This window comes from Colius striatus, chromosome 16 (assembly GCF_028858725.1).
Source record: "Colius striatus isolate bColStr4 chromosome 16, bColStr4.1.hap1, whole genome shotgun sequence".
In the NCBI taxonomy this organism is placed as follows: Eukaryota; Metazoa; Chordata; class Aves; order Coliiformes; family Coliidae; genus Colius; species Colius striatus.
The window spans coordinates 13,182,767-13,254,409 of record NC_084774.1 but is presented as its reverse complement, the minus strand read 5'-3'; the positions used below and the strand labels follow the sequence as shown (position 1 = coordinate 13,254,409).

At 47.7% G+C, this 71,643-nt stretch overlaps 1 protein-coding gene across 3 annotated transcripts; it reads right to left on the bottom strand.

Moving 5' to 3' along the window:
• Positions 1-23,270: 23,270 nt before the first annotated feature.
• PMEPA1 (prostate transmembrane protein, androgen induced 1) lies at positions 23,271-70,619 on the bottom strand. 3 transcript variants are annotated; one of them, XM_062009138.1, is made up of 5 exons: positions 70,123-70,619; positions 54,044-54,082; positions 30,951-31,105; positions 24,979-25,032; positions 23,271-24,884 (listed from the first exon to the last, which is right to left on the bottom strand). In XM_062009138.1, exons 1-5 carry the CDS (start codon positions 70,223-70,225, stop codon positions 24,336-24,338), a joined length of 900 nt encoding a protein of 299 aa, XP_061865122.1. In that variant the 5' UTR covers positions 70,226-70,619; the 3' UTR covers positions 23,271-24,335. The 3 variants fall into 3 exon arrangements, with proteins under 3 accessions (XP_061865122.1, XP_061865124.1, XP_061865125.1); XM_062009140.1 differs by having other exon boundaries at positions 23,271-24,881; XM_062009141.1 differs by lacking the exon at positions 54,044-54,082.
• Between the last annotated feature and the right edge of the window lie 1,024 nt (positions 70,620-71,643).

Genomic DNA, 71,643 nt, shown 5'->3' with positions numbered 1-71,643 from the left:
CTGCTGACACTGCCATAAAATGAGAGGTGGGAAGCGTCACGGAGCTCACGGAGCAGCACTTTGTTCACTAGACCCAAAAGCATTTAGTAATACACTGAAACAAAAAAAATAAAAGCATTTCTTAAGATCAAACAGCATTCATGCCAGCTATTGTCAGACCTCTAGCTGCCAGGAAAGAAGAAAAGAAATGAGACAACCATGAGGCATTAAACCCACAGAGAGTGGAATGAGCTCACTGCTTGGGTATGGCTGAGCCATGGCCTGTCCCCGGCTGCCACGGGCCAGGAGCCACCATTACCAGCGGTGCCCTGGCAGCTGGTGGGGCTCAGCTCCTTGGGGTGCGACCTGGGACTCAGAACACGGGCTCTGACCACCCAGCTTGGCCTCTGCCTGGCACGCAGGGCCGCCGGAGCTGCCACAGGAGTTCCTCACCGCTCCTGCCTCTGGGCTGGAGAAAGCCCCATCCCGAGGAGAGGCCCCAGGAACTTGCTCTGGAATTTGCTTTTTCCTCTTTGCTTTAGCTCACAAGGGGCTCTCACCAGAAACTCAGCATTCAGCAGCACTGGCAGCATTAGCAATGGGCAACGCTATGAGTGTTCATCTGTAAAATCTCCCTCACACTGAGAGAAATAAGGCAGCTCAGCTCTCCTTTTGCTCAGAGCAGAGTTCCCACCAGGAGAGGGGAAGCATCCTGCCCTTTGAGTACCCAGAGCAGCGACTGTGGGGTCACCCATGGTCCTGGCTCTGCCTGTGTGCCTCTGGAAGGTTGGGGATTGCATAGCAGCCCCATGGCACAGCCTCCCACACTAGCTGTAGGCACACAGAGAGGTGCTTGTGGCATACCTTGAGGTGCTGTGGCACACGGAGAGGTGCTCTGGGCTCGCAAGGAGGTGCTGTGGGCACATGGAAAGGTGCTGTGGGCACACACTGGGTTGCTGTGGGCTCACAAGGAGGTGCTGTGGGCACACATTGGGTTACTGTGGGCACACAGAGAGGTGCTGTGGGCACACATTGGGTTACTGTGGGCACACAGAGAGGTGCTGTGGGCACACATTGGGTTACTGTGGGCACACATTGGGTTACTCTGGGCACACAGAGAGGTGCTGTGGGCACACATTGGGTTACTGTGGGCACACATTGGGTTGCTGTGGGCACACAGAGAGGTGCTGTAGGCAGCCTGGCATAGGCTGGCACTGGTGGGTGTGCAGAGCTCAAGCCACACCAGGCTGGCAGCCTTGCACGGGGCTTCCAGCAGGGCCAGGATCTGCTCCCCTTGCCCATCACATGGGGCAGGGACTTCCCCCAGCCCCAGATGGAGACCCCAGCACAGAGGCATCCGCACGGGCCGCTGCTCGTTCCTGGCAGATGTCTTCAGCGGGAAGAAAAAGCCTGAGGGACACAGGGGAGATTTTGCTGTGGGGGATTGGGGGGAGGTGAGAGGAGAAAGAGGAAAGCTGCCCATCTCGGCTCACTGCTGCCTGGCACCTGTGTCGCAGGGCAGGCGGCCAAGCAGGCACGGTGCCACGGCAGCAGATGGGCACGAAGGCCCGTAGCGCCGGCCCGCAGCCCAGGGAGGGGCAGCTGCGGAGGGCAAGTTTCCCAGCTGAGAATGTCAAAACAGCTGCCAGTCTAGAGTTTATACACCTATAATTAAGGGGGTATGTGATTTCTAATCCAGCTCAAACGGAGCTGGATTAATTGGCAAACCTAAAAATAGTATCTGTGACCATGTAAGGCTGGCTTTTGTGTGCTGTTTAAATTAGGAAAGTGGGCTCTGGCTGTATGGAGGGAGCTGGGAGAGAGAGGCATCCTTCTGCCTTTAGACAGCCTGCAAGGGCCTGATCCTGCTGAGGGACTGGAGGAGCCCACAGAGCACCCTGCTATCCAAACAATGGCCTGGAGCCAGCAGCAGGAGCTGGGCAGGAAGGAAGCACCCTCACCCCTGGGAAGATGTGTCCCAAGGGAGACCTCTCCCCATGGCAGCCTCAGCTGGGGCTGTTCTGCTTCCCAAGCCCCAACTTCTCACCATTTTACCCCATCATGTCATTTATAAGAGCCCACAGCCCTGTGATGCCCTGCAGCTTTACATGGTGGAAAGGGACCTTCTGAATTAATGGAGCCTTCCTGCCCCTCTCAGGAGACACCTCCCCTTTCCCACCCCACTCCCTGACAGCTTTGCACCAACACAGCCAGCAGCAGGAGAACCTCCCATCGACTCATGCTCTGCGGTCCTCTGCTCCCTTGCTCAAATGCTCCTCTACCCAAAGCCATCCTGCAAGGTTAAATTGCTTTTAATTTTTGTTTAATTATCTGCAGTGGCACAAATAACTAACAGCATTGATTTGAACTTGGCACACAAAGGCAGGTTCCAAATGGCAAAGCATATCATGAGATCGAATTATTAAACGTAGCTAATGAGCAAAATAATGATGTGGTGCCAAGCTATAAAAGGTTAGACTTTAAAGTTGTCACAGTTCATGAGCAAGAGAGATTTAATCGCATTCTTAATCAAATATTTATATGATAATGTGTTTTAATCAAAATAATAGCAATTAATTTGGAAAGGAATATATTGTACTCTTCCTGTTCTCACTTCACAGAGGTTTTTTGCGGTGAGCTTACAGAGCACGTTTTCCTTAATAATAAATCCATCCCAGTGGTAAGGTATAACAGCTGTCTGTGCCTGAGGACACGCTGGTGGGGCAGCAAACTGCAGGAGCAATTCAAGACCCTCCCAAGTGCCATTGTGGCGTGGGTGCTGGGCCCTGCTCCATCCCACCATGGGGCTGGTCAGCCCTGGCTGTGCCAAGCACGGGGCAACGGGGCCCACGCTGGCACCCGCCGCGGAGATGGGGCCCCTCGCTGTGTCTTTGAAGCACTTTCTATTCACAAATGATTTAGCTGCTACCTCTTTCCCTCTGAATCCTGCCAAATCTCATAACTCTCCTTGGCAGCTGATGCTATCGCAATGATTTCCAGCTGTGCAAGAAGCAGCTTAAAATGGCTGCTGTGCTGGAGCACCAGTCTTCTCCTCCTCCTCCTCCAAGGGGTCGCGTGGCTAGCACTTGCCTGCTCCCATCCCTTCTCTGGGGCCTTGCAGCCCCTCCTGACCTGCTTGGCAGAGCTCAAGTCTGCAGCTGGATGCTGAGCATCAAGATGTAGTGAGTTTTGCTCTGGGCTTTTAGCCTGGTGTGTTAAAAAATGTAAAAATAGGCAGTTTAAAGAAGCAACAGCTCCCACCAACACCAGGGTTTGATTCCAAAGTGCCTGCAAGTCATGGAGGTGGCTGTCCTGCCCAGCTCTGCTGAGACACTGTGTGTGAATGCCCTGAAGGAAGGGCCATGAAGGCTGAAGAAGTTGGGCTTGTGTAAACCTGCTAGTTTGAAGAAAAAGAAATACATCTAAAACATTGCCCAAAAGCTCAAAATGAAACTCGTTTGGAATTTTGGAAAGCCTGGAGGAGCATTTCTAGCGGGTGCTGCCACAGCCAGAACACCACGAGGAAACATCACCTCCTAAGGAGCTCATCAAAGTCCCTCCAATGCCAAGGGAACCATCCACACAATTCACTATTGCTGCTAATGGAGGCTCCAGACCACCAGCAGTCACTAAACATGGGGAAAGACCTTCAAAACACTCTGCCAAGTGAAACGGGGCCTACTGAAAGGGAACGTCGCTCACCCCAACCTCTTAACGGGATATTCAAGGTCTTCAAGACCTGCCTGGATATGTTCCTGTACGACCTGATCTAGGTGAACCTGCTTCTGCAGGGAGATTGAACTGGATGATCTCTAAAGGTCCCTTCCAACCCTACCATTCTGTGATTCTATGATATTCCACTACCCGTAAAGCTTTGGGAAAGGAGGGACGAGCTGGGGGCCATCAGGACTGCTCGTGCAGACATTGCACATCATTGGCATGTGCCTCTCCTGCCCCACGCTGCCCGTGGGTAGAGGTGCACAGAGGAGGTGCAGGAGGCAGTGCTGGGAGGGGGCAGCGGGCCCCTGAGGCACTGCAGCACCTGGGAGCCACGCGGCTGCAGGGAATGCCATCAGCAACACCCGACAGCCTCCAAATGCTGGCCCAAACCCTGGCCCTTGGCACACACCTCCAGGTATGCTCAGCCCAATGTTTTCTCTCCTTCTCGATTTAGCCTCTTGTGCTGGGTGGATGGATATGCACTTTTTGCTGTCTGACTTTAACACTTCATCAGGCAGCTGAAGTTCTTTTTTTAAATGCTAAGTTTGCCGTTTCTGTTGGAGTCGAGATGAAAAGCTTTCAATGTACCACCTTTGATTGGAATCACTTCTGTTGCCTTTGGTTTGGCCAGATGTTTCCTAATTACTTATCTGTCAAAACTCTTTCTTTTTTTTCTTTCTTTTTTTAATGCACAGGCATTTCCTCTAAGTGAGAAACAGTGTAAGGTTCTTGTTTAGTGTCTTTGCCCGAGTGAAATAAGCCAGGCTAGGCTTCATCATCAAGGCTGGATTTTATGATTGAATATGCAACTTAACATCAAAAGCTTGATCCTTATTATTCAGTGCAGCCTTTTTAGACCAACTTCAGCAGGAGCCAAATGGCACATCAGAACTTGGGATTTAAAACTTTTCTCTTTTAAAGCTAGATCTGAATCATGCAGCTTTCTCCTGAGTGTGAGATGGCTCCATGTAATAACTCAGGGCCAGAATCTGCCACCATTGCTCACGTCAGTGAAGGATTACTGACATGGATAGACTTATGGAACTTGTGCTACTTGGAGTGAGTAATGGTTACAGAATCAGGTCTGATCCTCCTCCCGTCAAAAGAAATATTCCCACTGATCTGAGTCAGTTACTGGGCCCAGCAAGGATGTCCTATCCATGACTTGTGTAGCAATTCCTTTGGAGGTAGAAAGACAAAAGAAGAAACCTCGAAGACTTTAATACCCCCAAGTGAGCACCTCCAGCAGCGCCCACCCTCCTGGCAGGGAGCTGTGATCTGATCTAACGAGGCAGGTGTCATTATGTGTCAGTCATTTGAGACATTCAGCATCGATTTGCTATTTGGCTGCTGTCAGAAGTGTTTTCCTCCAGGTAAGCATCCCAGGGACCCCTCATGTTACTGCAGAAAGGAGGGGGAAAAGCAGCAGAACTGAGCCCTTAGTGACTCTGTAGGAGCTCTAAAGATTTTGTTCTCTCTGCATTAAGGGAAAGCAGAAATCCAGTGCCTGTCAAAATGTCTGTGGATAATATACCAATACACCAGAAGGGGACTGAATTAACCAAAAATAAATCCATATAACAATTTTTCAATAGCTTTAGCTGCCTTCAAAGCCAAGGAGCATTCTTTAATGAAAGCAGGATCAGGCCAGTAAAGCTTTAAGAGTTTAAAGTCACTTGATAGCTAGTTATTTTCCTTCAAAAGAGACTAAGCAAACCTTTGCCTGTAGCCTTCATCACTCCACCAGAAATGCATTGTCAGTGTATTTGTGACAAATTAATTATAGCGATAGAAAACCTCAGTAGAAATGAATATTTAAAAAAAAACCCCAAATTTATGCTGTTGACTTGAGGGAATGGGCTTCTGTTTCTAAAGCTGTGTGTTTTCCTCATTAGCTCTCTCCCTCCCCCAGTTCTTTTCAGAAGTGATTAGAAATGGTTTTATTTTCAGCTCGCCTGGGGAAGGGCATTAGCAGTGGAACAAACCAATGTTAAGAGTCTTGCTGGCAACAAGAGGTGGCCCATCAACAAACTTTTCAGAGAAGACATCACAAAATTACCATATCAGCCCTGATACCTCAAATGCTAATATGCAGTAAGGTGGGGTTATCTCACAAAGCTTTGCAAGTGAAGGATCTTCTACTTCTGTCTCCCCCACAAGAGATGTGAGGACAGCTCAAGCAGCTCATCCTCTAATGGATCCTGGCCTGATCCTGCAAACAGAAGAAGGGGCAGAGCTGGGGCAGACCACAGGTAGCTCTAACTTACCAGAAAGTGATATGTGGCTCCTGCTCACTGCAAAGGCTCCAGCGAAGAAGAGAACTCCTGTTCATTTCTTGCTCTAGTTACTGTCTTTAAATTGCAGATCTTTCTCATCTTGGGCAAACGCCATTTCAAGGGGCTCAATTTCCATCTGTGAATCTCACGCTGACAAAAGCAGGAGGCCACCTTTTTCTGCTACTTCCCACATCTCCAAATCATCCTCCTTACTCTCATCCCATGGTCACCTTGGTCCTGTCAAAAAGCTTACACAGCTTAGCCCAGCATGAAGCACTGAAATATTGGCCTGCAAGTCCTGGAGTCTCTTCTTAACAAGTTGCTTTGGGCTGACAGGAGGAATAAAAACAAATAAAGCTTCTCCCAAGCTGTGACTGCACGACCCAGCTCAGGAAGCTCCCACAACCAACTGCCCCACAAGAAGTCACATTCCTGGCTCTGCCCCAGGAAGCAGGCAGAGATCCTCCTCCCCATCCTCACCTTCCCCTGACAACTCAATTAACAAGTTGCCTCAGCAGCCTCCTCTACTTAATTAACAAGTTGAATTAAGAAGCAGCCTGGGCTGCTTAATTAATAATTAATTAATCCTTGGTTAATAAGGACATCAGGAACTAGTTCATGAGGGAATCATTTCAATAGATTAAGGTGAAATCAGGATTTAAGGAGAACGTGTTAAATGTCTGCAGGGAGCTGGCGCTGGACTCCCCACCCTGAGATGAGGTGTCCCTCTCTCAGCCCAGCTGTGGGGTGCCACCTTGCCTTCAAAGCTCTTGCTTGCCTCCTCTGGCCCCAGATTTCCCAAGTGTTTTTGGAAAGTATCCAAAGTGCTCAGCTGGTTCTTGCTTCCACTGGTATATGTACCAAATATGTACAAAATACAATCTAAACCATCTTTTCCCTGCCCTGCAATGGTGCATTATTTTCCAGGGAAGGACTGTGAATGCATCTCTTGGGCTCAGGCAGTGCTCATCTCAGTCATACCAACTCAATATGTTGCCCACAGTTTGACAACATACAACATTTGGCATTTTTCTGTAGGAAAGTGTGAAGAATTATGTTGATGTTTCCTTCTCATTTTGATACAGTAAGTGTCTTGTTTCCATATTAATATTGATCTCAAGGTGTACATACATATATATACATACACACTGCATTAAAAAAGCCTCATATTACCATATAACATTTCAAACTGAGCTAAATAGAAGCAGTTGATTTTTCCTGATGGTATTGGTTTGAAACTTCCCATCCACAAACCATTTTGAAATCCCAAACAAAACAAAAATCAGAGTTGTTATTTCCCACACAACAGATGCAGTGCAACAATCTCTCAGGAAAATGAGTTTTCACTTTATTGCTGCTTATGGTGACTTCTGTTCATGGATGGTTTCAAAGAAGTTATTGAGTGTAGCAACAAAACACCTTTTTAGAGAGATAATTACCATTATTTTCAATTATAATGTTGTCATTTCCAATCCAAGTATTTAAAGACTGGGAAATACAAATGTTACTGTTACTGCCACATTGATCAATGGTGATGTTGGTTTATTCCAAGAACAATTAATGGTTCTCAGTTTTGTTGCAAAATTCGCTGGACAACCTGAAATAAGACACAACAAATTGGCTACTGACAAGCACAGAAATGAAGGGGCTTGGGGGAAGGTAGTGACAAAGCACTCTAGAAACAGAACCTATAAGCAAAACTGAACTGAAATTCAGCTTCTAGTAGAAAGAGATGAGATGTTATTGCACTGTTTTGTTTAGTGGTAATCAGTGCTCCTCATCCCTCTCATTTAGTTCTTTTTGGTGTCTAGTGTTTTTCTGATGTCTCAGACTGCCATTTGCCCAGGCGTCAGTAGGAAGGAGCTGAAAGCAAGTGCAACTTATCTGATGACAGAAGGAAGTTCTAGATTGTTTTGGATTCTATTTTTTTCTAACACAAATCTGTCTTTTTATAATGTCTCATCCATATAAAGAGACAAAAATGCATGGTGTCTCAGGCTTAGCCCTGTCTTACAAAGGGTGGAAAGCAAGAGCAGCTCAGTGATTTTTCCATCTCCTTTCAGCTGCTGCCCTCTCCTCTGTCACAGCGAAGGCAACTCAGACCCAGCCTCCTCACTCCTGACCAGAAAGGTTAAAGGTAAATCCAGCAATCACCATTAGCACCAGTAACTCAAGACAAGCATCAGAAAGTTGAAGAGTTGTCAGTGGTCTCTAACCCAAAGAGAACTGGGAGGAAACTTTTTGTTGGCTATTGAAAGTATCAATAATGAAAAAGTTCCTTTAACTCAACATCTGATGTAACAAAATCCCAAATTTCAGAACAATACCTGCAGCAGGGCCATTAACTGAGTGCTTTGTGTTTGAGCAGCATTCAAGACTTGCTCTGCAGTTTGTACAATATGCATCGATTTCCTTCTGCATTATCTTTTCAACAAGCAGCCTCTAAAGCCCTCCGAGGTCTGTTTTGGTGTAGAAACACAGGCAATTATTTTACCTGTGAAATGACATAAAGGTTATTGACTTCCAAAGCTTGACAACACAGCATAGACCCTGTCCCAGCAGATACAGGTCATGGTGTACTAGTGTTCCAGTGGTTTGAAACCATTCGGGGCTGACAACACTTTTTATAGATGGTAACTGGGTTATTATCCCTAATGAGCTCCGTGTAAGTAGGACACAGTGAGTGAATGTCCTCCATCACTTTCAGAATATATGAGAAAGACCTGTGAAGCTTCTCGCTCAAGGCTTCTAGAAGGCCAGTAGCAACACGCAGATGTGCAGCCTAAGCAGCAGGACATTTCTAACCTAGAAATGTCTGTGGCTCTAGAGAGCCCAAAGGGTTCCTCTGCCTTTTCTGCAGATCCCCCAGGACATCTATAGGGAAAAAACCCTGTCAAGTGCTGAATGGGATTTGTGCCTTAGCCAGTTTCACCTCTCTCATAGATCAAGTAAAAAAGGATGGGAAGAAAGAAGAGAAAGAAAGAACCAATTGGCTTTATCCCCACTGGACTCCAAATGACACACACAGTAACTGAGGTCAAGGACTCATCAAGTCAACAGTATGGTTATAGTTTTGAGACCAAAAGTCTGCTCCCAAAGGCTTCCCACGGTCAGTGTTGCAGTAACAATCTGGAAAGGCTTTCAAAGTATTTACCAGTTGCTGTGTCTGTCACCTGGCATGGGAGTTCCCACTCTGTCATCTGCACTAATACTCTTGCATTCCTTTGCCTGCTTTACCTTCTTTCATTACATACCATGTAAAACATGGTCTTCTGGCTTTGCAGTGCCAACAGCAGTAGCAATCTAGATGGCCTTTGGGGCAGTTTCAACTATTCTCAGAAGGTCAAAAATCCAACAGTGATGCTAGAGACAAGCAAGAAAAGCTGTCTGCCCAAGGCAACTTCATGATGTTTTTTGTAGTGATTACTGCAGACAGAGATTGTTTCCTAACCACCTTCATCCTGAGTTTTGCCTTCATGTAGTCATGTAACAATGATTACAGATTTGGGAGAGTGCTTCAGAAAAGGCACAAAGTAGAGAGTGTGCACCAGCCCCATCCCTCTCAGCAGCCTGGGACTGCAAACATGACTAAACATTCTTGTCCAGGAAAATTGTATTTACTCATCCAAAATAAATCCATGCACATTGTCAGTGCCATACTATTGTGTGCAAGCTGTACCAGCTTCAAAGCTGGGGACACACAGAAGATCATACCTTATTTCTCCTGGGTGAGCACTCTGTTCTCTGTGGCAGGGGATGGACCTGTTTTGAGCTGCCATCTCTCTCCACCAATGGGATTTCATATGATCAGCACCTGGTAATTTTTACAAGTGAATCCCTGGATCAACACACCATTCCCCCTGAGGCTGGAGTCCCTGGATCCCAACTCCTGCTGTTGAGCTAGACATGGCCTGTTTTACCCAAACTACCTCCCACTGGTGCAGCAGGGTATGTGATAAGGCCTGCAGATTGATTTTTAACCTTCTTGTTCTTCCTAAGCCTGTCTTGACACCTTTATTCCCCTCCTGTTTTTCATGAAATCCAGGCCAGCAAGGAAGAGAAGAGAGTTCAGTGCATCAGTTCACCACAAGCATTGACAAACAGCACAGAAAAGCTTTGCTAACCTGAAATGTATTGGCATATCTAACCAAAAACCACTTGATTTCCCCTGGAAAGCAAAAGCTGTGAAAGGCCATTACTAGCAGGTTGCCCTTGCATGTGAAGTAATTGAATCAGGAAATGGGAAATGTGAGGCAGGAGAGCTTAGCTGTCATTTTACAAAAACAATTAAATGCATGAAATGTATCTTAATGATATAATTAAGGCAAAATTCCAATCTGCCATTAGTAGTGGCATTAATTATTGCAGGCACATTACATTCAGTATCACTGGAATGATGAAATCCTTTGTTATACAGCTTTATTAACCACAAGAAAAAAGGAGATTGTCTTCTCCTCAGGAGAAGCTCTGATGCAAAATTACTCTTGAGCAAGCCTTGATTACTTTTGTCTGCTCAGGCTGATAGCAAGAGAGGTCAAAGTAACACAAGCAAACTACTGTAAAATACTAAACAGCTTCTAGGACCTGTCAAGGGCTGTTACTGAAGGTGTGCACTGAGAAAGTTGTACGAAGCAGAGTTGAGTGGTACCATCATGGACACAGAAAGCTGTTGCCATACACTCACACAGGAGGTATCCTCATCTCACATGCAGCTTAGGGTACTTGGACAACTGTCAGAACAACATGCAGCCCAGTTTGCCATCCTTACTGCCTGAGGCCACCAGGTAGCTGGGACACTCATCCTGAGCTGCCTCATCTGCTTTCCTCTAAACTCCTGGATTTCAGCATTTCCAAGGCTCAGACCTTAAAGATCAATCAATGGCTGAGAAGTCGCTCTGTGTAATCCTCAGCTTCCAAAGGGACCAAAAACTGCACCTATGTAGTCACTCCTGGTACAAGCCAAGTCCTGTAATCTCATGGCTACTTAGAAACCTCCTATGAGTAGAGTTTGACCCTCAAGCAGCCATTAATATAGGCATGTCATCCATTGTTCCATGCCACCTCAGCATGCTTCCAGAAACCTCTTAATTCCTGGATTTCACAGCACTTTTCACAAAGAGCTTCAAACATCTTGTAACCCTTTCCATCACACAAGAAGTTGAACCCAGCTCACGTGGACAGCCAACTTCCTCACATGAAAATCCTGCTTCCCAAATTGCACTGGCCAGGGATCATTCTGGTGGGGTCTTTTTTTGCCACAAGCCCCCTTGAGACGGCCAAGCCACTAGCTGAGCTCCTCAGGAGCTGCTGCTCCCGTTCCTGCAGGGACATGTCAAAAGCAATTTGCTCCTTTTGACTTGGCTCCCTCCCCAGTCAGGCTTTCCTGCCTTCCTCTTGGCATCTATAGACTGCCAAATGAAGCATAGCTGTTGCATTTTGGCCATTTTCTACCCATCCTAGAAACCCTTCTCCACTGGCAGGAAAGCTTCTTGTGGTGCTGGTCTACAGCACTCAAACCAAAGGGAAGCAAAGGATGCTCTTGGATGAGACATCAGTTCACAACATTCCTTCAACACATAGATTTACACACCAGCTATGTGCAGGACTTGCTTTTACCCTCTAAAACAACTCAAACCTGTTATCACTTTCACGACCTGGTTTTCAGCTGGGCAAGATCTCACCTGCCTTATACAAGAGGCACTGAATCACAGCTTTTCGGTCTTACAACTTATTTGACACTTATTTTCATACTCTGCTCCCACTCACTCAGACTGTCAGCTCTTTGTGTTAGGTTTCTGGGGTTTGGAGCCAGTTGGTTTGGCACAGCGGAGACAAGGCTTTGGAGCAGAGTTTCCTCATTGCAGAAGAGCCATGGATCAGCTGTTAAAATGCCCTTGGATGTTGCTCAAATCTGTTTTACATATTGGGACAAATGGTAGAATTACCAACCTCTGAGGTGTGAAGACATCAAATACCCCTTTCCAACCAAGGGAGGAAGCCATCAATAACATTGTCCCTACAGGTACACTCATTTGGGACTCTAAACAAATTTATTAGACATGGCAGCCTGTTTATAGTGATTTTCAGCACTTAATTCAGCTCAAGAAACACACACACACACAAAAAAAAGGGAGGATAATTACCCGCCTCCAGCCAGCCATCCAACTCCTAGGTGATAACTGCCAGAGGACAAGCAAGTGCATCAGTTCAGTGATCATGGAGATGCTGGCTGAAAGAGGGGGATTTTCCATGATGCATAGTTGATTTTCTACATGAATGGGGGGAAAAAAATAAAATCAATTAGCAAGAATAATTTGTTTCCAAATGCATTGGTTGAAGAGAAACATTAGTTCAGAAACATTAATTTCTAGACAAATGTTTACAATTAAAATGCAATTTTGATTCCACTCAAGTTCTGTATCTCAGCCAGATCTGGAGAAGAAAGGAATCTCTCCAGGAAAGGCAAGTCAGGGGTGGCAGTGGTGGGAAGTGCTACCACTGGTTTCCATTGAGGATGTTGAGATGCAGCAAGGACAGGGCTATTTCTGCACCTAAACCTTGCTCCTCAAGCCATGAACAAGTCCTGGGTTAATGGTACAGACAGCACACAGCACATGACAATGGTGGACAACAGGATGCCATCCCTGAGGGTCTGGGGGTTTTTCTAGGGCTGATAATGCAGAATATCTTTAAAAGTAACGTGTACCAGTGTTGGATGACATTTGTGCCATTTGCCCAAGTCCCAAAGTCAGTCCAGAAGCTGAAGACCATGACAGAAAGGGAGCAATGGGCATAGTCCCCCAGGGCTGTCAGAAACCCCCACACACGGGCAACACACAGAAGCAGCAACTCATGTCTGTGCTTCTACCCACACGTGTCACTGAAAGCCAGAGCAGGGAAGCAAAACCAATGCCTTTTCCCATAAACTAAAACTTTAAGGGAAAAGATAACCCCCATTTTCCAAACTCACATTTGGTTCCAGCAATTACTCACAGCTTGTTACATTTGCTCATGACTCAGGGCGAGAAAAGCTCGATTCAGGGCAGAAACCTCACCGAGGAGCTGGGCATCTTCTGACAAATCGGAAGAGTTGAGTCAACTTGAAGGAATTTTTTTAAAGTTAGTGCACTTCCTTAAAGCTTTTGCTTCACACTATGCTTTTCAGCACCCCAAGGAGTCTCCATTTGATGCCTTGGTACTGTGCCTTTGTTCCCAGGCACAGCTACTCAAACACCACGCACGCCGACACGGGAGAGTTTCCTTTGAAGCATCGCCAGGCCACAGGCGACAGCGACCACATCCTGCTGCCCACATAAAGAGCAAGTGTGCTGGAGGTGCCTCGCCTTCCTCAAGATCTGTTGCAGGTAAAGCACCTGCCTGCCCCTCCTTCTGTAGGGGTTTTCTGCAGAACAGATGCTCTCCTGCTACAGGTCACTCAGCAGATCCAAACCCTCCCCGACAGGGTTCAGGTGCATCCAAGCACCGTGCAAGCCTGCAGAAATTGTTTACATGAATAGTTTATTTGGGCATTTACAGTAAAATCTGGCCTGAAGAGGGTAAATATAGTTTCCAGTTTCATGCCACTCTTACAAAATTACTGTCAATCTAGCAATATTTAGTATTTTTCCCTTCAAGTGCAGGAATCATGCACCCAGCTGACCTTGCACTGGCACGGGAGAAAAGGAAGCTTTCCAGACCTCCTGTTTGCAAAGCAATAAAACATAACAGGGCTCAGAGATCAGAGGGAAAATAAACAGATTCTCTCACTTACCCTCCCCCATTTCTCTTTTTTACCCTCCCCAGGTTATATTTAGCTCTGGCTGCTCCATGCCCACAGGAAAGCTGCCTTGGGAGCAGGGAGGCAGTGCACCAAGGCCAGGCTTTTGGGGAACCTCAAGCTTTCCTCCTCAGAACAGAAACAAACCTGTTCAGCAGAGCAGAGGAAAACAGCAGCTCTCAAGAGGGAAACAGAGATGAGAAAAAGAAAGCAGTGGGGCTCATCAGAGTCATGCATCATTTGGTTTTTAACCCAGTTCCCCTCATCTGAGCCTTGGAGTGAGATTCGGGGGAAAAAAAAAATATCTGTGTGTAGTGTGATGGACAAACACCTTAATAAGGTGTCTGGAGTGAACACATGCTCACAGCTCATCTTCCCCAAGAAAACCATCATAAAACCCAACCCAGCTCCCTCCTCATACTCACACCAGCTCTGCTGACTACCCCAGACCTACACAGACTCTCCTCAGAGAAATTGGTCTTGCATGACTGCATACTTGCCAGACTATTTTAGAGCTCCTACAGTGTTTTGGATGCTAATTCTTACCCATCTTAATGGGCCCTAAAACACCTTAAACAGCTCTTACGAAAAGGTAGCTGGCTGCACTTGGTACTGAAGATATTAACTCTACAATATCAGAGCTGGAGCTGTGGCCACAGCCCATCCTCTGCTGGTAACAGAGAGGGGACACAGCACTGAAAACAGACTGCCCACCCATGGCACTAAGGTGACTGCCTGGGACTTACAGCCACTGTCACATCGTGCTGACGAGCCACTCAGCAGAGCTGCTGCAGTCCCAGTGTGGCTTGGCCCTTCTCCTCTCTGGGTCAGGTGTATCCACCTTACAGGTCTTTTGAAGTAGCTCAGTAGCTTCTGTTGTACAGGGAAACAAGTCTGACAGCCGTGCCAAGCTTGCAGTGCAGCAAAAGCCACCTTTTGCTCTCCACTGTGCCTCAACAAAAGTGAGGCCACAGCAGAAAGGAGATGGTGGGAGTCTGGTGCAGAGACACTTGCCTCGGTGCAATGCAGCAGCGGCCTGTGCTTCTGCCTTCAGTCTTTTTCTAAAGCCAGGCTTCTCATTAGCAGTGCACATCAACACCAAAGCAATAGCTTTGTACTTCAGAGTTACTCTCTTAATCAAATGCAACTTCACAGAGCCACGCTGATCTAATTGTTCAATGTCCAGGTTCCCTGCCTTTGCCAAAGATAAATACTCTGAGGAGCTGCATTTTGACTGGCATCCAAAACTCACCACTGGCTGCCATGATTGTGATTTATTGCTGCTCCTAACAATCAATCTCAAGGCAACCGTGTGCATTTAAACAGGGAGTCAGGACTGTGCAAGGGCAGGGGGGAACCAACACCCACCGAGAGCTGACAGCTAATGAATCCTGACCAGCACTCAGCACTCTCCCACCTTCCTGCCTTGCAAAATCCACTCCAAGTATCCCGCAGAGAGTGCTTCACACTCACCTCTGCCTGGGCCAGAGCCATCAGCCTGGTCAGCCAGCACTCTGCATTTCATTTAGGCATCTCTTCACCCTAGCTGGCAAGATTCTCTCCCCACACAGACCCAGCAGAGGAAGGGTGCAGGAGGTCACGTTGCCCTGAGAGGAAACCCACTGGGGGAGGTCCTGAGGCTACAGCAACCCATGGACTTTTAGCCACAGAGGAAGAAAAAGCACATTTACAGCTCCTGCAGCACAGGGCTCCAAGACTCTGTGAGACCCAGCTTTGGGTACCCTAGAAAAATTAAAAACCCTATAAGTCTTAATCTGACCTCAAAAAGAGTGAGCACTGAGGTGGCTGCTGCTCTAGAGGATTCATTGTTCCTTCACATCACCCAGGGGGAGTCAAAAAACCTGGGCCATCACTAAACCAAAACACAATTCCACCTCACATAGCTGCAAAAGGTGATCAGGAAACACCCTCTTCAAAACCTTCTGTAGTTCCTACTCAGCAGAAGAGCAGAGAAACTCTCACAGCCAGTCACCACCCTCCCTGGAACTGCTTAAATTTGTCTCCTGGGCCATGAAAAGATTGTGCTCACCTGGCCCAAAGCCCCAAGCTGGGCCAGCTGCCCTGCCTGCCCACTCACTGAGCAAAAGCCATGAGTCCCTGCACTGGGTGTAAAGGGGAGAGGGCTCCTGAGATAGGGCAAGAGGGAAGGGAGGACAGTTTTGACACCATTAGACTGTAAACAGAGTCTTAAGCAATGCTGTTCCAGCCTGACCGTGGCTAGGAGAACAAAGCAGGAAATATTTCCACTGTTCTCCTGTCTTTCGTGTGCTTCCATCACACACTCCCAGTCTCTGCCACAGCAGGGGGAATTTTGAGACTTTATTTTTGAAGAGAGGGAAAAAAAAAGCATAGCAGCATTTGGAGTAAATTCCCTTTGCAGTCAGAATAGTCAACAGCAAGGATTCCTGTGAGACCATGGTGCTTTCTTAATAAATCTCAGCATACTCCCTCACCATGGGGAGGATTTGTTTCCTGCCATCTCGCTCAGGGGCTTCTGTCCCTCACCAAGGCTTCTCCCTCGATGGTGAGGCAGCTCTCAGCCTGCACAGGGGCTTGGGGGTCAGCACTGTATGGGGAAAAAACCCTTCCAATAAATCAACCTGTGGCAAAAGCAGCCTGAGCAGGTTAAAAAGCAAGAGCCTGACTCCAGGTTTTGCACATTCCCCTCCTCAAAGCACCCCAAGCCATCTCCTTGGTTTTCACTGGAAGAGAATCACTGGTGGGGACCATATCCAAGCACTGGTACTGGAGCTGAACAAACCCTGGGGAGGAGGTTTCATGCTCTGCAGGTGCAAAAGAGATTAAATGCAGGTGCTGGCAGCGATGTGGCATGAGCTGCCACTGAGGCCACAAGAGAAAGGAATCATCTGCCAGGGAGAGCAGGAGCAGGGAGTAAGGCAGCTCCTGAAGAGGGCGATGGCAGAGGCACCCACAGCTCAAGGGGAAGAGTTTGGCTCAGGACAAGCAGATAAAACAGGAGACAAAAAGTGAGAGGGGGTGAAAAAAAAAAGCCTCTGTGAAGTTCAGATACTTTGAAGTTGGAATTTGCACCTTCCAGTGAGCACAGCCAGGGAGGGCCACAAGTGCTGCAGGAAATGGTTTCAATGCTGGAAGCACCGGCGAAAGCTGAATCTGATTTCGTAAGTCCTATTCCATTTGCAGCACAGAAATCAATGTAAAGCCAGAGACTTTGCCACTTGGGGTTTCCAAAAATCACAACGTTGCTTCTTCCACTGATTTTGGAAAAGAAAAAAAAGGTTTAAAAATCATCTTTTGCCAATCAGCTGTGCTGCAGCGTCCCCAGATCACCTCAGCAGCCTGGAAGGGTAGCTCAGTAACAGCGCTTCTCTGCCCATTCCCACACACTGCTCTGGCTGAACTTGGCTTTATGGGTTTTGTTGTTTTCTCATTTCAAGAAAAAAAAAAATCCCCTTTGGAAAATGTGGTTTCAGCTGAGTTCCCATTTTTCTGTGGGAAGATGTTGGTTTCAGCTGTGAATCCAAAAATGAAAAATCACATATTGAAACAGTGATTCAGCCCTGACTTCCCCTTCCCCTGCCTTGCCTGCAGCTAGGTGGGGATTTGGGACGCTAAATCATTGCCCCCTTCTCAGAAATGTGGGGCTCCGGTGTTTCTTTGCATGTGGGATGCAAAAGAAGGTGTGTAGCTGCTTGAGCCCATGTCATCATCCTGCCATGGTTACTGAGCTCCTTGTCCCACCCTGGCCATGTTGACCCCCTTTATGTGTGTTGCTAAAGCACATCAACTCATCCCTGATGTGGGTTTTTAGCCTTTTTCCTTCCTGCCAGCCCCAATCCCACAAGAGTCCCCTGTGCAGTGTTACACACAAGCCTGCCATTTGAATTTTTACCAGAGTGGTGGCCTTAGTTTCTGTGAGCTGTGTCAGCTCCTGCAGAGCTCCCACCATACTGAGGGCTAACCCTGGCCACCCTCACACATGTGGCAGCTGGAACAGCAGCAGGGCTGAGGAAGCTTGCAACAAAGACAAAACTCACATCTTCATCACCTGCTGGGACACTGCAACATGGGGAGGGGGTTCTTTGTTTTGGTCCATGCACTCAGGCCAAAATGCAGACTGTGCTTCCTAAAAGCTGTCCTGCAGCACAGCCCCCTCAGGAGCTGCCCCCGGCCTCCTTGGCTGCCAGCTCAAGCTGCTGAGGTACTGCCCCCAAAGGAAACAAGAAATCCAGCCCTGGAGAGCCCAGCTTCAGGGCAAAGCATCGCTCTGGATTGCTAATGGGTTAAAAATATTAGCCTGAAACACTTATGTGAAAGTTGGTCAGTTGCCAAACTGGAGCAAGCAGGGTTCTGCTCATTTAAAACATGATTGAGAGGGAAAAAAGGCTTCCTGGCTAACAGCTGGAGGTTTGAGAATGGACTGGAAGGCATTCAACACTCTCCAGTACCTCCAACACATCATCTCCAGTGTTCCATGCTGCCTCGAGAAGCCCACTTGCACCTCCAAACCATCTCTCACCTCTGAGCCCAGGCTGCTGGGGCCACTGTCCTGCAGTCTCAAATGGCAATGACAGTGACTTAGTGCTGCTCATGAAACCTCACCTGCGTGGCAACACACTCTTCTTCCAACTCCGTGGGAACCTCTGGGTCACCTTTCCAGCAGCAAGGGACAGAGGACACCAGGAATCCCACAAAACAAACTGCAACCACGAGGCGAGTGGCACAGTGCCAGGATCAGAGCCGGAGGGATGGAACTGGGGTTCCTCCTGGGCTGCAGTTATGCTGCTCTCAGTCATTGCTTGCCATCAGCTCGGGGCTGTAACTGGCTGTGCAGAACATCCAAGGGTCTCACTGAACTCCACAGGAGCTCCTTGTGCTCATGGCTCCCCCAGATTAAAGCCAAGTGTCCACCACGCAGCCATCCAAATCAGGTGCAGGGGCCACTTGTAAAAGACAAGGCCCACTTTAAAAAATGGTGCCATCTAAAAGGGAGATTGTGATAAGCCAGAGGGAAGGGCTGGGGAGACTGAGGTCTCAGGAAGAGCTGATGGCCCTCAGGCAAAGCCTAGGGATTAATTACTACCCACTCCTTAGTCCCAAGAGGGAAGCCAAGGTCTGGGTGGATCGACAGGACATCCTTCAGGAACACAACAATAAAACCCCCTGCAAACAGTTAAGTTTTCAAGCATTTTAATGTGATCTCTGCAATCTGACCAGTCTCAGAAAGGAAAACAAATTATCTGTGCTTAGGATTGGAGTCAATCTACTCAGTTCTTGTTGATTGACGGTTGTTCAAGTTAAGACCTTCTGACCATCAGTGATGCTCTTGGCTGAGAGGCAGGATCGCAAGCGTTAGGACATATTGGTGCAAACCAGGACTGCTTCTTCTGGGATTAAAGCTGCGACACCTGATCTACTCCAAAGAAAACACAACCGTAGACACACACAGGGAGCGAGCGTGCAAACACACCGGGAGCCAGCTACAGCTTCAGGCAAAACCCACGTGGTGGCAATACAGAGGTTGGCCCGTTCCTCAGAAGGCTACTGAACAAGGAAGGGAGGGGAAACAACATCAGTATCCAAAAAACTGAGAATATCCATTTTCCGATGTTCGCAGAGAAAACGGGAAGAGCTTTTGAGATTACATCGAGTTGGCAAACTCTCCCTTTTTTTTGGGGGGATGGGTAACAAAGCAAAAGGTGAAGGCAAATTTTCCAAAGTATTGTAAAATTTATTGTATAAGTATTGCAGCTTTTAGAATGACATATAATTGCCACTATCGGTTACCGTTACACAACAAGCGCTTACAACAGATTTCTGTAAGTTGGCATCAGAGTACATATTCATACTAAACCAGCAAAATATAGATAAGTACTGCATTGCATGTGCTCTCAATAGTTTACATAAGTTTAAACTGGAACAGAACTCAGGATACAGGACTGCCTATAACAAACTCCAAAGCCAAAGCAATGCAACTGGAAGGTTAAGAAAAATATTAATACAATGAAATGTGTCTATAAGGCAGGCAACTGAGGACTTTAATGTCGTCCCTCATGAGCTTCTATAGTACAGCGAAGGTTTGAAGCGCGGTTTCTGGAAAACTGTTGTGTTTTGTAGCTTTGTGTTGTACGTACATAGAAAACCTCTGAGCGATACAAAGACAGAAGAGATTAAGAATTCATTCTGTTCTCTGGCGCGCTGGTAACGCCACACGTCTGGATTCAGCCTTTTCCTGATCCTCACTACAAATGTTGGGCTCTGATTTCTTTTTACTATAGCCGTTAGTGCAATTTTATAGTTCAATACACAGACAAAAAGGGTGATTCTCCAGAAAGCAATTGGATTTCCTTATACCCCCACTTAAGAGAGAATGAATTTTGTTAACGCTTATGGAAATGATGCACTAGATTAGTAAAGCTGAATCTTCAAACCGGTAAAATCGAGGGTTGTGAAGGGAACACGAGTTTTCCTAGTGTCACCCCAAACAGAACCCATTCTTCCTTCCCATCCCAATCCACAAAGCCACGTTCCCATCCCAGGCCATTATGATTTGGGGGCACTTTAGGGATGCCGTTTGCCGTACTGTAAGCTAAGAAACTCTATAAGATTAACAACCCCTTTTAAAGCTAACATGACTCTTACAACTTTGAGCAAAAAGGCAGGCTAGGACAAGAGGTTGCTAAGCATTAGCAATGCCTTGTTTCTTCTGGATTTGTTTAAAAATAAATCATTCTTAAGGGGCTTGAACCTCTCTGTTGGCAGCTGCAAGATGCCTACGGAGCAGGACCTGCCTATGGAGCAGGCTCCTATGGAGCAGGACCACAGCCCAGCTGCTAGCAGAGTCCTGAGCTTCAGGAAGGCCAGAAGGAAACGAGTAGAGACATCAGCAAGAGTGTGCAAAGCAAATTTTCTGCCTTGGTGGCAATATGGGACAGGGGAATTGGGAAGAAATGGACCCCGAGGCAAAAAGGAACATTAAATAGTAATAATAATAATAACAACAACAATAACAACAACAACAACGATAAAAAAAGAACAGACCATTATTTCTAAACACCCATTCAGAACTTGGAGTTGATGAGGGCCCCAGATCTGGTATCTGCATTGAAATACACAGTTCTGGGGACTGCAAAGCAGAGGGATGGACAGAAAAAAGACAAGGGGTGACAACTTGGCTCTGTTGAGGTGGACTCGAGTTGCCCCTGCTGGCTGGGACCCAGGGCTCCCCCCTGCAGGGCTGCAGCCTCTCCCCAGGGATCTGCACAGAGCGCCTACAGCTCTGCCTTTGTGCACTGCAAGGACTCAAAGGCATCATCTGCAGTAGGAATTGGGAGTTGATGAGCCACCCTATTTCAGGCTCATTGGATCTCCCCAAACTACAGAAAGAGGTCAATGAAACTGGACCTGGGAACTCAACAAACTGCCCACTCAGCTGCAGATGCCTGGGGTGATGCTCGAGAAAGAAAAGCTTGCACTAGGAGCGGACTGGGGACAGAGAACAAAAACAGGGGGAAAAAAACAGAGAATGAGTTGAAATTTTGAGGACTTCAAAGCATGAGAGCTGAGTTTGATTGCACTGCACTTTCAGATCCTCTCCCACTCCTCCTCTGTGCCTGTCCAGATCCTGCCCATCTCCCTGACCTCCCTCTGGGGTTTGGTGGACAGGTCACGCCATGCAACAAGACAATCCCGTTACTTTAACCACCTCCTGTCCCCATGACACCTCCGTATTCACTGCTCACTTTTAAATGTGTGATGCATATTCCACCCAAAACCTGCTGAGGTAACCGGTTTTTCTATAGCAAACAAACTAGTTCAGATCACAGAACAACATCCCCCCACCCCCCTAAAAAAAACACCCAACCCCAACACTATTCACACATTTTGGCTCAAGAGGGCAGTAGATATTATATTTCAGTTTCTCTTTTGGTTGATATCTCATTTACAATATCCACCAGTTTCCTACCTCCCCCGGTAGGATAATGTGCATAAATGTGTTCAAGTTCCCTTACAGGCAGTGGGAGGAGAGCGGGGGGAGCGGGAGCAGCCTGCGTGGCCGGGCACGCGGGGCTGCTGCAGGGAGCAGGCAGTGCTGCCAGGAAAGAGGGACTGGAAAACAGAATGCAAGGGCCAAAGGAGCCAGAGACCAGACGCTGGTTACTCGTGACACTAACGATGATTTTGTTTCCTCCCTCTCTACAAAGGGAGAGTTACCGTTTCTTTAATAAGGCACTAAATAGACATGTTACATAAAGGAAAGATACATTTTAAAAACTCGTATAAATTCATCAGTTTTGTACCTTTCATGACAAACTAGATTTATTCCTTTGCAAGACTTTTTTCTTTTTTTTTGTGGCTTTTTTTTGTTTTGTTTTTTTAGGTCATCAAAATTTAGGTTAACACGACTGTAAAGCTATGAAGATTCCAAGAGCTGTGGAAAAGCAGTTTGAAATATTGAGAAGGTACAGGACCTATTTCTAGGCAAAAGAAATCATTAAAAAAAAAAAAGGCAAAAAAAGAATGATCAAACTTCAAGTTCAGCTATTCATCATCTTCTTTAAAATACATATAAATATTGTTCAAATGGTCAGAACTTCAAAACCGTTCTCATGGTTTTTTTTTTCAAGTAATAGAAAAGTTGCTTAAAAACAATAGTTATTGCCTTTATATCTTTCATTTATGTCACTCTACTAGATAGCATCCTGCAGAAAAAGAAATCACACCTCCTTGTAACATCTTCGCTCTCTGTGGTTCCCCTACCAACCCTGCCTGGCGCTCGGAGAGACGCTCTCCCGCCCGGGGAGACGGAACCCACAACAGGACTCTTTTCCCTTTTGCTTTCTCTCTCAGGTTTCTCACTCGCTCACTCTGTCACATACAAATGCACCGTGAGGGTAAAAACACCTACCAGACACTTACACAATATAAAAATGTAAACAATAGCAGAGTCAGACAAAATGCTTCTGAAACCAAGATCAATTAAAAGATGCACAACACCGGGCGGGCGGGAGGGCAGGTGGGACTGTGCTGCTGTGGATGAGGATCTCTTCAGAACAGGTAAAGGGGAGTTGCTTCTAAAGCATAAAGCATTATTTATTTAGCCTTTAATTAATACATCACAGGAGCAGGTTCATTTCCATCTACTGTCTCAGATGCCTCTTTAGCCAGGATAATAAAAGTCAAAGCCAGCAATGACCAGAGGCAGCCCGGGGGCTGGCGGAGCAGCAGACACGGCTGCACCCCTTTAACCCAAATAGAGGTCTGGGAGGTTAACACAAAATGAAAATGATTTTCACCACCATCACCACCACACTTCTCAGCTCCTACTTTCAAGGAGATATTTAATCCCCAGCTGAAAGGGCTACGTGAAGGTGGGTACGGTACCATTTGCTCACGTTAACTTCCATCCTCACCGCTTTAGCTGCAAATAGGGCCCTTCCGTTGAACATTGAAAGAAATAAACCAAAAAACACTTTTGTTCCTTCAGACACAGAAGTTTATTCTCATCCCCACCACCCCCCCCCCTCCAAAAAGTTAGAGGTTGTCAAAAAAAAATCAAGTAACTTTCATCTGCTTCAGCCACCGCTGACCCTCGGAAGCAGAGAGGTTTTGCTTTACCTTTTGACTCCAGTAATGCTAGGGGATGACACACAGACACACGCCAGCTCCTCTTGCTCTGTAGGGAATGTATAAAGCTGTGACTGTGGGCAGCCACGCGCAGGGACTCTGGACATGAAGGATTTGCATCAGCTGCAGTCTCGCTCACTGCTCCTCCCAGAGCTGGCACCTTCCACTTCAGCCATTTTCCACCCCCTTCCAGCTACTTTGTTCTTCACTTCGACACAGATCCCTTAACAGGTTCATGGTAGACATGATAGAGGCTTTTGACCAACACAAGCACTGACATATTTATATTAAAAAATAGTGCAAAATTTCAACATTTATATAAATAACTCTAAACCCCTGCTTTTGTTTTTTTTGTGTTTTTTGTTTTTTTACAATGTAATACACACTTTTTGAGTTGGCACTCAAAAAATTGCCTTTTTTTTTTCTAGTTCAGAAAACAACCTTTTTTTTTTTTGAATAGGCCTCTTCTAATACAAAAATACTCCTGCTCCTTACACATACACTTTCTCTTATTTTTAATATATATTTATATATTTATATTGCAGATCTTTAAACAAAATGGGTTTTTTTTGTGCAAATATTTTGTCTTTAAAGATAAGTGAAATAATCAAACAAAACAAAACGAAAAACAAAGCATTCACACACAGCTCAACTAGAAACCAAAAAATAAAAAATAAAGGACTACAGTTGACTTTTTTTTTTTCCTTTTTAAACATATAGACAGAGCTCAATAAAGAAATGTTTTTGCAAGCTTGGTAGGCTTGTGCATTCAGACCAGACATAACAAGTAAATATTTATACATGGAGAGATGGGGAAGGGCTTTTTTTCTTCTCTTTGCTCATCTTCCTCAACTCTCTCTCTCTCTCCTTTTTCTTAATGAGAAGTGCAGAGTGTTTCATTTACTTTCTTGCTTTTTTCTTCTTTTTTTCCTCTTTTTTTTTCCTTTTCCTTTGTTTTAAAAGGGGTGCCCTTTCTGTTTCTCTTTCTCTTTGTTCCATGCGGTTGTGCTCTCAAGGCCATTGATTTGTGAATGATGGAGTCTGCTGCCCTCCAAGATGGAGGGCATCCCGTTGTTGTTCTGCTGGTGCTGGTAAAAGGCCGAGCCGGGGTAGTGCCCGATGACCTCGCTGTAGGTTGGCGGCGGTCCCTCCATCCTGCCACTGCTCCCGTAGCAGGTCGCGCTGATGCCAGAGTTACTGCTGGGGGGGCACGGCCCCCCGTACACAGAGTTCTCTATCAAGTCACTGTCGAAGATGGTTCTGTTGGGGGGAGCCCTCACCGACTCTCTGTTGAGCTCCATTTGCTGCTCGGGGTCTCGCAGCTGCAGCGTGCAGGGTCCTTGGTACGGAGGGGGCTCCTCACCGTCCGACAGCGAGATGGTGGGCGGCAGGTCGATCTCGTGCTGCATGTATGGGTAGGTTGGCTGGAACCTGTTAAAGCGGTCCCTCTGCAGAAAGGATGGCACTGCCAGGCGGTCGCTGGGTCTCGGGGTGTAGATTTGCTGCTGAAAGGGAGAAGAAGAGAGAGACAGAGGTGTGAGATGCTGCAGGCCGGGACAGGGGGAAAGGCAGTGACGGCCGCACCCGCATCGCCCTCACCTCTGTTATTCCATTCCCCGACACGGTGCTTTCTGAAGGCCACAGGCTTCCCTCCTGCATTGGAAAGGAGAAGAGAGCGCAGAGTGAGTCTGACTGCCAGCAGTGGTTAAGCTCCTGCTGCAAACGGCTCGTGCCAGGTTTCATCCTGCCCCAGAGCCCGGGTAAGATGCTGCTGCCACCGTCAACACGCTTGGCACCCGCTCAGCAGGCACCTAGCTCTTGCAGGGTATCAGCCATTCTCATATGTGTTGAGTATCCTATGGGTATATACTAAAGGTATTAGCATAAAACAACACTCCCCATGAAAATTTCCCTCCATTTTGACCTCCATTTACATTTAATAGATCAGTTGTGGAATGAATGATGAGACCAGCACCGGCAAACAGCGCTCTCCTGTTTGCAGACTTCCCCCCACCCGCCCCCACACCCCCAGCAAGTTTCTCTCCCTGGTTCAAACGTGCCAGGGGAGTATTTTTCAATTTGTGATCCGTGAGCAGTGGGTGATTCACCAGGCATCAGAAAAATGCTCCATTAAATAATGACAAGATTGAAAAAAAAAAAGGTAGAAAAAAACCCTCAACACCCACATTCTGATGCACATCATCAAGGAAATCATGGGGAAATAAAGATAATCAGTGAATAACCAAATGCTAAGCCTAATTTTGATTTGGCTAAAAAAAAATAAGTTAGAAATCTGTAGCAACAAGATGGTTCCAGAGTTTAACCCAAGGGCTGCTTATCCTTTTGGAGGAAAACAGACTGAGGAACTGCGGTTGAGAGGCTTCCTCACACTGCAAGCATCACTCTGAGCCTGCAATCCAAACTCAGGAGCCAATAACCTTGGGCAGTATAAAGCCACAAACTGATTTCCCCCAAACCATGAGATTAGTTTACAATTCATGATCAAAACAAACAAACACAGGTTCTTCCCATTTGCTAGTGATACTGAGTTCACCCTACACGGCTCAGGCTTGACTCTCTTGCCGTAAGAACTAAAACATTTAAATATTGCTAACACTCACGTACAACAACATCCCTCCGGCAGGCCAGGCTGGAGGAAAACAAGCCAGAAGGCTCAATAATTATAACCTGGCACAGCTGGCATTTCTCAGCTCCTCGCAGGTGAATCTCCAGTTCTGGCACTAGCAAGTCAGGCACTGGCAGAATTGTTTACCAGCAGTGGAAAAAAATAATGCCAAGGGTGTTTCTTTTTCCTCCTTTGCCCTTGAAGGTGTCCCATCCCAAGGCCTCTGTTGGGCCCAGCCTGTGCAGGGCCCTCCAGATGAGCAAACCATGAGCTTTCCTGCTGTGAAAATACCTATTTCTGTAACACCTGTGGTGATGGTGTAGGCAGCCTGGTGCGAGCCTGGGAGAAGCTGCAACAGTACCATGGCCCCATGGACACCTTTGCTGATAAAGTCAGGAGGGATCTTGCCTGTCTGATGCTTCCCAGACCTTGCCCAGCCATGAAGCCCATCTGGCCCCACACCAGGCTACAGCACCCAAGGGCAAAGGTTCCTGTATGCCTCTGCAGCCATCCCAGTAAACAACTCAGCAGCATTTCTGCTCCTGCAGAAGTGGCAGTGCAGGGTTGCCTCGGCACCTGCGCATCCTACAGCACTTCCAACTGACCAAACACAGCACCAGCACTGCATTACAAACTCCAAAGAAGCTATAACCTCTGCCTCCTTTTTCCCCTCCTCTGTGTCCTTTTTCTTATTTTCCCCAGCTTTGGAATATATTTTCTGTTGTTGCATCAGATACGGAGAGAATCCCATTAGGTTCCTGTTTTTGAAGCTCAGCTCTGCACGTAAACCTCAAGGCAGTCCTGTTGCCAGGGCAGAGAAACAGTGATTTGTATGGAAATAAGCCAGCCCATATTCTGCTCACCTCTTGGTGTTTTTAGGGAGCATGTCTCAGGAGCAGAGGTTCAGTGCCACAGCACAGGCACCCTCCCTGGCTACAGCTAATGCACGTGTTTGTCGAGCTGTGCCACACAGTCCTTCCTGAGCAATGCACGCTGTGCTTTATACAGACCTTGAGACTTCAGTATGTAAATGTTTACATAGGCATCAACTGTTTAGTCTGGTCCATTTTACACATATTTCTTGCCTGCAGGAACAGTCAAATTCCCCCAGCAGCCAAAAGACCCAAGAGGAACTGCATCTGCCACAGATCAAATCCTCACCTCTAACCCCCTGCTCAGCCACAGCACGGACCCCAAAGGGCACAGGGAGGGTTTCCAGCACTGCCACGTGCACTGCCAGCCCTTCACCTCATCCCCACGGATGTCGAAGCATCGGGCAGGCGCAGGAAGCACTCTGAAAACTGTGTTTACTTTTCTATGCCCCCGTGGCAGACTTCCTGAGCAGCAAGTACCCCCGCTGCCTTCTGCTAGATGTTTTATATTTAACTTGGCAGTGGGCAGTGCCATGGCAATATCCCATCTGCTTCCCCCGCTCCTGAGAGTGATGTCAGCAGCTCCCGTGCGGGCGGCTGCAGCCCGGCGCTTCCCGGAGCAGCGGTGGGGGCTTCCTACCGCTGCAGCCCCTGGGGAGGGCATGGACACTTTGTTACATGAGCTGCTCCGTCCTAAACATCCCCTACCTCAAAGCATGTCCTCACCCAAACTCGATATCCCACCCCGGAATTCAGAAGAAAAGCTCTGGCTTACACATTAACTCATCATTTATACAGATGAGGTCCAGGAACAACGCTCTGGGCAACACACAGATGCAAGAGGAGCAAATAAGTAGAAACACCATTAAAATCAGATCCGCAGAGAGATAAGGAGCAGACAGGAGACCCATCTTCTGTAAGAGCTGAATCTCTGCAGCTGTTATTAACAACTTCTCCAGGGAGTCCAGAGCTTGACCCAGACACGCTCCCGTGCCCACAGCTGATTGACCACAAGCACAATCATCCCCCCACCACCACTGACCCTCTGCCTCGCTCCTGGGCAATCCACGTGGGTAATAGCTCATCTCTCCTAAAAATCTCAATAGTGGGATTAAAATTGATGGAAATTAGTAGTCAGAGGAAAAAGCCTCAGAGACAGAAAATATACCTACTTTTAGCCTTTGTGCTGTCTCTGTGGAGTGGCTACACAGCCTTACTGAGCCAAGCAAAACTGCCCTGCACTGTAAGGAGGCATCACCCCTGTAAATCCTCATCCTCAGGGCTCTCCTGACTCACTTCTAATGTCTGGAATATTTAGGGTTTGAATTCACCTCAACCATGGCCGAGCCTAGAAAGCTCCAGTTTTCCAGAATGAAAGCTGAGATTCTGCTCTCTGATGAGCAACACGGCTGTAAAAGCCTCCGCAAGTGTTCCAGGACTCACTGCAGGACCTAAAATTACCTTTTAATTTCTTTTTAGAGATCAATCATCGACTTTTATAGAACTGCTTGTTTTAGTAATGTCAGAGAATTTTCTCTGTAAAGCTGCATGGTGCAGATTAAGTCTCTGAGCCTTTGGGAGGATTTGTATTTTACCATTTTGGGGGACAAAGAGACAATTCAATAATGCATTTATTCCACTCTCCCAAGAAAAAGTGGTTTAACCACTGTTCCATGGGTGCAAGGACAATGCTATTCTTACTGCAAATAAGTTTTTAAGTAGCATTTCTTAAATATTGTTTGTTCTGGAAAAAGAAAGGTGCTTGTTATAAGGAGACAGCTTTTAAGTACAGGGAGAACAGTAAAGAAGAAACACGGCATCATACACAAACTCCTCCCTGGCAAGAACTGCGTTAAAAAACTAAACCTTTAGGGAAATTAATCTCTCCTTCAGTTGTAATTTTTGAGCTACAACAACAACAGCAACAACAACAACAAAAAAGACCACTCCTGCAGACCTAGCAGCATCCTGACCAAGAGATGAACTACTTTAATATTTCAAAAGATGAAGAGCGTGCGTACGCCGCTCCGCTGCCCATCTGCGGTCACGGCGGCAAAATGAAGGTTGGGATTTAATCAGCGACGTGTCTGAAGGCTGAATAAATAAACAGAGCTGTTTTGGTGTGGGGACTGAGACAAAAAATGCCTGGGACTTTTGGCCTGGTGAAATTTTTAAAAGGAAAAATAAATTAAAAAGAAAAAACACCAGGGTAAAAATGAGTTATTTTAAAAACAATCTACAATTTTTTAATTTAACCTGAAATTTCTGTTCATTCTCCATTTGATTTTCTCTCTCTTTCCACATTTACCTTTTTTCTTCCTTTTTAAGAAACATAAAAAGCAGGTCACTTAAGAAAACAGAAATCAGTTTATTAAAATAAAGTCTTGATTTATTTACTTTGAAATCATAAACTGAATCAATTTGGTATTGTTCAAGTAAAACATTCTGGACATGAGAAAACGGTAAAAAAAAAATCTGAAAACAGGAAAGAATCTTCCTGCTATTTTTAATGCCTCATGTGCTCAGATGCCCACATTCTGCTACTGTTGGAAGCGGGTGCACGGGACGCTAAGAGGGAGAGAAGAAATGCAAAGCTGCGGGAGGAGCCAGGAGACATGCAGGGAGTTCAGCTCTGATCCCCAGAGCAGGCAGGTGCTGGAGTGATCACCACCCTCACACCGTCTGGTCTGAGGCAGGATCACACACTCCCAGCACTTTGCTCTTGCGGCACAGCGTCGACAGACGACCGCAAGCTGAGCTCACTGCCGTGCCCTCCGGAGATGTGCTCCAGAGCCCACAGAATGAAGGATGGTTTAATTGAGCTTGGGGTTTGCACAGCTCTTCCTCCCATGAGGTGTCTTCATCACCTCCACACAGAGCGTCTGGGAAGGGATCTTCATGGGCTGTGTGTAACATGTGACAAAAAGGGAAGCTGCAGAGCAGAGGGACAGCCTGTGCCCTGGGCAGCTGCAGGCTGGACAGCCTTCAACAGCACTGTTAAATAAAAGATGTTAGATATCTCCCTCAAAAAAAAAAAGGAAATGAAAAAGAGAAGAAAGCAAGCAATCCCAGTATCTGATCTTCCTGCAGTGAGCATGGATCTAATACAAGAGAGGCCCCACACAGACCACCGCAAGACAGCACCAGTGTGCTCATTCTGGCCTGGAAGCCTGCAGAGGAGAGAGCACAAAGCAGTGACCTTGAGGAAGCCCCATCGTTTAAGGAGCTTTCAGATCCTTCAGAGTGAATGCCAAAAAAATGAGTACAAGCGATCCCTGCACTGAAGACAGAGCAAGGTAGTGGTGAACAGCACATGCTCATCCTCCAAGAAAATGTGTGTTCTTCCTCTATAGGTCCTTTTGTAAGTGTCTCTGAGCTGCTCTATTTGAGGAAACCACATAAACCAATGTTTGCCTCGGTGCTGGAGAGGCTCCCTCTCAAGTCCTCGACAGAGGTACAATTAATACATTTCTCTTCAGGCTTTTATGAAGCAGGGAGCCTGGGTTACACAGGGAATCTCTCACGCATCCCCTTGGAGGGATTTCTGCTTGCCTGGCTGACAAGTGTTTTCTGACCCCCCCTTCACCACAGTAATGGCAGCACCACTGCTGAACAGTGGAGAAAGTCTTTCAGGATTTCCTGCTCTCTCCAAGTAGGCACTATGTTTTCATACAGTCATTCGACACTCATCAAGTGGAGCTACCAAAGGACTCGATAGTTTGGGGCTGTTAAAGGCAAAGCAGAGGCATCCCAACCATGTGAGGGTGCCCGGTGGTTTCAGGAGCAGGACACAAAGCTCATGGCAAAGGCTATGACTATCTGCATATTACAACATACATCACCCTGAAGAGCCAGAGGCATCCCTGAAAGGCACTCCTCAAGAAAACCCCACAACTGAGAGACAGAAGATGATGCTAAGACACAATCTGGAGGGTGTCTCTTCACACAGTGCCAAGTGGCACGTGGGCCAACATGACCCAAATGAATACCCTTGGCTCTAATGTTTTCCCAGTGTCACATAATTTGGCAACTGGAGCAAGGCAAGTTGTGCTGAAGGGCAGAGTGTGACTTACTGATGAGAGGTTCTCGTCCCTCCGCCTGCCCTGGCTGTGCCGGCTGATGAAGGATCGCGCAGAGAGTTTGTAGTGGTTCAGCAGACACGTGATCACCACCACCATCACCATCATCACCACCACGATGATGATTATCTGTACAAACTCCAACTCCGCTGCAAGAGAGACAGACAGACTTTAAGCTCCTGCAAAAAGCAACATGTAATTGAGTACATGAAAAACTAACGTGGCCGAGATGCTGACGACACCACTGCACCCTTCCCCCATAAAGCTCTCACACATGCCTATGTGGGTTCTGCATGCTTTGAAGCCAGCTACTTAATGAAAAACTCATTAATTCACTTTTTCAGTGCCACAGAAGAGTCTCTAGGAGGGATGTTTAAAGATGACATCGAGATCGGAGTGTTTACGAGCTACAATGCAGACGGGACTTCGTAAAGCCCCACCAACACTACAAAATCAGCAGCCTCTCAGTGCTGAGCGTGCTCAAGGCCGTGGAACCATCAACCTGCTCACTCATTCTAATGAAACAATTTAGTTAAACGCAAGACCAGTTTCTGCAGTCCTCTTTCCACCATCACCACTCCTTCCTCCAGGGAGGGCTGGACTGAAGGCCTCCTCAGTACACCCTCACACGAAGCACATATCCCCTCTGCCATGGGGAGCTCGTGGCACAGCACAGCAGGCACTGGTAGCCCCCCTCTCCCCAACACCAGCCCACGTGCCACAAGGCACAGGCAGGGAAACCTCCTGCTTTTCAGTCAGACACCAGATGGGCATGATGTGGCTGCCCATGGGGGCCACGTCCCGGAGCTCCAGACATCCCTGGGCTCAGGACTCGGCCAGCTGACAGTGGCAGCTTGAGTGGCTTGAACTGGCATAAAGGAAAACTGCCAAAAATCCTCCAAACAAGAACAAGCAAACAACAGATTACTCGGTTAACTCTGGAGACACTTGGCAGGAGGCAGTAGGAAGCTGCTCCTAAAATTCCTAAGGAAATAATTCTTCACACCTCTCTGAGGCTGAGGAAAATCGAGCACTGTGGTCATTGTTTCCATGCATTTGGCACCCAGAGAGCAGAGAATCTCCAAATCACTTGGTCACTCCCCCCAAGCACCCTTGTGTCAGCTTGGGCTCACCAGGACCAGGCAGGAGCAACTCCAGTGCTCATCACACAGGAGGGCCCAGACCAGTAAAATATCAATAGTTCTGATGATTTAAACTTTGCTTACTTCTCACTAGGGACAGCTATAAAATCCAGTTTTGGAAAGCTGTGCCCTAAGCTATCATGGATGCTGCCATCTGTGTGTTATCCAGACACAGACAGGCGTTATCTGCAGATGCAGAGGAAGACCCATCATGCCTCAGAGGGCAGCCTCACACGCTCACACCAGCTGGGGTTGCTTCTGCTGAGTCAGGAAAGTTTAATTTGGGGTTATTTTATGGAAAGTTTTCTCCTGGCAGGTGGCATTTAAGTGCCAGTAAAAGCAAATAAATGTCAAGAAAACAGTCCAGGTGGTGAATGCTGCCAGTTACCTTGGAGCTCGTTCTGCTAAACAGCAGCTATTTCTGCCATTCCCCAAAATGCTTAAACCAGCTCTGCCCACCACCTTCAAGAAGCAGAATTATGCCTTGAAAGCAGGAACCTTATCTGTCACTTAGATGTATGAGTGACTTGGAGCCCATATACTTACAGCACCTCTAAAAAGCAGCTGCCAGGACACAGAAAGACTGCACACTGGGTAGGAAGAGAGGGATTAAAAGCCAAACATTGCAAAGTGGTTTTGTCTTTAAAATGCCTTTTAGCTAAAGGCATCTTAAAAGAGGAGTTCTGCGCCTTTCACAGGAACCCCAGCAAGATGCATGAATGCCACTGTGAGGGCAAGAGACTGGAAAAACACATGTTCCCAAAAATTTATGATCTGGCCCCAAAGCAGCACCACTGCTCACCCATGGGAACAGCAGATGACTGGACCTGAGACCTGCCACAGGTACCCTGAGCTGGAGGAATGGGCTGAAACAGGAGCTTATTGCTTCTAAACACAAATCTGATTAACCACACACACAAACACACCAAAACTGGGGCTGGGGAAAGAGATGGTGCAAAACCATAAACAAAACAGGTATAGTGTTTGTTCCCATGTCATTCCTCCTGTGTAGGGGACTGTCCCTACATTGTGCAAAGGCATGTCCTGGTGCCAGCTGCACCCACAGGCACGTCCCCACTGACCTCCAGCACTTGACTGTCAGGGTGAAGTCCCAACCCCCAGCCAGGCCCAGGATGCCCCACAGCTCCCTGGGTGGTCTTCAGGTCACCCCCTTAGAGCCCAAGCCCAGGGGAGTGTTGACCCAGAGCCCCTTTGCCTCACCTACACGTGGGCAGCAGAGCCCACAGGCTGGAGAGCAGCCACCCAGCTTGGGTGCAGAGCTTGCTTTCTGTGGAATGCATTACAGAGAAGAAAAAAAAGACAAACCAAAAACCAACCGAGGTTTTTAGGAAGATGAGTCAATTTAGCCTGAAAATGCAGCATGTGCTTTGGCCACAGTAAGAAAACAGAAGAAAAAAATATAAGGCCAGCGATGGAAAACTTCCTTTTCTGTTAAGAGGTTATATTTCTGAAGAAAAAACAAGACCAAGGCAGTGGGGTAAAGGAAAGTTCCTTTTCTAGGACAAGAGGTCCCTTAAATGAACCAACCCTTGCTAAATTAGTCAGTGACAGACGAGAAGCTCTGGCCATCAGGAAGCACTGCCCCAATTCCTTCCTAGGAAGGAACACACTCGAGACATGTCATTTCCAACCAACCTCAGCTGAGCCTCCTGTACATATGTACAGATGTACAATGAGTAGAGCCTGAAGCAGAAAAAAAGGTGGGAATTCCGTAAGGGACAATGCACCAGCATCTCACCCAGCCCCAAATGCTGTTTGTTCTTGGTCTACAGAAACAGTTGCCAAGAAGGGCAATAGTAAGGCATAGTATGATCAGCAGAATGAAGGAGTGACTGCTTTCTGGCAGAGATGCTCCTCCTGCACCATCTCTCATATTCTCCTGGAGCTGGTCATCTGGACAGGCTGGACATCCCCAGAGACACTGCACAAGGCCATGAGGCAGGGGAGCAATCTGCAACGCATCACACCCTGCTCTTCAAGCTCTAAACTTGGGTTGTTTCAATGCAGAGCCACCTCACCTTACAGCAATCACACTGGTGTTTATCAACAGAACAGTGATTTTAATACCCTGCTGTGTGGGAGGAGGCACATCAGTTAAGCTGCAAATAAACAGGGATTTGTTGAAAAGGGCCTGAGCAATAAAACCTTATCAGCTGCCCTCGGTCAGGTTTTGGCCTTTCCATGCCAATAGCCTTGCTCTTCTCCCATGTCCTTCCCTAGCATGAGGAAGCAAACCCCTCAATTGCTGCTGCAGAGCACACCTATCCTTGTCCTGCACTGCAGGCAAGGGCTGGAACAGATTTCAGTATCATAGATGAGAAACGTATCAGCCCTCACGTCTGCCTTGGTGGTGCTGCTGAAATTAAAATGTCTTCCCCATGCTGTGTGTATACATGCGGAGGCCAAACCCACATGGAAGCTTCGCTCTCTGCACCAGCAGGAGCTCAGAGCAGAGGGCACACTGTGCCCTGAGTTTAGCTCTGCCCCAAGCCCAGGCTGTGGGGAGCAGCACAGCCTCACAGCATGCAGCAGTAACAGGTCGGGTACGCTGAGATAGTCTTTAATCCCAGGAACACTCCTGTTGCCCAATCTGGCTTTTGAAGAAAAAACAACAACAACAAAACCCCAAATAAAAATCAAACCAAACAAAAAAATTCCCACACACTCAATTTGTGCTTTTCAAGTTTCAAGAGACTCATACCCACTCGAGGCGCCAGAGTTTCTGCCAAATCTCCCTCTGTTTTAACTTGTCTTCATGGGCTTCATTTGCGGAAGAGGGGGGGGAAAAAAACCCAAACCTCAACACACTGGAAAGCTGGATATACTTGGTGAGATTTTATCCAAACAGCTCAGTCAAACTAATGAAGAAAGATCATTAAAAACACAAACTTTGGGTTAATATGTTATTATACAAGTGCAATTCAGCTGCTATGCTAATAAAAAGCCTTTGGGGAATGAAAAACAAGCCAAACTGCAAAGTACATAATTTATAATTCTACTGGTATTCTTAAAAACACACACAGCACAAAACAAGAAAAAAAAATACTCAACACATTTTTGTGTTTGGCTTCCTAATCATTGTCACTTTTCAATTAGAAGAGACCTCATTCCATTTCTCTCTGTAATTTTCCCCAAGGGAAGTGTTATAAATGCACTAGGCCTTATGAGATGGGAATATTCAGCCTCCAAATGCAAAGTAAGGTCACACTAATTTAATTGTGCATAATTTTTATTCCAGAATACGTTTCAAACTAACAGGTTCAGACATCACATTTAAGTGACACAACCTGCTTTTCTGTATTTTCTGTCTAGACGCAGCAGCTCTGGGAGTCTGTCAGCACGCGTGCAAGTGTTCTGCAACTAAGCATTTCCCCCCAGAACTTCACAGTCCTGAAATGGGATATTCGTGATCAAGTAAAAATCACTTGTCACATCCCATTCTTCAAGTTCATTACTCATTAAGCCACATGTAGCCTTGGATAAGGGTTTCATAGTGTTGTATTAATGAATGATAGGAGACTGCTGCTTCCCAAAGCCTCTGGGCTCCACAACTCCTGTGGCTGCTCTGCTGCAGCTTTTTGGAGGAAGGCTGCATGTGCCTTTGTTGCCCACACCAGGCTGCTGCCTAGCCACTACGACCATAAGGCTCCAATGTCTGAAATTTATGAGAATGTTAGCTGGTGCCAACGTGGAGGCACCTTGCTGGCACGGCTGCCACGGCACCCATCCTACTGAAGACCACGCTCACAGCCTGACAGAGAGGCTGCAGAAAGGTGCATCTCACAGCTTCCTCCAGTGCCTACGAACAAAACACTTGGCACCCACAGGTTTAAAATTCATTAGTATTTTTGCGAGGAGCTGTTTGAGTCAGCGGTGACGCTGGGAGCGCTGAGCCTCTGCGCACACCCGCGGCTCTCAGCACCCGCAGGGGAGGTGAGGCTGTGATCTACTTTAAATGCCTTTCCTTACTTTTTACAGCTATACTGCAGTTCATAAAATGCTTACTATAAACTTTATTAATGTTCCTCTATCCACAGAGTATCACTGCTGAAGATAAATGCTCCAAAGCACTGGCAACTATAAAGAGAAGAAAAAAAAAGGATACACCTGTGTTTTGCTGAAATAATTACAGGTACTGCTGCCATTATGTGGACAGAACAGCTTTCAAATAGGGTCTCAGTCAAGATGACCCTTGCTTTCAGCTGTGTATAACACATCTGTAGGTCAAAACAGTTATCTGTAAGCCTAACTTACAATTTATGTATATAAGGGCTGTGTTTCATGTGAGAAATGATGATAAAAAGTGAAACTAATCAACACATGATGGCCAAGCAGAACAAATGTAGCTGCACTAGCCACAACTCCTAAGAAAAAAGGTTTAAACCTAAGAAAAATGCCAGTCATCATAAATGTTGTGGTGTGCTGTGCTAAAACTCAAATCTGTTCTGCTGAGACAAAACCAAAGCAAGCAGAGAATCCCCTGCAGAATCCTTTGCTTCTCCTATGTTCACTTTCACTTCCTCTGGGTAGTTTCATGATTAAAACCCCCTTAGTTCTGACTTGAAGCAGATTGCTGGGACAGTTCAAGCGCAATGACTCTGATCACAAGCTCGCACAGATTATGAAAAGCATGCTCTTAAGGTTGTGGAGAAAAAAACCCATCAGCCTGGTTTGAGGCAACCAATGCCCTGCTTCACACCAGACAATGATGGCAGCTCCCGAGCAAGCCTCGTTGTTTGAAGTTAATGAGCCATCAGTTAATTTTTACCCAGGACGGATGGGATATGCACCTCAGCTTCTGGATGCTCCCATGACAATTCCTCAGCATCAGAGTCCTGCTATCACCACTTTTATTGGCATTCCTTGGGAAAATACATCTAAAACTGTGTTTTGAGGTTATTCCATGTGCCTGACAGAGGTGAGCTGCTAACAGAGGCAGGAAAAGCCTTCCTCAGGCTTGGGGAGTGTTGGGCACTGCTCCACTGCTACAGGCAAACTTCCAACGTTGCCCCAACATCTGCTATAGCATGGATCACAGAAAAAAGTGGGTTTAAAATGAAAACTCACCCCCAGTGGTTTCCCCTGATCTAGAAACTGATGTGAATTTGAACATTAGAAAAATCCCAAAGGAAGTGAGTCGGGGAGCCTAAAAAGGGGCTGAGAACATTGCGGATTTTGCTATTTCAGAAGTTTCAGAGAACTGTGGAAATAGCATTTCCCCTGAATCACTGCTGGGCCATCACAGCCCACACTCGTCCCCATCAGCCTGGCTCCTCGCTCGGGTGTTTGACCCGGCCCACCACAGCACAAGGACCATCTTGTTGAAGACCCTGCACGAACACCTGCAGTCTGAGATAACAGAGTCCTTGTCTCTGCTGGGACGTTACTCTGCAGCCCAGCTGTATGGAAATTTCCAGACCAGCCATTTTCTATCATCCATAGGGACTATTTTAAATTAAATGTCACTTATGTTCCCAGAGAAACATCATGTAGGTGCCTCATGCAAGGGCCACGGAACCCCACTGCATACTGTGCTTTCACCTTTGCTCTTTGCTTTCTCTGACACACAACTTTTACACCAAGACTGAATGAGATGTTTTTGCACACAGATTCCTCCTGCCTAACATGCCTCAGAAACAGATTGAGACTTTTCCAACTTTTCTCTTGAAGTACAAAGAGATATAATTGGGTCGTGTACAAACATGGGCAGCATCTCTGTAGCCTGCAGAGTACAGAGGCTAAGGATGACATCTCACATCAGACAGCCTGAGCTCCCTGGCCCCCTCCTGCCCTGCGGCACCCCTGATCACCCCATGCAGTGGTACCGCACCAGTGCCCACATCACAGCTGTAGCCTATGGATGAGGTCAGTGCACAGATACTTCTGTCCTTCGGGCTTGTGGCAGGGAACAATGTAATTAAGATCTCTGGGAAGCCAAAGAGGACAAACAGTGTGAGCAAAGGTTGGCATGGGAGATGCACTACAGTGAGGCAGGGGAGTGTTCATCCGAACTCCCGGCATCAGCTGCCAAGCGGTGAGCACAGGCTCTCAGCCCATCTACCCCAAAGGGACATAGTCTGTTCCCAGGTCACTCAGCCCAGGATGGAGACCCAGCTCTTAACCCAGCCTCACCAGGAGCCCAGTTCCTCCTGGGACTGCTGGAGTGTGGCCCTTGGTGTAGGCATGGAGTCAAAGATCTCACTGGAGTCAGGATGCAATTACTGGACACAAATCTATTGGCATGAACGAGGAACTCACTGCACAGGGCACCCAAGCTCTATGCCAGTAGCCAGCCTTTGGGTGAACACATACCTCCTGGGGAGCAGCAGCAGGATACCTGTCAGCACCACGTGAAGAGATAAAAATAATGCTTAGAGAAAGCAGAGCTGAGAAAAGCTTCTTGCTCTCTCCCTGTGGAGCCCTTGCTCCAACTATGAAGCAGCACTTTCATATCCCTGCCGTGCACAGCCACTTTGTGGAGGTCCCATTGTTATTTCACATGGATGGCTCAGCACCATGATTCAACACATCCCTGCCAAGAGCCCACAGTGCCCTGGAGCAGGCACCTCAGTGGGGCCCGTGAGCAGCATTGGCTGCAGGCACAGGCCCTGGGGACTGGGGACAGGCACACTGCAGCTTATGAAACCTGTAAATGAATTGCTGCCTCCCATCAGCTAAATATGGTGGCACTGTAATGTTACACTGCATGTTCCAGCTTCTTCCATAATCCTTGGGGATTTAGAGTAAGTTCAACTGACTGCAATGCTCTGTCCTCCATGCACCATCCCCACCTCACACACACACATACACTCCCCAGGAAAGAAAGGTCTCTACACACACACACACACACACACGCGAGTCTTTCCAGACATGGCAAAATTAACCGGATGAATTAACAGAAAGTGTTCACAAATCTGCAGTCAGCACTTTCATCTCTGATTTTCCATTAACACCTCCAACATCCACAGAGCTGCCCTGGCTGCGTGACTCAGAGCAAGATGTAGCAGAGATGTGCATAGCCTTGACTGCAGTTCCCTCTCCTCTCAGTTTTCTCATCTTTTCATCCACCCACATCCTTGGGCATCTTCTGTTTGAACAGGTTCCTTGTAGCCCTTGATGGCAGCACTCTAGTTAAATAAAAGACATAAATAATGGTACAGCTACTTTCTGACTGAGCATGTGCAGGTGAGCTATTCAAGAGTAATCAGGAAGGTGGTGGGGAGAAATAGAAATCCATGCATCCTTCCTTCCTATCTGTGGTTCCTCAAACTCTGCACTTACAAGCTTTGTGGGATGCCAAGGAGGGATGCTCAAGGATTTCAGCCAAGACTGATTTCAGCCCTGTAACCTTAAAGGCTTCTGAACAAGATTCTGCAGGTCCCCAAAGAGGAAATGGAAAAGCCTTGGAATAGCAGTGCACTAAGGTCATCCTCTTCCAGCATGAGTATGTGTCTGTCAGCACCCAAAACAGCAAGCGTCTTTCAGCAGCAGGTCCAGAGGTCCCTGCCTTATTCCCTACCCAGCCAGAGGTTTTGACAGACAGAAGGAGGATATGACCCAACATTTTCTCCAACAGACCTGAGCTGCTGTCTTCGCACGAAACTTAATGCCAATGGGTAGGCAGAGACACAGCCCTAAACTAGAAGTGAAGGGTTTGACTTTCAGCCATTCTCAGCACCCACACCTCCAGCCAAAGGCAGCAGCAAGGGCAGGGGCTTGGGTGCCAGCAGGCTGCAGAGGAGGAGGAGAAACACTCTTATCCATTCTGTCAGCTACTTGACAGCCTGACCCGCTCCCCTCCCAGTCTTCGCTGACATTTCAGAGCACCACAGCCTCAGCTGTGCCCAGAGGCACCATCGAGAACAAGAAGACATGCAAGGACAGTCCTTGCTATGAACAGCTGAGAGCCTACTGCTACCTTGCATGCCCCAATAATTAGGGCACCAAACAAGTCCTAATCACTTTTGGAAAATGAAAGTTGAGGACACCCTGTACCACCTTGCCTTACACATTCTGATGTACCATCTTTTGCAAGCAGATAACCAGAAAGGCAAGAGCTGACATTACCCAACTGGTCCACAGCAGGCCTGGACCAAAGCAGGGCTCCCAGAGCTGACCGAAGGTCTGACAGGTCCTCGATGCTCATCAAAGCCTCTGTAAAAGGATGTGGGTTCAGCAATGAGGCCAAAGAGCAGACCTCATTTTTTTTTCTACTCAAGGCTAAAGAATGTGAATTTGAGAAGAGCCATCTGAATCTAGTCACCTTTTGAGCTATGATTTTAGTAGGGAATAAACTCAACTCCTCAGTGAGAGGCTGCAGGGTGCAGGGACTCAGACCTCAGGCTCAGCAGTGTCTCACAGGACAGGCAGCAGGGTCAGCAGTGGGACCATGTCTGCCCTCACCTTTCCCTCTTCAGACCTATGGCATGGAGGAAAATACCCTGGCACAGCAGCACACAGCCTAGTGCAAGCAGCTCTGCCCTGGCACATCCTTCCCAGCTCTGCTTGGAGAAGGGACATGCCCATTATGCTAAACATTACATTTGAACTGCTCTAATTTAAGCAAGAACTAAAACAGCTCCAGGCAACAGCTGGAATCCAAAGGCTGCCAGAGAGGGTGCAGCACCGAACACTGTTCCTGGTTTACAAAGGCCATTTCACCCACCAGATGCCAAGCTCCACTTGTCAGAGACACTAGTGTTCTCCCTCCCTCTCAGAGACAGTGGATGGCGAAGAAGTGATGAAAGAACAAAGAACTTCAGATGGTAGATTACTCACCCTCCGCCGCTCATCTGTTAGGTCATCTTAGAAACAATCAGACCAAAGTCATTACTGCAGTATTCATGTATTAGTATCTGCTACATTTATCTTCTAAATAATACCTCCATAAAACCACATACGAAGGGCCCACGAGAGTGTCAACAATTGTATTTGTTTTACAAGGCACCACAGGAAGTACTGGAAATAGATACTGGCACTAGGCAGCAGGATCTTGAAGCTGGAGCTGCAGCAGCAAGATCGAGGCACCAAAGAAAGCAGGATGAGGCCTGTGACAACAAGCAGGACAGCTGGGAAGAGCCCATTGGATTCGGTCCTGCCTCATGCATCATCAGTACAGTTAACAGCTATATTGCATTTCCAGATTCAACATGGCTGGTTCTGGTGTGGCAGGAAGAAATAATGCCAAGTGAGTTAGTGATGGCAGACTGAGAACAGGGCAGGAGGGCAGAGAGCAAGTGGGAAAAGAAGCCAATCTGAGAAAACACACTGATGGAAAATGGGTGATGGGGCCCCAAGAAGTCATGTTCACAGTGCCAATCCTTGGGCCTCAACTGTGTGTTTAATACAGTTCGTTTTCTTCGTTTGTCACCCTGGGTAATCAAGCATCACATCCTCTGAGTCACTGGCAAATGATGGTCTCATCCTGCACCCCCACCCCCATTTGTTTGTTTGAAAGGAAATGGCCCCCTTTCATACTTACAGCCATGGGAGTATCAGACTGGTTGGGTCTCAAAAGTTTTTTTAGTCCTTAAAACATAACAACTGTCCTGATGACACCACTGTGTCTGTTTTTAAAAGGTGACCTTCCCATGCTAGCATGGCCATGGTGGCAGCTGCAGGACCTGCATTCAGTGGCCAGAAAAGCAGGATCGGCAAGGCAGCTTTTACATGGAAATTGCAAGCATAGAGCTGGGGTCAGCAGCTCGTTCAGCTGGAACACCTCCTGGCTCTGAGCAGAGACCTGTCAACTGGAGACTTGTTTAAAGAAACTCCTAAAGACATTAACCAGCTCCCTCAGAGCAATGAGAACTAACAGGGTTCTTTGGGACACTCTAAAATCTTGTCTATGCCAACCTCTCCCTTTTTGTGCCTATTTCTCTCACCCTCCCCTTTTCCGGGGTTTTGAGACAGCATATTTTATGCACAGTAATCCCCATCCCAGCCTCCTGAGAAGACTGGAAGGAGTACACTGCTTTTGAAGTTACTCCCAAAGGTAAAGATAGCTAAACTGGATTAAAAGCATAAAGTAATTCTGATTTTGCACTTAAAAAGATAGGTAAAGTTGCTCACTCACTAAAAAACGCTGAGCAAGGCTCATGGGCCCCACCAAGCCTTGAACAACCAGAGTATCTCCCGCTTCCCAAGAGCCAGCACAAGGCCCAGCCGACATCTGGGGCACGGGAAAAGGCTGCACATCACCCTCCCTGCCAAACATGAGAATCCAGACAGGGACATAGGAACAACAACTGTTTGCAGTCATAAACAGCATGAGCCAGAAACAAAAAATCTACCAAAAAATGAGTGAAAAACCCTACAGTGCACAGTATCTAGATCAAACCCTGTCAGCCGACCCTGAAAGGCCAAAGAGGTTTTGTTTGTCAGGGGTATTTCTATAGCTAGTAAAAATAAACACATTAATAATTAAGTATTTTCACATACCCTGTAAACAATCCTGATCAATATGTGGCTTGCTACTGTAGAGGGTTTTTTTTTTCCTTCCACCCAACAGAAACTCAAAGGAAAGCACATCTCATTTATGAACTTAGCTATAAATACTTTTGCTAACTGCCATTTAGGAATTTCATTTCCTGCTTGAGCAAGTCCTGTTGAAAGAGGCAATTACCAAATTTGTTTCTAGTTATAGAAATAGACGTTTGTCGCTGCCCACATCTGTTTCGACAGACAAATTGCCAGTCATGGACACTCCAAGGAGAGCAAGTGCTCCATCCACAGAAGGCTTTGCCACCTCTCCAGAAAGCTAACAGCAATTACAGGGATTGGGTTTCCCGGTTCCAACTTCATTTAAGCTCTGTCTCCCACTGTCACAGAGCTTCCTTGTGCTGACAGGCACCTGCAGCTTCCCAGGCGGCCACAGCCACCTGCACCACGTCACCAGGGCTGGCACAGCCAGAGCCTGCTCCCCGCTCCTGCTGCTGCGGAGACACTAACAAAGATGCACTTCATTAATCACCAGGCCCATCAAAACAAGCCAACTTCCATCCTGCAGGTCACGAGGATCCAGTGTGCAGCATTTGTTGTGCGCACAGGAAGGATGGCAGGAGCAAAGCACCCTCCTCACCTGCAAAGATGAGATGGCAGAGGCTTTCCTGCTCTGTGTAGGACACCCCAACAAAACCGCCAGCACTGATGGCACGTGGGTGTGGAGATGCAGGTTTACAGCTGTGGTCAGCATGGACCACAGCCTCTCACAGAACCACAGAATGGTAGGAGTTGGAAGTGACCTCTAGAGATCACCCAGTGCAACCCCCTGATAAAGCAGGTGCCCTTGATAGGGAGCACAGGAATGTGTCCAAGTGGGTTTGGAAACCTCCAGAGAAGGAGACTCCACAGTGTCCTTGGGCAGCCTGTGCCAGGGCTCTACCACACACACAATAAAGAAGTTTTTTCTTGTATTTAAGTGGAACTTTTTGTATTCTAGCTTATTGTCATTACTCCTTGTCCTGTCACCGGACACTACAGAAAAAAAGTGTCACTCCATTCACCTGACATCCACCTTTTAGGTACTTTTAAGTGTTGATGAGGTTCTTGTTTCTGTCTTCTCTTACCCAGGTCTCACAGCCTTTCCTCCCAAGAAAGACGCTCGAGTACCCTGATCACCTTGGTAGCCCTCTGCTAGATTCTCTCAAGAAGTTCCCTGTATCTCCTGAGCTGGGGAGACTCAAACTGGATGCAGCACTCCAGATGAGGCCTCACCAGGGCAGAGTAGAGGTGAAGGAGAATCTCCTTCAACCTGCTGGCTACACTCTCCTAAATACACTCCATCATTCTCTCAGCTGAATGCTGTATATACCGAAGTTTTACAAGGTCTCCCTCCCTTTCCACTTCCTTCCACTCTGCCCATCTCCTAGAAGGCATCCATTTCCATTTATTCCTCAGAAAGCCATTCATCATCTGATTCCCAACACACTCGGCCACAGCCCCACCACCACCAGCTGCAGCTCAGGTGCCCCAGTGCCTGTACCCAGCCCCTGGCACAATGCCCAGCATGTCCTACAGGATCAGCACTCGAGCAGGGGCACCCCGAGAGGGACGTGGGGACGAGCAGCAATGCCTGTGCCTCCCTCCATAGGCACAGCACCCACTGACTTGCACCCAGCACAGGGATGTGGTGGAATTGCAGAGAGGCCACGAAATGCCATGAGCTGTGTTGGAGGAACCTCTGCTGCTCTGGCATTTTTCCTGGGTCAATCAGCACAGCTGCCCTCATGCTGCTTTGCTATCAATCCAGCATAGCCCCAAGGAGCCCATCAGCGCTGGGAAGTGGTCCTAGTACCCCACCACGCCCCCTCCTTGAGGCTGCAAGGCTCTGGGACACGTGCTCCCGGGGCTGCCCCGAGGCACAGCTCGCAGACGGGTGTCGAAAGACAGATTGAGCAAGTCGGCCAAAGCCACACAGGTCACGCCAGGGCCGTAACTGTGACCGGATTTCCTCAGCTCTGTCCAAGGCTGATCAGCAGGACACCTCTCCCTTCTCCACCTCTTCTTAAGCACAGTTATCATCTATACCACTTTGCAGCTTTTGCTTACACAAGGAGTGACCTTTCACAAGGTAAGTTACTCCTGTGGAACAAGAACAATCTCAAGTTACAGACATAATTATGCACTGCAGGAAAAAAAATATGCAAAATGCGTACAGATGCCCAGACACGCACACTGTGTCTGGTCACTGCAACATCCAAGTGCTGTTCTTGAACTGGTCCTGAACACCAGCAGATGGGAGCGAATGCATGTGCATACTCTCACACAGAGATGTGAAAAAACACTACATTTATATATATATACACACACCAGAGCGAATGGGGGAGGCGAGGAAAAACGCCCCAAATTTGACAACATTAAAGGTAATAAATTTACTTCCACCTCAGCTGCATAACAGCCTGAGAAAGGTTTCAACTCCTACAGCAGACATGCAGGAAAGGGTAAGTTGTGTCGTAGTGCTTCGCATTTGTGAGATTTTAAGGATGCACAAGAAGAGAAGCTGTTCTTCCAGGTAAAACAAGCAGCTTTTGCTCTGCAGAGATGGTTTTGGGAGTCAAGATCAGGGCTGGGATCCCATGCCCTCACCATGCCTGGCTGGGATGAGCCCTGTCTCCCCATTCCAGTCCCCATCCCCTGGCACATCTGCGTTCCTCCTGCCTACCCCATCGTCCCCAGCACCCCGTCCCATCTTCAGATCAATGACGGGGGCAGTGTGGAAGGCTGACCTCGGGTCAGCCCCCACAAAAGGTTTCAGGGGTAGCTGGAGGGAGGGAAGGGGCTGAGGAGACCTCAATCCCCCCAGCCCCTAGGGTGGAGGGTGTCTTGGGGAGGATTATCCATGGACACAGCCTTGCCCCCCTTTCACTGCCTTTAACAATAATGCTGTAGCTATAGCAACAGGGTTAATTAACGCATCCCATTTGCATAACTGAAAGTCTGAAGCCATTCAAACCTTGCTGATGTGTTCATTCTTAAAGCTGTCGGAGGAGGCTGTGCTCCTATGGCAGGGGACCCAAACCAAGTCCACCATACATGGGTACCACTGTCCTGGCAGCGGTCAGACACAGGACATGGCACCAAGGCCACCCGTGCACAAAGCCATCCCTCAGCTGTGGATCCTGCGGCATGACCCGCCAGCGAGGCTCCAAGGGCCATTTGCTCCACGTATCTTTATTCTCCTCCCCGAAAGCATTAGCATTCACAAATAAGCAAGCAGAAAAAACAGAAAGATGAGGCCTGGAGTGTCCTTCAAAAAATAAAATGGGGGGAAAAGTGATTTTTGGAAGCGGAGGGAGGAAAGCTCATTCCAAGACAGAGGGAGTAAGGAGATAGGCAATGTAAAGGTTTCAGACTATCATATAACCAGAGGGGGAAATGTCTTCTCACCACAAACATGCATCTGCATGATGTCTAGACAGTCATAAAAAGGGCAATTAAAGTACTGCAGGCTGCAGTAAGCTAATGTCTCCTCTCCCAGTCTAAACAGTTGAGACATACTGTACTAACTTTGAAAAAAAGATATAGGATGGAGAGAGAAAGACAAGTTTGTAAGGAAAAAAACCATTCTGAAATTCAGTTTTAAATAAGCCAGTAAATTAATTCAACCTTGTCAAATCTTTGCCTTATAACATATCAAATATTCCGCCTGCGTCCTGTCTAGACTGCGATAACAAAGGGCATTTAAAGCCCCGCAAGATGCGCTGACAGAGTAGCCATTTAAAGATGCAGTATTGCTTTCTCCATCTAAAACGATTTGTCAGATGGAGTTAAAATGAAAATGATAAGTAATCACTCTGGTTCACAACCATTTCAAAAGAAGAAAACCACAAAAAACCCACAGCTCATAGATGTAAATCCCTCTAAAAATCATTCCAATGTATCATTCCTGTGGGATTTGTTTGGCCTTTTTTTCTTTACGGCATTTGCTTTTTTCAACTTATTTTGTTAATCTGAGCTGTCACTAGCTTTCTGCACAATATGCATTTCTAAACAGGAGTGTATTAAGCTTGAAAAACCCATCTCCAAGAATTAATTGATTTATTGATATAAAATGATGACTTGTGGAGAGACACTATTATAACTCCAAGGGTTAACGTTGAAAAGGATTTGGGTTTTTTTTTATGTAAAAGCAAAAGAATAAACTACCTCACATGAGAAAATCTAGCCACTTTCTATCACTGACACAGTTCAGCCTGGGCAGTCACTGTCCTCGGGAGAGCAAGAAAGAAAAGTTAAAGCAAATTATGTGGGTGAACATGTTTGGGTTTTGGTTTTTTTTAATGACAAAGGACAGTTTCTGGTAAAAAAAAGCAAACACAGATATAATCCTGCCAAACACAAGAAATATTTTCCTCCCTTCTTGAGCTTTATTGGCTGTTGGAGAACCAAAATCTCAAAAAACTATATATGCAAAACAGCTGATCAGGCTTAACAGGACGTCTGCCCACGACGGAGCTGGCACCCGCAGGCCTGCAGCTACCCTCTGGGCAGCCGCTCTCAACAAAGTACAAGACTGGCTTTTAAAGACTGTTTCCTCCTTCTTTAAAGACTGGCATGACCAGATGCTCCTGGCAAAGGAAGGGGACTGAGGTGTGTCCACCCCGGGTCCAATCACACCATACACTTGCTTCTGGGGGGGCTGTCACAGTGAGGAGTCATTCCTGGAAGTTCAAAACCAGGCTGACTGCAATTCCTTTCTGCTCCTCACCCCGTAGCATCCCACCACCTCCCTCTGGCTCCCCACCCTTGTTTCTTAATTATTATTTTAATAAGACTGTTTCCAACTTCACTGTTCACTCTGCAATAGCCTAAGGGCTACAACTGTTCATTAGACAGAATTTCTGCTTTAATTGCACTGACACAGATGTGTAGGTTATCTGGAAGAAATTACTAAAATGAGCAGTAAAGAATGGGGCTGGATGCTTTTCTTCGCTTATGGAGAGTTTAATTTAGCATTATCACTCCCCCCCCCCAAGCAGCAGCATTCGGTACACCGTGGCTTCGCAGACAAATTAACCCCAAATTGTTCCTGCTGCCACAGTACATACAGGCACTCTTTGGTGCAGGCACTGGGACCACCACTGGGCTGCAGATGTGGGGCCGAAGGGGCCTGACACCACGGGGCTCACAGGGCAGATCTTTGCAGCAGGTCCCAGCAGAGGAGCAGGGGCTGACACCCATCCCACCACATTCCCCAGAGACTGCAGGTCATAGAATTGTTTTGTTTTAATATCATCAAATCCAACTTCTCACTTCACACTGCCAAGTCCACCACTAATCCATGGCCCTCAATTATGCATCTTGAGGCCATTTCCTCTTGTCCTATCATTCGTTACTGGGAGAATAGACTGATCCTCACCTCACTACAATCTCCTTTTAGGTACTTTGTAGGGAGTGCTCATGTCTCCCTTCAGCCTCCTCCAGACTAAACCCCCAGTTTCTCCAGCCACTCCTCAGACTTGTTCTGCAGACCCTTCACCAGCTCTGTTACACTTCTCTGGACATGCTCCAGCACCTCAATGTCACTCACTAAAGAGAGAAAGTACCCAAGATCACTGATAAAACTAAAGGGAAAATATTCAAACCTTAGCCTGAGTGTAACTTGTGGACTTTGACATAAGGATAAAACAAGGTCAGTGATGAACATTCAGCTGCAGTCACCCTGTGTGCCTGTACTGTCACAGCTTTCAGCAACTCCAGAATGGCAATCCCTAGGCAAGACATGGAAACACCAAACCTCGTTGGGGCAGGAGGCAATATCAGCACTACTCAACTGCTCATGCCCATTCCCACATCAGCACACAGGACTGGGGTGCAAAACATGCTCCTTCAGTCTCCTCTCACCTCTGCAAAGAGGTAAATCACCAGACACAGAAAAGTGTCACCACTTCTGCTCAACATCATCCAGGCTTTGAACCCACCACAGCTATGCAGCTGTCAACTCAGACATGGAGTTTACATGAACTTCCTCTGCAATTCACGTTGGCAACAGCCAGACACATAATAGCCCTGGATTCACAAAGAAAGAGCTGCCAGTGTTATTTCTATTTAAAACCTCTATTTGAGCTTCATACACTCATTCTTCACACACAATACACATGCATAAACACACAAAATGCAGAAGTGAGCCAGATCCAGAAACATTTCACTTCACCAGGAGCACTGCCTAATGGCAACTTCAGGTTTTGGCTCACTGTTATTATTTAATAGGTTTTAATTCAATAATAAAAAGTATAAACCTGCCAATATTTTTTAACATCTTCTTGGCAGGAAGAAAAAATAGAAGGAATCACACTAGAAATTTGCTACCAACTTATTTATCAAACTGTTTCCCCCCTCTTCCCTCCCTCAACCAGGCAAGGGGCTGCTCTCCTGGGCAGCAGCACAAAGGCAGCCTCCAAGCCGAGTGAAGGCTGAAGGTGCCGGAGCCCTCAGTCAGACAGGGTGGGCTGGGGGAACACGCAGATGCACATCAAGGGTTCAAGTCCCATCTATGAATATCTCTAAAAGCCATTAAAAATGTCTCTTTCAGTAAAACTCATCTTTGATTTTAAGGGGGGAGGGGGAATTTCACAAATGCCTCGTAAAAAAAGTCTGCATTAAGGGAAAAAATCCTTTCCTTTGTTGCTAAGGGACTGACTTGCTTTGTATCTGCTGAAAACCTTTAAAATTCCACCATTGTACTTTAACAAAACACCGAGACTGAAGCATCTCATCTGCTAAAAATCAAGAGACAGAGCACATCAGTTCCATCCTTCATTTGTAAGTACTTTGCTCAGGCCTGACTTCGTTTCGTATCTTGGTCCTCGATGCTTTTTGGCAGTTTGCTCTAGACTTACTGGCAAGGGCTAAAAGGTTTCTATTTAGCTGGTGTCAGCTGAGCATCTGTGCCTGCAAAAACTGGAGTGGGGGTGATCCCAACTGTGTTTCAAAAGCACATTTCTTTTTGGGAGCTGCCACAATAATTTTAAATCTAAGTGTGTTTGGGCAGCAGGGTGACTCCCTCCAGAGGGGTCCCCGCTGCGGTCCTGAGCGGAGTGCCTGATTCTGGGAAGGATTCCCGAGCAGAGGAGGAAAAAGGAGCTGGGAACGCTCCCTAACCTGTGACCCTGACAACAAAAGGCAGGCAGAGCGTCTAGACCTCCAGTCTGACGAGGAGTGAAGGCGAGTATTGTGCTGCTGCAGACAAGGCAGGCACACAGGCGCTGCGGGACGGGAGCAGCGATGCAAACCCCAGCTGCAGCCATCCATAGGCATCGCCCCCAAAACCACCGGCTTGTTGAGGGAGGCCACACGCAGCCCTTCCTACCCAGCACAGGGTTTAGCAGCAGCTTTCCGGGCAGCTCCTAGTTCCCAGAGTAGATGAAGGGGCTCATCGGATTTCCAGGCCGACTGACCCTGGGTTTCCCTTTGCCCCCGGGTATTTCACACATACCATCCTCACACTCTCAAATGCAACCATCTCCTAATTCCAGTGGATCCTCAACTGGAGAGAAAAACAAAACCCCACACTTCTTCCTGCAGATGCTTTATTTTCTTTCTCTGTCTCATGCAAACCAAGATGTTTCCTCTCCCCCAAGCCTATAAAGCAGCTCAACAATCAGAAAAGCTGAAGTCGAGACCCAGCTCTAATATGTATTTCTCATGTGACCCTGGACAAGCCCCTTGACTTCTCAGCATTGTAGGTCTCCATATGTAAAAATACAAACATCCTAAACAAATGCTAGAGGGAATGACAGGTTAGTGTCAGAGAACTGCATAAAGCGAGAACAAAAGATGTGTTAAAAGCCATCTTTCACCTCTGCCAGAAAGAAAACATTATTACCCAGTACTTAAAAAAAGATGCATTAATAGTGAGAGGGCAGGCAGGAGCTTAAGAACATCCCTGGCAGAGCAGCGAGGGGGTGTCAACCACCCCCCCACAAACCCTCAGGACAACATTTTCCCCTGAAGTGGTCCCATGCCCTGGGCCATGCCCTGATGGTGCAGCACTGCCTGCAGCATTCCTGACAGACAGCGGGGCTGGTCCTGCTCTGAAACGACAACCTCAGATCACAACTTTTAGCAGAACAAAAATCATTCGTTTCACTCTTCCCAAAAGAGAGCTCACTACCTCTTACAAACCAGGTTTCCTGTCAGACACACGTCCCAACCCAGCCTACAGACAGTGAAACCAGAGGGACCCGCAAGCACAGAGGTGGTGGCACTGGTGCAGTGCCACCCTGGGCTTCAGCAAGCACTCACCAGCCCAGGAGTACAGCTCCACATGGGAGCTGCAACCCTGGACACCCTCAATCCCTCTGCCACTCCCAGACCTTTGGAGTTATAGCCTGAAGCCAAGCAAAACCAGCCCAGCCCCCATAGCTGAGATAGTTTATGTAGTCATTAAAAATGCCGTTCCCCCTGCTTCTGACGAGGTGGAATATTAACAGCTAATGGTGAATGTGTTGAATTCAGAGTAAGAGCATTTTATCAGGCTGGTAGCTACCTGATGCCAATCCTTCACCAACACACCCTACCATTCCTTTCTACCTGAAAAAAAAAGATGAGGGTCAGGGAGTTTCTTCTCCCCCAGCCTCCATCACTTCCTACCCTATTTCCAAAACTTCTTCCCTCCTGCAGCAACTCCTTGCCCAGATGCTCTAGGTCCCGAGGCACCTAGGTACCAAGGCTGCCTGAGGAGCTGCGAGCTGCACTGGAGTGAGATGCCATGTACTCGCAGTCCCAGCGAGGTCCAGCCCAAATTTCCTGGCACCTGCCATGGCAGTAGCTCATCTTCTGACAACTGCGTGCGGTTTATTTTTGGTACACATGCACAAGGAAACTCAGAGATGCTACACTGGGATTTTATCAGCAGTATGCAGCTATGGAAACAAACCCATTTAGACTAATATAACAAAATACCCAAACCCACAACAACAAAAGAAAGATGCATATGGGCATTTTTCACAGGAGCGTGCTGCAATGAATAGAGTGTGTGACCCAGCTTCTGGGAAGCAGGGGAGGTCTGTGGGTCCTCTCAGACAGAATCCACTCAGATCTCTAAGAAATCAGTAGACAATGCATTTTCATTTAGTTACATGTTTTGCCTTGTGAATTTTGTTTTGTGCAAACCCTCTGCCTTGCCCTTTGATTTTAAAAAGTTCAAGGGCTGTATCTCCTCTGAAATCAGATGAGTGGCTTCTTGGTGAGGGCATCTCCTCTTCACCCCCTGCAACCATTCCCAGCCACCCTCTGTGGGAAGAAGAGCAGACACAAAACCCAGCAGAAATTGCAGCACCCCTATTTGCTCCCCATGGGGAGGATGGCAGCAGCTGACTGTGTCCCAGTCCACAGCTCTGGGCAGGGGCTGTGGCTCAGCCTAACTAATTTCCCCAGAACAGGTGAGAGAGATCCACAGATAATTTCTAGAAATTCAAGAGTTGGGCATCCATGTGGGAGACACTCAGGAGTTACCAGGAAGGCGTGGAACAGTAAAATAAACCCAAGGAAAAAATAACCATGAAAGCTAAATCCCCACCTTGAGTCAGTCTCAGTGGTGCTCCTTGGCCAGGGTTTGTGGTTTGTCCCCCCGCCGTGCAGGGCTTTAGCCCAGCTGGCATCAGGAAGGGCACAAGCATCTCTCCCTGAGGGTCCTGGCTCTGCAGGCAGCACTGGGGTGCTGCAGGAGGAAGCAGGCGTTGGAGGGGCCGATGTCTGGCAATACTGGCCCAGGCTGTAGCTGCAGACAAGGACCCAGACAACAAAGGCGAGGCAAAACGCCATCCCAGGGAGGCAGCCATGTCTGGCAAACCACAGCTTTCAGAACCCTGGGGAGACTTTCCAGGCACACACTGACCCATCTCTGCAAACACAGCTCCTCACTTGGTGTGCTCTTAAACCAGCAGCAAGAGCTCCTGCACCATACTCCAAACAGTACCCATCCAGACACACTAAAAACACCCAAATAATACATGAGCGTGGCAAAGCAGCAAGCAAATGGAGACTGCAGGGAACAACTCGACAACAACGACAACAAAAGACATTTAATTTTCTGTTATTTATATTATAAGGAAACCACATGTTTTCACTTGCATCTTTCCCTCCCTCCCGGAGGCACAAACATGCACACAAAATGGGACAGGGAAGACCAGGGAAAGCAGGAAGAGCAGCACAGCTAAAACACACCTGCTCACATGCTTTCCTAAATCACGGAAAGAAAAAGGGTGCAAGTTTTCCAACAGTCGAGCAACAGCAAACACCTTTTGTTGGTGAAAGCACCCCGAGCTACACTGCTCTGAGCAGTGTGACACTGGGGCTCCCTCTGCCCGCCCACCTTCTCTGCTGAAATCTGGTGTTTATGGCATTAATATAAAATCAATATATCATTGACTGCTGCAGGACAGTTCCCTTACAGATTGGTGTGAGTGTCGCCGTGCTCCTGCTGTTCCCCTGCCTGATGGTTGCACCATGATAACATGATGGTGAGACCAACAGTGTCTTGCAGCCTTTTAACATAAGCAACCAAATTGTGCCATCAGGCCAGAAATTAAGCAACTGAAATTATTCCTTTTTGACTCATTCTAGATTATGACTTTTACTAATAGATGCTTGATAAAAGCCTACTGAATTATTTGTAGGTATTACATGCACATTAAAGATCTGAGAGCAATTATAAGCCAAGGTCATAAGCTCTATTGACTTCCCAGGCTCTATAACAATTAATTAGCCATTTATTAAAATCATTTATGTGCTACTTGATAACACTTTATTTAGTCAGTTCTCCCCCAGCAGGCTTGGGACACCACATTTGAGGCCTTACTTTCAAGATACTCTCATAAACTCAATTCTAAACTGAGAGACATCCATAAATACTACAATGTCTTTTTAAACCAGCAAAGGCTCGTTTGCCAACAGGTTCAGCTCAAATCCAGCAGCCTGGTTCAACAATTCAATCTGAGGCCTGGTGTTGTCTGTCCTGAACATAGGCAGCTACTGCCACGCTCAACAGAAGTCTGTCATGCCATGACTTAAAAAGATTGGGCTTGTCCAAACTACTTTCACAAAATACAGTGAAAATTTCTTCCTCGATGTAATGCTGCTTATTAGTTTGCCAGAGTAACATCAAGTGGAAGAATACTCATGCTTAAAAAGACATTCAGCTTTTGAAGACATTTCTACATTGAATATTCAAGGAAAAAAACCTGTCCAGGATTACCAAGGTGCAGACAGCTTTCAATAGACAAAAGATACCAGGTTTGCACAACGAGCCTCTGAAGACACCACTGCAACCTCTCTGCACCCTGAACAGCAGGTACCTGCTGCTCTCACAGCAAGGCAACATATCGTCAAGCAAGTAACTGGGCTGTTTATGGTACAGCAGCTGCAATCATGCAATCAGTCTTTGTAATTAGATCTTGGCAACTCTTGAAATACTTCACTTACCCAGTTTACCTGGAAAGGTGCGACCTAAACATTCAGTGCCTGGAGACATTTGAAAGAAAAACAAAAAGCATCTGTCAGTGATGGGAGCCACCTCTGACTGGCTGCAACACACACCCCAGCTCCCCTCCTGGGGACTTGCTCTTGAAGAGCTCCCCAAAGCCAACCACGGTTGATGTCTGCACCCAAATCTACCACCTCCACAGTAGCCAGGAGTACCAAAAGCACTACAAGTCAGGTCTCAGCACTCCCAGTAACAACCCCCACAGCCTTTTCCCACATAAGAAGTTGCAGCACAAGGTCCCATTCCTTGTCAGTCAAGCCACTGCATGGGCTTCCCAAGGACCCCTCTCCCCCAGCACTCATGGCCAATTTGCCTGATGACATGCTGAAGCATGAAGGTTGGACAAGTTTTTGGGATCACTCAGCCCACCCCAGAGACCATCCCGAGGGTCCACGGCCCCAGGCAGCACTGTGCCCTTCAAGGCACTGGTGAGCTATTTGTCACATGCAGTCTCCTCTGCACACACACGTAGCTGAGCCCCATGTGTGCAGAGCCCTGGTGAACGCTCAGGACTTCCTGATGCCCCATGCCCAGCACGAGGGCAGAGGCTGACGGGTGCTGAACACTCACAGCAAAATCTAACACAAAACCCCAGATGCAATGGCCAGGAGAGGAACAAAGCACCAAAAATTTGGAAGAAAAGACAACTCATGACTTCTCTCCCTCTTGTCAGCATGCAATGCGTTACTATCTGCAAAACTGCAGGGAGAGTGGGACACGCATCCCCCCAACCCCTCCAGCACAACCTCGGAGTCTGAGCTGTGAGCCACCACGGGGCGGTCATTGGAGAAAACCTGCGTATGCGACTTATTTATGAAGCTTGTCTGTTACTGATAAAGGTTAATTGGTACAAATTGCTACTTGCCACAGTCTGATGCCAAAGGAGTCCTACTGGCCTATAAAAGTGGCCTTTAACCCCCGAGCAAGGGAGGCTCCCAGCTGCACCTCAGGTGCTCACACACCACCAGCTCTTTGTGCTGCTCCTGCCTCCTCCACTGCAGGTATAAGTGCAGAAGCACAGGCTGCAAGGTTCAAGGGGTTATATTAACACATCATTCCTCTAAAATAAAGCTTTAAGGAGTTACTTTCCACGCACTCAAGAGGATAAACAACATTTTCACCCCAGGAAAAGGGGCAGAGACTCATTGTAAATTACTGCAGCAGTTAAATAACTTGGGATGTGCAGGCTTGGAGTCAGCTCACTGACTTCTAAGTCAGTCTGACTTAGAAGAACAGGTTCAGATGTATCACAAATCAATGCTTTGCATGCAGGAGGGATTTGAAAGTGATGGTGCCAATGTGCAGTGGTGCCTGCACTCGCGTGGGCAGCGGAGACCCCAGCACCCCACTGGAAGTGGCACCCACATTGATCCTGGTGGCAAAGAAAAGGAAGGAATTCTGCCTAGCCAAAACAACCCTGTGTGGCACAAAATGAGCAGTGACCTCATCCTCCTCCTCCTCTGCTGGCTGTTTGGCTGCACAGAGCCTACAAAGAGGAGTGAAGGACCAAAAGAAGACAGATAAAAAAGGGGTGAGAGGCCAAAAGAGGGGTGGGAAAAGAAGGAAGAAGCTGAGAAAAAGTGGAGGCTGAAAAGAGGCAGGAGGCTAAATAGAGATGGGAGGCCAAAAAAGGGAAAAGTAGATGCTGTTAAAAAGTGAAGGTCCAAAAGATGTGGGAAGCTGAAAGAAAAGCAGATGCTGTGAAAAAAATGGAGGCCAAAAAGAAGTGGGAGGACCAAAAAGGAAAAGTAGAGGCTGTGAAAAAGTGGAGGCCGAAAATGGGTGGAAGGACAATTGATCAGAACCTGAGAAAAAGTGGAGGCTGAAAAAAGGTGGAAAATGAAGGGGAAAGCAGAAGCTAAGGGGATGCCAAAAAGGCTTCAGAGGCCCCAAAAGTTTGGGAATCCAAAGGAAAGTTAGAGGTTGAGAAAAAGAGCCTCTGTGCCTGAAGCTGGCAGGATCAGTATCAGTTGCTCTCCAGTTCAATTCCCAAAAGGGTAGAAAGCAGTAGCTCTCCCCCACTCCCTGCTCCACAGCACAGGCCATGCCCCTGCCAGTATCTGGCGCGGCCAACACTGCACACACCCCGGGCCTGACACCCTGTGCCCACACAGGCACATTGCCCCATCACATGATGTCTCAGCCAAGACATTTTGGCAATGGCCTGGGTTGTGTGGGAGCAGCGAGCCTGAACCTTCTGAAGTCAGGCAGGATTTTAGGAGGCTGCTTCTTGCCTCTCCCTGAGCTCTCCTGCCTCTCACATACTCAGGTTTGCCCTCTCCCTGAGCTCTCCTGCTTCTCACATGCTCAGGTTTGGCCTCTCCCTGAGCATTCCTGCCTCTCACATGCTCAGGTTTGGCCTCTCCCTGAGCTCTCCCACCTCTCACATGCTCAGGTTTGGCCTCTCCCTGAGCTCTCCTGCCTCTCACATGCTCAGGTTTGCCTTCTCAGCTTAGCCATGCCAACTTTTTAAATGCAAATGAGAATTTGCACTTAAAGTCAGTGGTTCAAACTTGACTGGAGACACCCTCAGCTCTCCTCCCCTCCTCCTTATATGCATACTTTTTTTAAAAAATGCAATCAGCAGAGGGGAAGATACAGGAGTGGCTGAGCAGTCAGTGTGTATTCCCTGTGGATCAGTGCCCGGAGCCCTTCTGCAGCAGCCGCAGTCCTGCCAGACGACTCCATGTGAAGGGTGGCTCACACTGTCTGCCTACCAGCAGCAGGGAACCAGCAATTACACTGGCTGGACCAACACCTGCTAGTGGTTTTGTCTTACACAGTTTGTGCAACCAACTAGGCTGCCAACAAAACAAAGATGTACTTAGCCTAAACAGGTGAAAACATGAAACAGGGAACAGAGCCGCTGCACTTGTCCCACGATATTTGTGTGCAACACATGCTGGAAAATGACTTTTGGTTTAGTCTGCTAGAATATTCCAAAAGCAAGTAAAAACATTCCATGCACTGAAAAGACAGGTCTTTGCTTGGGTAGGAGGGAAGAGGACTGCCCATCCCCACAGCCCAGTTCCTGGAACTGGCCTCACACTGCGGTCCAGGGCACATGGATACTGTTTGCTGGGCTGTGACATCAGCACCAAAAAAGCCTGGTTTGCTGGCAGCATGGTCAGAACAGTCCCACCAATCTGGTCATCCCACTCAGGACAGTAAGCTCTCAACCAACCAGGATGCCTGCAGTTCAGAGCTGCTCCCATGAAAGCACTAAGTCAGTTTAGTGCAGAGGTGCCCATCCCAAAGGGCAAAGACCCCAGAGCACTCGGGTCAGCCTCAGCCTTTGCTGCCTTTCTGCAAGGCAAGAAAGCAGGATTAATTCCCAACTGCACCGAGTCACACCCAGGCTATGATCCCCCGTAGGCAGATGGGATTTACTGGAGATGATTCGTCCTGGAATAAAAACACCAGCCCCACCTCTCACAGTTTATTTACTTGAAAGACACTAAACAGAGGCGAAAAGTGTATCCCAGCAACATCTGGAATTTATCCCTTCTCCCTTTTGAAAAAAAATAAAAAATCATGCCCTATTCTTTTGGAGAAAGAAAAGTGATTATATAGAATTATAATGCTAGAAGAAGATAGAGAAGAGCAAAGATTTCCTTTGAAATGCTGTTTGGACAATTAAAAAGAGACAGTTTCAAAGAAGCAGCAAATCCTCTCTCAGCTTTTTCCGCCCTGTCTCACAGTGCCAGGCTTTCCTCCCTTATGTTTCCTAAGGCTCTCTTAGGAAAACAACAGAGTGTTTTCATCCTTGCAAGACCTTTAGTAAGCTAGAAAGAGAACCAGCTCTAAGTCCTAACCTGTTGAAGGATATAACAAACAAAATCCTTCCAGTTCCTGCCGACATGATTCAAAGGAGCCTTGTTTTCAGTTAAGAAAAGCTCTAGAGGTCCCCTCTAACCCCTACCATTCTGTGAAAAGCTACCTGGGGACCAGCTTTCCAGAAGAAGACGGGTCAATCTACCTAAGAGAGCCAATGGTCTGTTTCTCCATCAGAAGAACAGAAATGTTTTAAGCACAGAAACAGGAATGACTATTTGGATTAATATGAGGGTGCAAGGTCAAAATGTGTTATCCTCCGCTCCTCAGGCTCCAAATCCCAGAATGTCTGGGTAACAGCTCTACAGCATCACCTGGCCCTGGCCCCAACCTGGGAAGCCTGATTTCAGAGGGAACCCCTCCTCGGCCTTCCCTAAGGTGAGAAGCACAACAGGCACTCTCACACCAAGCCCACAGAAGTGCCTCCAGCTACTAAATTACACAACTTAAACCAACTGCATTGATCAGGCTGGGAAACAAAGCTGCATCTCTTGGCACGTGCAATGCGAGGAGGGTAGAGCTGCAAGAGTTTTGTGTTTTTCACCAGCGAGTAGTTAGAACCATAGTAAGAGATGGCCCTTCCCCTGTCCAGCTCTGACACCAGGTGAGGGAGTGCTTCCAGGAGAGACTGAAGGACAAATGCAGGCAAGAGGAAACCACTGCTCCAGAAGCCTTTCAGAGCAGAGCCTCAGCAAATGACAGGTAGGCCTGATTTTGCAAACGAGGGCAAGGCTGTTCCTAGAACAAGTCCCATTACTCAGGCTCCTCAGCCCCTCTCTCTCCTCGGCTGGGCATGGACTGGATGCAGGATTTCATCAGGACATTAAACTCAGAAGCCATAAAAATCACTGTGCAAAAAACCAATTATACCTATTTTCGTAACAGCCAATTTAAGCTTGTATTTAGGTCCCCTCACATACTCCTATGTTACATAAAGCATTTCTTCCACTTGAAATGGAGCTTTCTAAAGGCCATTTTGCTTAATTTAATAGATGCTTAACGTAGGTCTGCAAATCTCTAGAAGCGTAACCAAGGAAGACACATGGCTGCAAGAATACAGCACGATCCCTTCCCCAGCAAACTGAAAGGAGAGAATGAAAAGCACCTCCAAACCCGTGAACCTGCTGCGCCTGGAGTGCACTTGTGGTCTGAAGAGCAGGGAAACCCCATGGTCAAGTCAAAGAGAAATTCCTGAACATCTGCATGTGGCTATTAACCCACTCAAGACCAGCCTGTGCTCAGCAGGCTGCACAGCAGGACAGATCCTTCCCTCGATGCATAACCAAATTAGCTGAACAGAGCCCACTCAGCCATGCTTGCCTCAGATTTAAAAGAGCTACTTGGTGGACTTAAATAAATGAACTAATCTTTAAAAAAAAGAAAAAAGCTGCACTAGGAAAAAGCTCATAGTGACTCTACTAAATTGAAACTGTCCATTGTATTTATGGTTCCTTACAGTTGAGGCCTGGATGGCAAGTCAGTGGATGTTGAGAAATATTTATCAAGAAAACCCACAAGAGTGATGAGGATTAAAAGCTATCAGCGAGACAGAATACGTTTGTAACCCCATAGCTTTTTCTATGCCTCGCTCGGAGCACGTGGGACACTCAAGAGGCTTCTTTCCCCTTTCCTTATTCTTAAGCGTATCTCTGGCATATCAGTTGTCAGGACAGCCACCACCTGCATTCACAGCAAAAGCTGGAAAAGATGCTATTTGTATATCCTGCTACGAACAAGCCACACTAGAGATATGTAAAACATTCATTGCATTACACACCAGTGATCAGTATCATTAATCGATACACACCTTGTGTGTGTGCCTGGGCACGCTGGAGAGGGAGACACTGCTCTCCAAAAAGCATCTTCCAATTCAAGCAAAGTCCCAGTACAGTAATGCAAGCTTAACAATAAAAGTGAGATTCCTCTTTATTACATGGGTGATTATTGCAGCTGAAGATAATTTCACTCTGAAGTGTGTGAATCAAGTGTCTGTAAGTCATGGTGTTCCTTAAGTGTCCTAAAGGCAGCACCTAGCAGGCCAAGGTACTTTCAGAGTTCAGTGCTAAAGAGTCTGATCCATATATGCTGTCCTAAGTTACTGATGCCAAGAGACCACCCTTGGTAAGGTGGAATGGTGGAGGAAATGAAAAAAACCCACAGAAATCTGCTCCTCCAGGATAGAAGCCAAGACACAGGCCTTCAGTGAGGCCGATCCCTTGCAGCTCAGGCCAGTGCAGGGGACATCGATGCTCTCCAGCTCTCAAGGAACTGGGTCTCATTGCATCAATACTTGTGAAAAGCACAAGTAAATCCAGGCTGGTTTCAAGTCTGGAGAGTGCACCGAGAACACACCCAACTCCAGGTGATTTAAGCTGCTTTAGCTCTGGGTTGCCACTCTAACACCCAGCTGGTGCCTTCAGCACCAAGGGAAACACAGCACGGGATGATGCAGGAGGCTCAGGACTTGGCTTGAGGGGGGCTTTTTTACCTCTAACAGAAATAACAAACTTCATCATCATATTTGACGAAACCACTACAGGGGAGAATTTCTTGCTCAGCAGAGAGCCCAACCTGCAGTAGACCTGCTGGCAAGTGGCCACAGCAGGCAGCTTCCCCAGGATTTCCTCATCAGCCAAAGCCACTGCTGCACTGCATGTGGACTGAGGAGGCGGTGAGCAGATACAGGAGGATGGTTCTAAGGACTCGGACTTGGAAATGTGAGTCTTGATGCTCGGTGGTTAGAAGTCTTTTGGGAATTCATCCAAATGGCACTGCTTCCTTCCTGCTTGCCCTGCAGGTAAATCTAGCATGTGGCTTACATAATCTGTTGACTTAAATAAAGCAAGGGCAGAAGAAGAAAGCTGTTCAGACATCAGGAGATGCTCATCAGTCCTTTGGGCAAAAGTCTGGGTCACTTCCCCCTCTGCAGCACATGCGGTGCGTCAGCCAGGGCCCCATCTGCCTCCATGAGAGCACATGCAGTGAGGGTGCAGCACAAACGGTCACAGTGTCCAAAACATCAGTAAAAGGACAAAAAAGACATGTTGCCAAATTCTCCCATATTTCTGGCCAGCACCAATGCTTAGATTCAATTTACAGAAATTTGAGTCCATGAGCTCTGTGCTCCAGTCAAGTCCTTTGAAAGCAAACGCAACCAGGCAGTGATTGCAGAAGTCTCCTGGGACGTGGGGAGATGGGGCCACAGCCACTTCCAAAAACCCAAAGGTGCTGGTCCACTTGTGCCTCTGGCTCGCCCCAGCAATAACGTTCATCCATCCTGTGGATGTGAGATGTTTCCAAAGCACTGTGAGATCACCACATGTTTGGCAAGCACAAGGTCTTGTTGGATATACATATCTCAGGTGCAACACCAGCTGCAGTGTGCAAGACTGAAGAGCAGGCAGGCACTGGCAGTGAGGGGTCTGGAGCAAGCCCACCAGCTACCCTCATCCGAATGCTTCAGAAGTCATTCTTGTCCCTGCTGTTTTCTGTTGTTAAGCTCAGAGTCCCTCCTTTCATGATCAACTTGGGCACTCAAGTGTCAGCCCTAGGGCCTGGCTACTCCATTTGTGATCACAGCAGGAGCGAAGTGCCTCCTCCGAAGCAAAAGACTAAAATCTGAACAGAGCAAGTCTGACATGGCTGCAGCCAGAGCTGTTTTGTTTACCACAGTAAACAAAAAGGGGAAAATTAATTCTCACAGTTAGTGAAATGAGATCTAAGTACAGGAAGGCTACCCTGTAAGGTGCACTGAAGATGCCTTTGGAAGGAAAAGACTCATTTGACCACCAGTGTCTCTACTAAGATGTTGCACAGCCATTCTGTCTAGCGTGCAAATGAGAAACTCTACCAACAATCACCAGTAACAAGTTAGTTAAGTACTAGGCCAAATTCTGCATGTAAAGCACATAACAACTGAGGTCTGCAAGAAGAGCCATACTTTGCTACCATATATACTCACAGTACAGGTTACTGTATAAATCTCAAGGAAGGCCGAAGAGGCTACCACAGCAGTTATGACAGGGATCTCCTTAGGAGGCAAGCTAGACACTCAGTCAATCTCTCCTATCAGACCTATGTCAATATTTAAACAGGACCGACTGTTGCGATCTTTAGCAGTGAGCAGATGTGGTTTTGAGTAATGGTTAGTGTTACTTAACCGGTTATATTCACTAATGTAATTGACACCTATTCCATCATCCTTAATACACCCACTTCTTTCTCTGATACCATAAATAGATTAGAAAAGTTTCTGCAGATGGCCATGACCCCATTTGTTTGTGCACTTAGCCATGTATGAATCACTCTTGGCTTGTAGCAGCACTCTGGAATTACTGAAAGATAACTAGTCGGCACAGACACCAATAAATGAATCATGCTTTCCACAAGACCAAACCTTCGGGCTTTTACAGACTCCAATTACAAAGTAAGAAGAAAAGAACAAAGAAATTACTCAGTCTATTTGCACAAAGTCATGCAGAGTTGATTCATAGTTTTACAGAATTATTACTGACAATCATTTGTAAGGGGTTAGAGTAACAAACCAGCTACTTAACATATTGGACAGCATGAAGAGATGGAGAAAAAAATAATCCAAGACCCATGTCCTGCATATATTCTTGAAAAGCAGTATTGATTTTTGTGCAAGTACCTTTTTTCATTCTTGGTATGCTTCAAGCCTGGTGGTTAATCAGCTTTCACTCTCCAGGGATAGATTCTGCTTGGTGGGGTTGCTTGGACCAAGTCTGCAAACATGGGAAAGCCTGTTGCACCTGCTGAAGTGAACAAGCCTCACACCAGCAAATCATGAGAGGCACAATTCAGTTCCTCAGCACTGCAGGCACAGACAGCGTCTCGTGAATGGATCAGAGAACTGCCATGTGCAGAAGCAGTTGTCTTTCTAAATACACATTTGAATGTATACTGCAAGTGAAAAATTAGCCACTCAGAGGCATTTTAATAAAGATGTATGTGATACCGAGTACACCAAACACAAATGCGTGGACCATTTGAGGGCACTGTGGACACTCACCAACACTGACAACTTGTGAGGCAAGTTTCAAAGGATGTGCAAGATAGCTCTGTGTAATGCCACAGCCTGTGGCAACACTGATACACACCACACAGAGAAAAAACCTACATTCTCTTCAGGTGGAGCACAGCCTAGTCTTGTATCAATGAGAAACTGGAAGTCTGACTTTCGAGAATAAAAGGTGCACTGTATTGATTATGACCTTAGCAGTGCTACCTTGCTATATGCAGTGAAAAAGTAGCCTTAAGTTAAAAAAGGTAAAGGTTATGGTGGACGTGGTGCTAGTCTGAGCCTGCAACAGGCACCAGTGCACTTGCTGTAGCATCTCTGAGCATGACAGCTGAATTTATCTCAGGGTCATGCAGCCTCTCACTACCCAAATCAGCCCCCCGTACCAGAGACATGCAGACTAACAAGAGTAACGTCCAACTGAACAAACTGACAGACTGAAAAAGGAGGCAAGTTGAATGTATACATGATGCTATTTATCTAAGGCCCTCCAGTGATGCTACACTTTACCTGTCACTGAAGGCATAAATTTGTGGCCTAATTGAGCTTGCAAATGAAATGTGTGCCCTCTTCTACACACCAGCTGAACTTGGTCCATAGAGCTGCCAGCCTGGTACATCTTAAGAGTCACGTCTCAGAAGAGGCCAAAGACAGCACTAGAAGAGCTACCACACAGCTCTAAATCAATTTGGGAATTTCCCCAAGAAAGATATAAACCCTACTTCAAACTGTATACAAGAAAGAAAGATGCCATGTGAGATTTAAATGAAAACCTCAATAAATGTTCTCAGTTCTTACCTTCTCTCCTACTCTACCCATACTACATAAATTAATGCAACTAGCGCTCTTGTATAAGAATATGTAGGCGACAACCTTCTCCCTCCAACGAGTTTATCCGAGGATGTGCTGTAGATGGAAGGTGAAGACAAAGGTTCCTAATAGCACCATTATAGCAGCACCAGGTTGTCTTTAGAAAGCTTGAGTCACTAGAATCAAGGTCTTACAGTGCAAAGCAAGACTAAAAGGATGCATATGCTAAACACTAACATGTCCTTTATGAGGGAAAAAAAAGCTGCATCAGGAACCTGCAACGTTTGGTGGCTGCTTGGATAAATACTGTGTAACATCCTGCAGCAAAAATGCTAATGTGAGTTTAGGTTTCACACTGGAGATATTTCAAAAGATTTGCAAAGCTTTGATAATATTTAACATCTCGACTAATTTCCTTTTTGGTGTAATCATACATTTACCCTACTAGCCAAAAGATCTGGGATGAACTACAAGTTCTATCTGGCTCCAAAGCCAACAAGAATAATATGTGCTGTTACTATTTTCTTTCAAAACATACCTCTTCAAAACTGACTTAAAATGAGAAAAGAAATTGTGAAACTGTCATTACAAAGAAGCATTTAAAATGCAGATCAAAGTGCTGCCTTAGAAGCTGTATTCCTTGCCAAATCATCAAAGCTCTCTTTACTCTCAATAGCTCCCTAAATCCTCTGATTTGGATGATAAACTCCTACAGCTGAAATTTATCTGCTTTAAAAAAAACCAAACAACCAAAACAAAAACCCAAACCCCACAACTCCGTTCTCTGGTTACCAACTACTTCATGAACCAGTTCATTTTAAACTACTTCTTGTCTTACTGAATCAATTAACTTTCACTAATGTTTTTATGCCTGTACACATGAATGGTATCCTGATACTTAAGTATTAAAAAGTGTCAGCTCTCAGAGGTGTACAAGGATACTTGGTCTCATCCTGCAGGCACTGAAGTGCTGACAGCTCAAGGATTGCTGCTACACTGCTCCACTAAACGCTGCACTGGTTCACCCGTCGCTCCTCAGGACACTCCAAGATCACCACTGGTTTAGTGTAGTGAGGAAGCAGCAGTGCAGAGCCCACAGAATCAGCTTTGAAAGACAGAGATGCTGGGTCTGATCCTGCTGTCACAGAGAAAAGCCTTGTGCTAAAATCCTCCCAGTTGCTCTCTAAGGCTGGACTTTGCTACGCTCCTTGCAGACCAGAGCAGGTCTCTGATGTGTTTCCTCACCTGGGATCTGCCCAAGTGACCTACCTTCTGCTACTCAAAATAATTACAAAATAATTACCAGGCAATTGAGCCATGCAGACAGGAAGAACACTATACAAAACATCCCCATCGACATTAACAATTCCTTCGCTTTATGGACGTCTGGGCGTGTGCTCAGGGTGTGAGCCAAGCTTCTATTTAACTGCAGTAAAGTGGCCCTTGTACCTCTCTCCTTGCAAGTTTTCCAGCCACGCTTTATTTGATGAAATACACCAACAACAGATGCACTCTGTATCGGAGAACTTGAGGGATCTGATAAGACAAACCACACACCACACATGGGGTATCCTTCCAGGAAGCAAACTGGTAGTCAGGTTTTACATGAAGCACCATCACAAGCGACGACCCTTTTTAGCTAATCAGGGTTACTAAATTACAATGGTTGCTATTACCTGAAGCAAGACCAACAGACGTGACTGTACAATGAGTTACCCAGGGAAGAAGCTGGATTACTCTCTACTAGTGACACCACAGACTTTGTTACTTCTCTTGGAAAGGTCTACTCATGTCTATCCATTTATAATTTAGATTTACAAATTCAGTCTAAAGCTGGATTTATCTAGACAGCAATTCTCAGCCTGGGAAATCTAAAAAAAAAGAATCAGTATATTTGGCGAGCAACAGCGAATAAAAATAATTAAGAACATAAGTTTGTAGGTACTCTTCATCTGGCAAAGCAAGGAGCAGTAGTTCAGCAGATTCAATGTCCTGAACACTTAGAGGTGATCCCAGTCCCTACCTTGCCAGTTCCTGGCTTTAAGGAAAGTAAGATGGTTGCTGCTTACTATACACCCCTCACTGCCAGCCTTCTCACAACCAGGATCTGAAAACATCCTACTAAATAAAACAAAGGTAAAGAAAAGGCTTATTCAGGGGGTAGAGGTAATGCCTTCATGTCAGAAAGTAACAGGACTTACTGTGTCAAATGTCCTCTGAATTTACACCAATACTGACTGAGAAGAAAAAAATTAGCTATGCCTTGTCTCCACTTTGCATCATGTATGATCACTCCCAATCATACAGGACCACCTCTGGTGCCACCTGTGCCAGTCCTGCCGTGAGGCACAACTCACTCTAGGTGTTCACCCAAAGCAACAAAAAATAAACTTTGGCTTTTTTTTTTTTTTACTATTTTCTCCTCTGTGTCTCTTGATTCTCCCATTTAACACTCATTAAAATCACTGTCAGAGGGCCCAAAACAGACTGCAATTTTAAGACCCTTGTGCTGTCCAGGCTCAGGGAATTAGGACTTTCACTGCCATCCTGGGTACAAGAGGTGGGATCTCAAGAGCTGGGACTGCAGATCTCCAGGGTCCCCAGGGACAATCAAGGACACACACAGACAGTTCTTAGGCCACCATAAGCAAAAGCCATCCATCCTCCACCCCTCCTGGGTCATACCTTGGGATGCTGATCTCGGCAGAAAGCAGTTTGTCACGGACAGGCTGCCGCAGCCAGACACAGCGAACTCCCCGGTTTGGCTGAAGTCAAACGGAGGTGCCACAAACCAAACGTGCTCTGTGCAAACACTCTCTAGCCTGCTGAAAAACTGGAAGCAGAGCCCTGGCTTTCCTCCATGTCCCTACCTCCTGGAGGAAAACTTAGGGGAGGAATAAAGAAGTACATGGTTGTTATCCACTCTGCCCTGGAAGAAGCCGTAACTGCTGCTGACATGGTGTCAGGAAAGAAATGTATCTGCCAAAAAAGCAGGCTGAAGTGGAAAGGAGACGTGATCTCTGGTTGAGCCATCTGCGTTTGGTTTGTTATTAAACCAAAGAATGTGAAAACCTAGAAGTCCTCGCTTGGACAGAAACCCGCTCTCACGGTTCACTCGCCCCAGCCCTCCACCGGCCAGGCACGCTGCGCTGGCCGAGGGCAACGGCCTCATCTCCTCAGGGACGTGCAACAACACCTCTTAAAATCCAGAATGCTTTGGCTACTGTTACAGCATGAGCAAAGCCTCAGCCAAGAGCCATCCAGCTCAGAGATGGGCCCTCACACCCCACGCCTGGGGTCAACCTCTTGCAGGGATGCCTGGTGCCAGCAGAGGCAGGACCCCAGTCTTGGCACCCAAACCTCTGAGAGAAGGTCCCGCGGGGTGTGGAACAGCCCTGGCTCAGGTGTGAGTCCCTCCCCACTGCCGGGGCCGAGGCTTTGGCCAGAGCAAGCAACCGCTGGTGCTTCACACTGGCCCGGGTAGCCACAGGAGCCGAGCCACGCTGGGCAAGCGAGCGGGGAAGGCAGTGGGGAGGCAGGCATGCTGCTCCCTGCGCCAAATAATTAGTTATTTACAGACTCTTCCGCCACGACAACCACCCCTGACCTCTTTCACCCAGCCGAAGCGATTAGAGACCGTGGCCACAGACGTCTGGCTGCTTAACACCGCTCGGCATATTGGCACTACAGCCCTGGTGACGGCGGGCGAGACTCTGCGCCCCCGCCTCCAAAAACCCCTTTTATAATCCTAATCTGGGAGCGCCACACACAGAAACCAGCTGCTTCCTCCACCGCAGCGCCGCAGCCTGCCATACGGAATAAAGCCTGCAAAGAAATATTTTGGGGGATCAGTTGTACAGTTAACCTAATTAGAGGGTTAAATTAAAAGAGTTCACAGTTATGCCATTTTCATGAAGCATTCCTGCGTGGTAACTTTTGGCTAGAAAATTAAATGGCATCTGCTCGTAGCTGCTGTGAGGTCGTATGAGAAAGTATGAGAAGTCGTATGAGAAAGATAAAATAAAATCAAGTGACTAGAGGGGAAAAAAATGCTGTATAATGAATCTGTCTCAGGGAGGATCAACTCTGTCCTTTCCACCAAACACAGGTGGAGGAAGTGATCAGGTAACAGGCCCTGCAGTGCAACCAAAGCCCTCCTGCAGCACAGAGGTGAGTTAACGCTGCCCGCCGCCGCCAGGAAATAAATAAATAACACTGGCGATAAAGAAGCTGATCCAAAAACTAAGCAAGGGCAGGCAGCATTAAGGGAGCTCAATCCAAGACTCCCGGGAGCTAATGGGAACCCAGCATCTGAGTGTCAGGACCGCAAGCTGAGTGGCTGGCACGGGGGCACAGGCGCAGTGCTGGCAGGGGGCAAGCTGGGGAAGGACCTTGTGAGCTGTACGGCATCAGGCACAGGGCTCCCGCGACACCCGTCCGAATTCAGGCAAGCTGTCCTCTGGTGTACCCCACTGTCCCCAGACTCACACCCCCATCCACGACTGGCATCTGCCTCCTACAAAGCCTTTACACACTGAAATAAAGGGGGAAAAAAACCATAAAACATGCTATTTCTGAAAAGTCAAGGGATGAAATTAAAAGCCTGGGTTGTTCCAACCAAACCTCATGCCAAGAGTTAGACTGGAAGAGAAGCTTTTTCTTCAAAAGGCATTACATATTTTAATTCACGACTTTTATCATAACCATGAGCCTTGATCAGACTCAAAGTAAAGTCTCTCATCCTTGCAATTCTGTGGGACATGGTTTTATGCTCACCAACTGGCTGACACAAAAAAGAACTGTATCTTCATTATTTATACACTGCTATTCGTATGCACATCTAGCCGGGCCTGTTAAAGTCAAGAAAGAATAATGGTCTATTCAGTACCGGTAGTGTTAATAAAATCAGGCAAATCCAGCTTAGTTTTGTCTGAACACGAATGAGATTAAATCAAGATTAAATGTGCATACAGTACAAAGGGTATGGTTTATGCTAAAATTCAGAGCAAACACATTTTAGTATCTGGTATACAAATGCCTACAGACCTTCTCCGGGACTCAGACACCTGAATTAAACAACGATGAAACTGGAGAAGGCGAAGGCAGATGACACTGGACAAAAGCCATCCAAAATACCAAGGGACAGACGCTGGCTCTAAAATACTGCTCTGCAACCCCGCTGGAGGTAACGGTGCAAATCCTGTGCTAGCAGAAACAGGCACGGCTCAGCTGACTTTCCCCTATCCGCACCAAGCGCGAGCCTGTCTCATCGCACTGCCAGGAATATGGGCAAAATCCAGACTCTTTCCCAAGTTTTCATTTTGGACCATTTTGCATTAGTCTATGCAGGGTTTATATTTCACAGGACAAGATGTTAAGTGGGGTACAAACCTGGCGCCTGACCCAGCCTGAGATGCCTTGAAAACCTTCCCTTTACAGAAAACACTGTTTTCTTTAAACTGAGAGAGAAAACAACTCATTTCTCTTCCCTCAGCAATAATATTCGTTCTCCCTCACCTCCATGCACTTCATTTCCAAGAGGGAAAGAGTAAACAGAAAAGTAGTGGATATTTAGGTCAGGCACTGGACTCACTGATACTCTGTGAGGGTTTAAAAATATTCATTTTTAAAAAGCAAGTAAGCTCATCGTAACAAAAAGCCCCCAGCGGCTGGGGGGTCAGGTTCCCAAATATAAGCCCTAGCCGAGTGCCCGGACGGCAGTGCTCTCTGGTAACGAAAGGAGGGTGATTTACAGCGGGGCAAGTGAAGACACCGGAGGCGGCCCGGGGCCGGGACCCCCCGGCATCACCTCCCGCGGGAGGGAAACGCGTGGGACAGCCGGACACACGGGGCTGGGGCTGCAGCAGCCGGGGCTGAGATGCGGAGGAAGGGGCGAGATGTGGGTGGTGATGCAGCCGAGCTGAGGAGAGGCTGGGATTTCACACACCGGGAGGTGCCGGGAGGGCGAGGGGGAAGAGGAGAGCCCCGGGGAAGCTCGGGCAGCCCGGCGCGCCGGGACCCGCCTGTCGCCGGCCCGGGGCCGCGCTCGCTCACGCCGTGTCACACGCCACTCGCGCCGTGTCACAGCCGCGCGAGACACCCCTACAGCAACAGATGAGCGGTCCGAGCTCGCACCGAAGGAGCGGGGGGGGGGGGGATAGGAAACCAAACCACCCAGCCATAAGCACTCGGAGAAAGCGCATCGCAGCGAAAGGTCCCGGCGCTCCCGGGAGCCCCCGCGGAACTTCCCCGCCCGCGGCAGCGGCCGCCGCGCCCGCCCGCACACACCCCGGGGAACCCGGCCGGCCCCGCGGCAGCAGGACGGGTACTTACTGATCTCCATGCTCTGGAACAAAGACCTTTTGCAGTTACATGTGCAGGACACATTGGGCTGAATAGCTGCGGCCGTGCTGTTCAGACCCATGAAGTTATACATTTAAAAAAAAAAAAAAAGAGGAAAAAAACAAAAAGACGGCGCCGGCGACACAAAGAACTTGCCGGGCAGCGAGCGCTCCCCGGGCAGCACCACATACAGCCGGGCTCCTCCTCGGCGCGGGGGGGCGGGGGGAGGGAAATGCAGCTGCGATCAAAAATTGGAAATAAAAAACCGGCACAGCGCGGCGCAGCGGCCCCCGCGGCCGCACGGCTCGGCACAGGACGGCTCGGCTCGGCGGAGCCCGGCTCGGCGGCTGCTCCGCGCCCCCTCCGTCCCGGGAAGCGGCTGGGCTGGGCCCGGCCGCGGCAGCCCCGCACTTTTGTGGGGCGCGGCGGAGCGCGGTGGGAGCGCGGTGGGAGCGCGGCCCGCCCGCTCCCGCTCCGCTCCGCTCCCGCCCCCCGCGCTCATTCACGGCCACGGGGACGCGGCCGCGCGCCGCCGCCAGCCGCGGGCGGGCTCCGTGACGTCAGCGCCAGACGGGGACTGCCCTTTCCTCGCGCCGCCGCCGCCGCCGGGCGGGAGCGGAGGGGGGGCCCGGCGGGCGCGCGCCCCGAGCCGCCCCGCGCGGGATCCGCGGCGCCTCGCGCAGGCTGCGCGCGGCAGGGCGGCCTTTGGCGGGGGGGAGCAGGGGGACACACACAACCGGGGCAGCGGCGGGTCGGCACCCGAAGCCCCGCAAGGCAGTTGACGGTCAGCGCGGGGCCGGCGGCAGCTCCCGGGAGCGGCGGAGGTCACAGCCGCCCGAGGCGCTCCCGCTGTAGTGAATTTCGCTCCCGCGCCACCTCAAGGCCGCCGCGGCGAGGGGATGCTGCCGTGCGCTGCACCCGCCGCTCCCGCGGGACTGCGCGGGGATGCTGCGCGTCGGCCCCAAAAGCCTCTAGATTTCGTCGCCCTGCAGAAGAACCACAGGCCAGTGAGAGCCCTGCGACCCCCGAGCCTCTGGCTGCCGTTGCACAGACAGTTCCCAAATGCAGCATTTCAAGGGGAAAGGAAAAACTAAACGGAACGGCGGGTCTGGGGGGGGAAGCAGCGAGCAATTCCTTGGCCGTGGCTGAACACGATGCGAATTCAGCCGTTTGCTCCAAGGTCAACAACACAGCGGGAAGCTCAGGAGAGAGCTCAGACACAGAAATCCCCATTTTTGTTTCAGACCGCCTGTTTTAAAGTGGAGTGACCCCATTCGATTTTTAGACAGGTAAAAGGGAAAATCATCATCTCTACCCTGAGCACTCTGTGTACTGAGTTTTATTCAGGGCAGATTTTAAGTTGATTTTTTTTTTCCTGGGAAATATGCCTGTGAAAACAGAGATTTATAATGAAAATGCTGAAATGAGCTTAACCACAGTGGTGTGAAGTGAATCCTGTTACTGAGAGATAAAGACAGCTGTAGTTATCTTCCAAGAAAGCGTATGTCCCCA

What these genes read in the sequence shown, in the direction of transcription:
- PMEPA1 (XM_062009138.1), bottom strand. Translation starts at nt 70,225, where the DNA reads ATGTATAACTTCATGGGTCTGAACAGCACGGCCGCAGCTATTCAGCCC. An exon ending in GTTCCAGAGCATGGAGATCA is followed by an intron (nt 54,083 to 70,122) that starts GTAAGTACCCGT and finishes AAATGTCTCCAG; the next exon opens with GCACTGAATGTTTAGGTCGC. An exon ending in CACCTTTCCAGGTAAACTGG is followed by an intron (nt 31,106 to 54,043) that starts GTAAGTGAAGTA and finishes TCTCTCTTGCAG; the next exon opens with CGGAGTTGGAGTTTGTACAG.